We start from the raw sequence: 72,089 nt of genomic DNA, 5'->3' as shown, positions 1-72,089 counted from the left end.
ATATTGAAGTTGTTTGGATGTTGAAAAACTGTGTAGAGAGAAGTGATTTATGTATTTATGCAAAGCTGTTACAATAAGTGAAATCCACCAGTAATACAGCTGCTGTTCAGCACAAAGTAGAAACATGCAAATAGCATTAATGATGATGCTGCAGGTGAGCTTTACTAAATATATTGCATACCGATCGTGCTGCCTCCTGAAACAAGATGCAGTGTCAGTGAATTCACTCTTAGGATTTGTATTATGAAGTGAAATCTACGTTAAAATTGTTTCTGCTATTGAAAAATTCCAATCATCCATTGTTTCAAAATCAATCCTTTTAATAAATCAATCAATCCAATTCTAACACTGCTTATCCATCTAATTTCATTACACACGGCACACCAGCAACTGTAACGGTAAGTCATTTAAGTAATGGTGCGACTCTTGTCTTGCTTGAATGAATAAATCAAAGCAAATGTAAGGTGTTTGCGTGATCTGAAAAGTCGCTGTGTTACACACCCGGTTTAATTCACAGGTAACCTCATGATAGCTGAAGCAGAAATGCAACATGTCATGCAAAATTAGTTCAGAGAGAATAAGTTTCAGAGGGAAGCAAAATGTTATGAGGGACTCCATAATGGCAGAGGCAGCTTTATCTGTGCTGCTCTCTCTCACACACACACACTCTAATTACATTTCACAGATTGTACAACAATAGCTGCTGGTAACCTTTAGTGGATGGGCTTTTCAATAATGCAAAGTACACATTTTCATATCTATTTTTCCCACTGTGCTTCCCATTTATTAATTTGCTGAACACAATAAAACAAAGGCTCAACGTAATGTGCTCCTTTGCTCGAAAGGCACCCAACAAGATAAAAACACAAAGCCATCTCTCCATAATGAAGAATGGGCTTGCATGCAAACCAGCAGGGTAATGTCTTATGTTTCCAATTTAGAAGGCCATTTGGCTAGTAACCACAAAATAGGACCTTTTGTTTCTCAAACTTTTTTTTTTTGTGTGTGCGCGTTTAACCATTCAAAATAATTTATAGCCATGCCACAATTTAAATTGTAACCCCAAAATAAAACACTGCATTATTCGCAGATAACACTGGAGCAGAAATCTGAAAACAAATACCGGTCCTTGCAAATGTACAGTAACATGCATTGCTAATTATTTGCTGATATGTTCCTGGAGAGTTAAAGAGATGACTGTGTTTAACCAAACATTTACCGAAGGCAGAGTTCCCCAACGTTTTACCTTATGAATGAATAGAAAATAAATTATTTCCATGAAGGTACAAGTGAAAATGTTACATGCCGGTAGACACAACTTTTATTGTTGTTCTAGGAAGCTAACAGTCAGGTTGGAATAGGCAAATATATAAGGCGAAGCCTGTACAATATTTGGAGGAAACTCCAACAATCAGATGATCCTATGAGGAAGTACTGGGCAAGAGTGGGAAGGAAAAACTCCCTTTTAACAGGAAAAAAAAACCTCTGGAAGAAAGAGGGTCATGGAAGGGTGGCCATGTTATAAAACAAACTACTCTAACTGAGCACTCAAAAGGCTTCATCCACCCCAAACACATTCACACAAGCCCTTTGTTGAACATTTACACACTTACTCATTCACACGTCACCAACGGATGCATCAGGGGCCGAATCACTAAAGAAGCATCCTTCTCCCAGCCTTGGAAAACCAACCAGCTCTACCTCCAGAGCCACAGTCAGGTCATTTGCTACAAGCAACTATGAAAGAAGGGGAAAAAAGAAAAAGGCAAGGATAAGGATAGAGGACAGAACACACACTATGGGAGAAAAGTGTGTGTGTTGACTCCCGTCAAAAAGCTAATACATTCAGATGAAAGGTGTGGTAATAAAAACACAAAATCCAAAAAAATGTTTTCTATAATTGAAAGATCTTCTGCCTCCAGACCCACTCTTCTTCTCCTCTACCAAGATATTTTATTTCAGAAACTGTCATTTACTTGCGTCAGATATAAGACGATCAGTTATCATAGTTCACGTAGGAAAAAAAATAATAAATAGCTGTACCTAAGGATTAATGCAAACAGTCATTCAGCTGGCGTGTGGTTACATTTATAAATCTCAGCGAAGAAAAACTGTTTTGTGGCCCTTGTTCTACCAGTTTGCCTCATAACACAAATAACATGTTCCTTTGATCCAAATCAACTATGGCAGCTGCTACAAGGGATTTTTAATTGAATGATTATTGTATTAAATAGTTGCTTTTAATGGAGCGTGCACCTCTGCAATTATTTCCGCTTTAAGAAGCTGAACCCTGGGCAGGTCTTTACTGCCACGGGCGCTTGGTTTGCTTCCAAATGAGTGGTCACTGTTGGTGTGGAGTCAGCCTTTCACCTGCAAAAGAAACATACAGAAGACCAGACTAATAAGCCTGAGAAATGTAACCCTCTACGACAAACCATATTTTTGGTGATTACACTGTACCGTAATTAGATTTTTTCATTTATTTACTTATTTTGTAACCCAAAACACCTCAGTGTTCGGTTAAATAATGAGCAGCAGAGGGTTTGACCTTTGACCTGGGGGTGGTGCAATCCTATCTGGTGCCAAATCTGCATAAGACGCAGTGCTAGCTACAGCTAATACTAATATTATATTTGTGCCCATTTAAATTGAAAAAAGAATGTTTAAAAAAAATATGTGCATGTTCAAGAAAATCTGAAGAATTATTTATATAATTTGTTTGTTTAAAGAAAAATTCAGATTGAATTTGTTTACTAAAACAGCCCTTCTTGGTTTGTTGCCTCAGCGCAACATTGTGCAGTTAGATCGTGGTGCTACGTGGTAAGCAGTGGTTCTAAATTCTGGTCCTTGGGACTGCATGTTTTAAGATTTTAGATGCTTTCCCACTCCAAAACACCTGATTCAAATGATCGATCTGTTACCAGCCAGTTGCAGCACATAATACCGAGTTGGTCATTTGAGTCAGGTGTGCTGGAGCAGGGATTGGGATCACTTTTTGAGAGCACTGGGTGATGGAATTGTAAGCAATCAAATCATTCACTAAAATTAGCATTTTATGGGAGGAAAGGATTTGATTGGCCACTTAGAGTCATAAGGTAATAAAGGCAGTGAACTGGATGACAGTGACAGGAAGTAAGAGAGGATCCCAGAATCTGGTCTGTTGAACAGTTAGAAGATCAGGGCTCAGTTAAGGGGTGTAGATATGTGATGTGTGTGGATAAGCAATAGTGTGCGCATTCAAATTATGATGATGATGATGATGATAATGTGTGTATGGGGGGTTGGGGGCAGGGAGCTTTATGGAGAGAGGACTTTATGAGGAGAGATGTAAGGTACCAGGATATAATTGTATTCAAAAAGTCATAAAGTTCCACACAGAGTAGTTAGACACATTCAGACACATACAAACATAACCCGTGCATCAGCACAGGCACAGACACACACAAAACACTTAGTTATTTGTGATTTGTCACAAATATAAGCAGGTAATTAATATGTCTGTGAAGGTTCTCAGTCATCCAGGTCATCGTAGTCAAAGGAGCTTGCAAAGAAAAGCGTCTGGACTTCTTTAAGTTGCTTGAAGACGTTTCACCTCTCATCCGAGAGGCTTCTTCAGTTCTAAGGTCAAATGGTGGAGAGTCCCAGCAGGTTTATATCTGGGACTCTCCACCATTTGACCTTAGAACTGAAGAAGCCTCTCGGATGAGAGGTGAAACGTCTTCAAGCAACTTAAAGAAGTCCAGACGCTTTTCTTTGCAAGCTCCTTTGACCAGGTAATTAATACATTTCATATAAATCATCTACTGATTGAAAGGTTGGTGGTTTGATCCCTAGCTGCTCCAGGCTGTATCCCTTGGGCAAGATACTGAACCCTAGTTGCTCCCAATGCATTCATCAGAGTGTGAATGCCTGTGTGAATGTCAGAAAAGAAGCACTTACATATAGAAAAGGTGCTTGTATGAATGTCTGTGTGTGGGTGAGGCATGGATGAGACAAAACTTTGAGTGCTCAAGTAGAAAAGCGCTATAGAAAAGGCAGTGCATTTACCAGTTATGTAGCAGCATGAAACACTTACATGAATTTGTTTGTTAAATAATGTCAGGGTTCCTGGGTCGGTGACCCAGTGCCTTCCGTTTTGTTCATGTTCAGTTTATTTTGCCACTTCCTGTTTCATTTCCTGTTTGTTCCTGTCACCTCGTCTCGTGCCATTAGCCAGATTATGTTCAGCTGTGTACCCACCGGTCTCTCATTATCATCCTCATCAGTCTGTGTATTTAAGTCTTCTGTTTCCATTCGTTCTTTGTCGTGTCATTGATGATGTTCGTGTGATGTGGTCCTCCCCGTGTTCTCTCAGTCAGTCAGTGTCCGTTCACCCTCTGTTCCTCCACTCCTTATAATAAACATCCACCAGTCTTCACCTACCTGTGAGTCCTGCGTTTGGGTTCCTTCTTCCTCGCCTCCACACAACGCCTGACAGAATGACACGACCCGTGCCACGAAGACACGATTGGGACCCAGCGGACTCGGACCTCAACGAGCGGCAGGTGGCAGCGCTTTACCGTTGGGCAGAGTTGGTCAGGGGAAAACAGCGGCTCTTCGCGGAGCGAGAGCACGTCTTCGAGGGGACTCGCCTGGCTCTGGGCGGGCCTCGGAGACGCCGCGTTCCCCCACCTGCTGCCACACCTGCCTCGGAGCATTTGCCGCGGAGAGCGGACGTTTCGTGCCGCGTTTCGGCCGCTCCCTCTCTCGCCGCTCCGCTCCTCGTTCGCACACCCGCCGCCTCATTCGCCGGACCTCCACCTTCGCCACGGCACCGCGGCTACGCCTCCCACCTCGACTCAATGGAGGCTACCGCGCCAGAGGCTCAGCTGTTCACCCCGGCCGCTTCCTCTTCCCGAAGAAAGCGGCGCACACGCCGCCATAATATGGACTATTTCCAACAACTCCCGGTGGTGAGTTCCACTAACTGTTTTCCATATCCATCATCTGATTATCCCCATAAAACACATAACAGATCCACCACCGATCCATGGGGAGTTTCCCTCCTGGAGGATGTCGACTGGGAAGATTTTTTCTGCGCTGCTCCCACAAAGACTGTAAATCGTGGTGGCAGAAAAAACAGACCGAACTCTGATAAACCTGCCAGTAGCACACACCCGGTCACCATTTCCACGCCCGTCACTCAGCCATTCCCCACCAGCACGGCAGCCCAGATTTGGCCTTCTTCTTCAGCCATTTCACCTCCTCAGATGTCTAGGGCCCGGCCTACACCCACACCGGTGCCAGCTCCCAGGAGGAAGGCAGCTGCGACGCAGTCTACATCCACTCTTGTGTCCCGGGTGGGGGTGACTGGTGTCCAGCCACCTCCCGTGCCTGTCCCAGCGCCCAGGCTGAGGGCAGCCTCAACCCAGCCTGACCTCCCTGGAGGCTTGGAAGAGCTCACCGGCCCACCTACTACTTCACCTCTTCATCCCCCTCCTGATCCAACCTTTCACGCCCTCGCACTGTCCCTGGTTAGGCTAGCTGAGGTGTCCCCTGCTCAGGCACCAGCCTTATTAGCCCAGGCCGCAATCTTATCCCCCTCGGTAACTCTGTCATTAGCTCAGCCATTAGCATCGCCAACCTCTGTTCATCCCTTAGCTTCCCCACTCCAGTCAGTTCCCTCACCTGCTGTTCAGCTTCCACTCCAGTCAGTTCCCTCACCTGCTGTTCAGCTTCCACTCCAGTCAGTTCCCTCACCTGCTGTTCAGCTTCCACTCCAGTCAGTTCCCTCACCTGCTGTTCAGCTTCCACTCCAGTCAGTTCACTCACCTGCTCTTCAGCCTTCACTCCAGTCTCCTCCTGTCCTCCAGTCTCCTCCTGTCCTCCAGTCTCCTCCTGTCCTCCAGTCTCCTCCTGTCCTCCAGTCTCCTCCTGTCCTCCAGTCCCCTGTAGTCCAGTCTCCTCCCGTCCTCCTGTCCCCTGTAGTCCAGTCTCCTCCCGTCCTCCAGTCCCCTGTAGTCCAGTCAGTCCAGTCGCCTCCCGTCCAGTCAGTTCAGTTCCTGGACCTGCAGCCACAGCCCCCAGAGCCAGCTGTGAGCCCTCCTGCTTGTCAGCCAGGGGCCTCCGCGCCCGCTGGCCCGGCCGCTCTCCCGCCAGGGGCCTCCGCGCCCGCTGGCCCGGCCGCTCTCCAGCCAGGGGCCTCCGCGCCCGCTGGCCCTGCCTGTCTCCAGCCAGGGGCCTCCGCGCCCGCTGGCCCAGCCTGTCTCCAGCCAGGGGCCTCCGCGCCCGCTGGCCCAGCCTGTCTCCAGCCAGGGGCTTCCGCGCCCGCTGGCCCAGCCTGTCTCCAGCCAGGGGCTTCCGCGCCCGCTGGCCCAGCCTGTCTCCAGCCAGGGGCTTCCGCGCCCGCTGGCCCTGCCTGTCTCCAGCCAGGGGCTTCCGCGCCCGCTGGCCCTGCCTGTCTCCAGCCAGGGGCTTCCGCGCCCGCTGGCCCTAAAGCTGTGGCTCCGTCACCCCCGGCTCCCGTGCCGTCACCTGGTCCAGCCTCAGCGTCAGCGTCTGCATCGCCTGGGCCAGCCTCAGACTCAGCTCCAGCGTCTGCGTCGCCTGGGCCGGACTCAGCTCCAGCGTCTGCGTCGCCTGGGCCGGACTCAGCTCCAGCGTCTGCGTCTGCTTCGCCTGGGCCGGACTCAGACTCAGCTTCAGCGTCTGCTTCGCCTGGGCCGGACTCAGCCTCTGCTTCAGCTTCTGCTTCGCCTGGTCCGGACTCAGCCTCTGCTTCTGCTTCGCCTGGTCCGGACTCAGCCTCTGCTTCAGCTTCAACTTCGCCGGGTCCGGCCTCAGCCTCGTCGCCAGCCTCTGCTTCGCCTGGTCCGGCGGCTGCCGCGTCGCCAGCCTCCGCTTCGCCTGGTCCTGCGGCTGCCGCACCGTCGCCCCAGCCACGTTCTGGACGTCATCGCCGGCGCGGCCGCCCACCGGACCAGCTCAGCGGCCGCCGCCGCCTTCCTCGCGGCCGCCCACCGGACCAGCTCAGCGGCCGCCGCCGCCTTCCTCGCGGCCGCCCGCCTGAACTGTCTCGCCTCGGCCGCCGGCCACGCGGCCGCCCGCCTGAACTGTCTCGCCTCGGCCGCCCGCCACGCGGCCGCCCGCCTGACCTGTCTCGTCTCGGCCGCCGGCCACGCGGCCGCCCGCCTGAACTGTCTCGCCTCGGCCGCCGGCCACGCGGCCGCCCGCCTGAACTGTCCCGTCTCGGCCGCCGGCCACGCGGCCGCCCGCCTGAACTGTCTCGTCTCGGCCGCCGGCCACGCGGCCGCCCGCCTGAACTGTTTGTCTCTCTGTGGACTCCGTCCCTCCGTCCTGGGCCCCCTCCGCCCACCCTGTTCTGGTTTTTCTTTCTTTTGGCCGTCGGGTGCCGGCCTTTGGAGGGGGGGGTACTGTCAGGGTTCCTGGGTCGGTGACCCAGTGCCTTCCGTTTTGTTCATGTTCAGTTTATTTTGCCACTTCCTGTTTCATTTCCTGTTTGTTCCTGTCACCTCGTCTCGTGCCATTAGCCAGATTATGTTCAGCTGTGTACCCACCGGTCTCTCATTATCATCCTCATCAGTCTGTGTATTTAAGTCTTCTGTTTCCATTCGTTCTTTGTCGTGTCATTGATGATGTTCGTGTGATGTGGTCCTCCCCGTGTTCTCTCAGTCAGTCAGTGTCCGTTCACCCTCTGTTCCTCCACTCCTTATAATAAACATCCACCAGTCTTCACCTACCTGTGAGTCCTGCGTTTGGGTTCCTTCTTCCTCGCCTCCACACAACGCCTGACAAATAAAAATGAAAATTTTGAATGAATTAGTTGTTTTTCTCATAAATTTACAAAATGAGTATATACAAAAAACTGTGACATTGTAGTACCTTTATTGCGCATTGTTCCATTGAGGTAAGGGGGGAGGGGGGGCGCTAATTTATTAATTCATATATAAAGAAGAAGCCCCCATAAAGTAGGGTGAAACATTTCTTTCTCTGAAAAACTAAGATTCATGCCATAGAGGGTTAACTAAATATTTAAAAATACACGTACTGTGTAAACACAGCACAAATCCTTGGCTGTGACTTGAACCTGGCAGCAAGAGATTCACAGCACAGAAGGCCCTTTGAAGTTATGTGACTGCTTTGCAAGTATAAAAAAAGAAGTCTAATAACTACTAATAGAACAAATCTGAATAATTTCCTTAATCCTGTGATATTTTTCTCTGATAGGATCAATATTTGCCAGAACAATTCCCTTATCTACACAGTGTGATGAAATATTGAATGTATGAAAGAGGTGATAATGTTAGTCATAGTCTTCTTCTAAAGCCAAGCACGATCCCAGATTATGGGATCATTTATGAAAGATTCTGCTGTTGTCTGCGAAGATATTTTCTCTGACATCAGAAAGATGGAAAGCCCACATGATCAAACATAGGAAAAATACACTACTGCAAATGCATTAAAGGAGGATTCGGTGCTAAATTCTCTTCATTTTGACTGCTAGACTGAGAAATATAAAAACCCGTGCAAATGTTTCAATTCCTCAATATGAGAAAAACAACAATTGCGGCAACATCTCAATCAAAGAAAGGAGCCTTTGAATGAAATTATCAAGTAAGAAAGCTTTTGTATATTATATGCACAATAAATCAGACTGTATAAAAGCCATTCATGTTATGTTGTCATGTTTTTCGGGTTAAAATGCTTTAACTTGTGCTCTAATCCAACAGCTGATACATTTCTCTGTCAAAATGTCCTGGCAATTTTCTTGGCATTTCGCTGCTGCCAAATCATGTGAGTGCTAAAGACATGTAAGTAACACATTGCAAAGAAGTAACAACTACCGTGGACAATGCATTCATGACTAGATGTGCGTCTAGAGCTTGAAAAGATAATGTCTTAAGAACATAACGTATACCCCACTCGTGATAGGTGGTTTTTGTATTTGTTTGCAGTTTGCATTCAGTAACTAATGTGTTTCCACTTAGTTTTCACAACTGCTTAAAAAGGAAAATATCTGAGCATACACCAAATATTCCAACTTATAGTTTGCCAATTTTAAAATACAGTTTTATTAAATTAATGAATGCAAAAATGTTGTTGTTTTGAAAATTCTCCTTTTTGTTGTTTTTACTTCCGCCACACTGAAGTCGTTAAAACCACAGCAGCAAGTTAAACAAAAGGGACTTGTGCAAATCAAGGAGTTTTGGGTTGACTCCATTACCCATTCTTTATACCGAGTTAAGCTAGAATTGACTGTATGACAAGGATTTTTCTAAAAACAACCTACCCTGTTGTATTGGTATGTTATGGAAGCCTGTTGCCGCCACTGAAAAAAAAAAATTATCCATAACTCAAAATTTCGACTTATTAACTCGAAATTTTGAGAAAAGAAACTAAAATTTTTGACTTATTAACTAAAAATTTTGAGAAAAGTAACTGCAATCAGTAATCTAGGTGAATGACGTCATTTCCTTGTTAACCGGAAGCTGAAGCCCTCAGCTACAAACGCTACAGCTAAGCTACGAGTATTCCAGCCAGTCATGAATGCACAAATTGAAGAGTACTTTCAGCGTGGCTTCACAAATGATGAAATCCTTGTGTTATTAGCTGAATCACATGACGTTACTATCAGCAAACATACTCTCGAAAGCCCCAATTTGTTGCGATCCTGTTTTGAGTGCACATTCCTCTGCGCCATATCCTGTCATTCACATAGATTGGCAGAGCTAACTCGAAATTTTGAGTTAATAAGTTGAAATTTCGAGAAAGATAACTCGAATTTTCGAGTTATGGATACTTTTTTTTTTTTAGTGGCGGAAATGGGCTTCCATAGTATGTAGCTCCATAACAGCCATCATACCCTCCAAATGCAGCTATGTAAACTCTTTCATTGTAGGCATTTTTTCAGTATGATTTGTTAGCTCAGCAGAGACAGACTTGTATATGAACACATAAATGGAAATCTGACAGTGGTGGAGAAGAAATCATTTGGAAACTACATGGATTCATGTGAACACAAAAGCGTACAAACCACATAAATGCTAAAAAAAAATACTCTAATGTTTACATTTTCACAATTATGGTCCTAGTATTTAAATCTCATGTTCAAAGTGGCTGCTGGCTGTGTCTGTGGCCAGTGAAGTAGGAGCAACATTAAGTACAGACAATATTATTTCCTACCAAGTATCTTTAGGTCACACAGGACCCATTTCACATTTCACTGTCTTTGATTTAATAATGCACCCATACTCTGGAAAATGAGGAACACGAGTGATCGCTTTCTTACTTTTCTCTGAAGTTAGCTTGTCATCGCTCTCTCCTCTCTTTAACAGCCATACCCAAACTTAAATCCACCCTATTCCCACAGTCACTCTAAAATCCATCACCACACATCTCTGTCAACTCCGGAGAGACACGGAGTCGGGTGCACTGAGTTGTCCGTGCTCACCCAAGCACCAGTGGACCTCCGATGGGGAAATGCTTGGCTGCAGAGGAACCTGCACGAAATTAAATTCTTCACTTGGCTGACTGGGGTGACTCGTCCTGGTCTGCCGGCCTGTTCCTTCATTATTCCTGGGCTGATAACTGACTGAACGGGATGTCTTGTCTGTTTAATGCCAGCTCAGCTGCTTCATGGGAGGAACGGGCTTGTCACTCTCCGCTATAACACACTGTATTACCATCTCCACTTCATTTATTTGGCTCAGATTTTGTACGGCCGTCAAGCCACCCAAGCACCCACCCCCGCCCCCCTCTACCCCAAAAGACACTTGCAATTCTCCACTGCTCAACCTTCTGCATCTTTTAGGAAACTATTCAAAATAACCTGTCTAAAATTTTCATTAAAATGTCATTTAGATGTCAGCCCAATGACTTGGATTTGAAACAATAAAGGTGACTTTAATTGTAGTTCGTCATACCCCCATCTACTTCTCAATGAGCAGCGCTGGTCGGCAGATTCTTCTTACTACGTGCCTTTTATTAGTGGTTAAAAACACTATCTTTTAAGGATTAAAGCACAAAAACAAAGTAATAAGATTTACCCACTGACCGCAGCAAATACCCTATAAGCACACAGTTTGCTGACTCAGGGCCAGACAGGAAGCTTTGCTCCCCTGCATTTATGAGCATTGAGTTAAAGGTTTCTGCATGAGGGTACCGCATGATTGAATGTTGCGATATGGAAACACGGGCAGGCAGCCGCTGTCAAAGACACGACTCGCACTTGACCCACCAACACTCAGCGCCTGGCCCCCACCACTTTAGAGTCTCTAGAAATGGCTTTTCTCGGCTAGCTTTGTGGCATTTGCAGAATTAAAATGAATATATCCTTTCCTAATGCACTGGTATGCAGTATACTAATCATAATTCATCGCCCTAATGTAGGCTTTTAAGTGCACATGCTAGTGTTGAGCCTTGAGTGCTCATAAAGGCAAATCAATGGCAAATACTATTGTCTTATTGGCACACAGTTGCTCAACATAGAGAATCAAACATAAGCTTGCTTCGGAGCAAAAGCATCTCAGAGAGGAGAGTAATGAGAGTTGGAAAAAAAGGAGAAACCACTATTTGGAAGTCATTAAACATCCACCGCCCACTCTTTTTGTGTAACCTCAAAGCCAATACCATTGTGGGACAAAATGCTTTCAAATGTGACAATTGATTGCTTTTTGGGTTAGTTGTTGGTTGATTTCATAATTGGTATAATTTTTCACAAGTACATGAGTGTCATGTCATGATAGGCTTTACAATCCTGGTAATGCAATGGCCTGTAGTTCAACCTTAAGATCAATAATGTATTAAAAACCAAGAGCTTATTGAAATAATAGAAGGGTTTTCGCCAGGGAAGAAAGGCAAGGAAAGAAAAATGCACCAAAGAGAAGTGTTTGATTCCGAGCCAGGCCTTCATTGTGAAGTGCATTGTTTTTATGCCAATGATTTTACTCCAAGAAATAAAGGGACAGAGAAAGTCTTAGTGATGTGAAAACTCTGGGCTCGGTGGTATTGATGCAGAGGACAATGTGCATAAAGAAGCACTTGATATTTCAGAGCCCAGAAGAACTGTAAAACCAAAACTGTGAACACAAACTGTTCATTTTTTCTTATTTGGATAGCAGTCGGTGTGTTGATGAAGTAAACGATCCCAGACCGTTTTGCCTACACAGGTCATTATTTGCAGTACCTCATCAGTGTATAACATTTGGCAATCTGTGGTTCCCTGCTGCTATCTCTCTCTGTTGGATCTCCCTGTTTTGACAGTGTTTGAGAGAAGAACACTCTGTGAGGTGTCAGGTGAAGACTATATGTGACAGATTTGGAGGGGAAATCAAGAGAAGACAAACAGGCAGCTAAATGCCTGGGAAATATCTCAGCGCTCAGACAGAAGGCGATAAGTGCTGTTGACGTGGACATGACAAGCTAGCAACAGTAAACCTCAGGACACGCAGTCCCACCGGAGGCCTGGGAGTGGACACAGATCTCCATGACTGAATGCTGAATGTGCTTAACGGAAGAAAATTAACAAGAAGTGGGAAGCCGCCATAACCACACACACACACACACACATCCAACGTCAAGCGCCTCTACCTTTCTACTGTAAGCTCTTTGATATTTCCCTGTTTCTCACTGACAGTCAGCTTTGGTTTTGATCAAAGTTTGATTTCTTGGGACATATCTGATACATACTATGAAAGCAACACAAGCACACATAGAGGTACAATGTATCTAAACTTTAACTGTTGCACAGCGGTATGCTGAACAGGGCAATGACAGGAATACATCGCTTTCCCACACTAGCAACAAATAAAAAGGTAAAACCATGCATTAGAAATCATACAGTGTGTAAAGTTTCTTCATACTGGTGTTGATTTCTTTTCAAACTGGTTGTGGCGGGTCGGTGTCAGTGTGTGAGACTGACAGAGGAAAGGGAATACTGCGCTTTCATTTTGACTGCATCAGAAAACCATGCTTTTCTGTCCTAAACACTGAGCAGCTCAGTACAGAATCTGTATCATGTAGAGGAAATTAAAATAAATCTATTTAGCAGACCAAATAAATATAAAAGAGACAAAAAAAATCTAATTTTGCAGTTTGTTGTTATTTGTTGTGGTGAAAAGCAACCAATTTACTTAAATTGTGTACAGGCGTTATTAGTATTTATACATATTTTGTCTTCTCTTTGGATTTTATTTTGTACTTGTACTTATTATACTAATTTTTGCTACATGGAGCTGAAATACAAAATTCTAAAATTCTAATGCTCTGCACGTTTAAAAATGTAAGTGTGTTTCCTGTGAACATGGCTAAATTAGAATAGAATAGAATAGAATAGAATAGCTCTTTACTGTCATTGTTACAAAAACAATGAAGGGCAGTTTGGCATCTCTCCATGTGTGTGAAGTACACAATAGCTTAAGTATTTACACAATAACACAGACAAATTTACATTACATGCAATAAACTGCATGTCTTTTTGTGTGTTTTGTTTTGTTTTTCAAATTACTTTAATCCTAAATTGAAGAAACCTCTGCATTGAGGTTTTACACCCCTGAAAGCAAAAATGATTCAGCAGTACTCTGTGTCCACTTAAAGGACTGGTGTTGTTATAAAAGCTCTGAAAATAGTCTGAGAACTCAAAGTGAAGCAACCATAATGCTTACATCATTTTATCCACAGCCCAGAGCACTTATCTGGGCTTACTTATTATCAAAGTAAAAGAGCAGATTCCTTTCTGTGAGTTTAACCTATGACAAAGTACTGAAAAAATACTCCATGCATGTACTTATTGTATGGCAGGTGATATCTTCTGCAATTGCTGAACTTCAAGGATGGATATTCTAAATTATTTTAGGATATATATTTGTGTAGCATTGAATTGCTTCATATTTAATACTTGTTTTATAAAAACAAGGTAACAGTACAAATAAAAGTAACTAGTGAATCTGACTTGGGCAAATGTGGTGCATTATCTTCTCCTTCAATGCAATGTGATAAAAATGAAAATTCTAAACTGCCACATATGGTTGTGAAAGCAATATCTGTATATGACATGTTGCTATTAATAAGTATGGTAAGATTTGACACAATAAAATAAAGACAGTAAACAATAGACACAACCTGCCTAAAACAAGCTAACATGTTACACAGGTAGGGGAAGTGAAACGTGTTCTTTATCAATGTCCCCATAATTACAATTCTAATTTAATGCTAAAGCCACATGAAGCTCACAGGGTTTTATGGCAATAACTGTGTATTATTTTTACACCAAATCAATAGAAATCTGTGAAGCTGAAAGTACGTTCACAAAGTTTATCACTAAAGTACAGGAAACATGTGCAACAGTTTCAAAGTAGATGCAATGAAAAGCAAAAACAGCAGCAGAGACATCTGTAAAGAAAAGAGACAAGATGACACTTTATGAACAGTTGGAGCAGAGGCCTGGTATCCAAATGAATTAAAAAATATCCACAAAAACCAACACTGATGTGACTACTTTAATTAGTGCTGTTATTTAAGTTGCAGTCAATTATTATGGTTTATTTTTAGCATAGCTTGATAGCAAGTGAGCTAGCTAGCCAGCGAGATAGATGGAATCAAAACACTTAGCTAAACATGCTAAGCCTCTGTGCTAAGAGAAGGCTGCTCCTTTAACAATAGTAAAAAGGAAACATTCCTTATAATGATTAAAGTCAGGGGTACCTGGGATACTTTTCTCCTTTTTTCTCCAACTTCAGTCCTCCTGCTGTCTAAGATAAAGGAACTGCTATATGGGTAAGGTTAGACCTAGCCTGCTTATTTTGTCAGCATTCTAGTGCCTTTTCAATAACAGCGACATCACACAGCATCCACCTGAGATGACACTAGTCCAACCAAATGTATAATGCCTAAAAACTGATGCATGTCCTGGTTTGAAACGTCTGGCCAGAATTCCATCGTGAATCAAAATTGGGGTAAAACACTTGAATTACAGAGCACAACTGTGATGTTTTCCCTCCTGGACTGCCAGATCATGAATATATATTGCATTATGAAGATGTGATGACATTTAGAGCAATCACATTTAACCCTCTTCTCTTGTGCCTCTGTTTCTCCTCTCTCCACTAATGCATTTTGCAGCAAGGAATGCATCTTAAAAGATTCAGGGAGAAATGTCAGCCAAAGCAGACACTGCTTGAGAGCTAGGGTCATTTCAGACTGGTTTTCTGAATTCTGGAGAGCACACACACACGCACACACACAGATACACACACAAGGGTGCTCTATCCTTCACTATCTCGCCATCCTCACCCACCCTTTCGGGGTTTTTTTCCTGTTTCACTCTGCCTCAGCCCCCTTCTCCTCTAAATATTTCTGTTGGTTTACCCTTGCCCGTGTGGCTGTGTTGGAGGTAGCAGAAACGCACTACCACGAGAGAGAGGCTTGACCAGTTGGGCGCTGTCTCCCACCTCATTACCAGATGCAAATGAAACTGGTACACATGTTTAATATTTAGTGGCAGCAGAAATGTCAGGCTGGCACAAGATGGAATTAAACAGCACTGTCAGCGCAAGTGAACTCAAGGCTTTCTCAGCTATTTCACTTCATATTGAGTTACTGTCACAATTTATTTCACAGCGGTGGGACGACTAGTGTGAAAATGTTCTGTGATGCCTTTAAGGATGGAAGGGGAATCAAGGAAGAAGTGTGAAGGGTATTGTTCTGATGAGGCTTTGTATTTATTTCTAAGCTCTGTGACAAAGCTTTTTTGTCTTAACAAAGCACTACTATTCTTCAAGATTTTATTTCTCCCCCTTCCTTTCTTTTAGATTATCGTGGTTGCGTTTCCGTTTCATTGGATAATATTTAGATTGAACACAAAAGTAAGAGCCGGCAAACTCACAGTGTTGTTAAGAAAAGTATGCACACCGGACGGCTGAGCTGCAGACCTCCCAAGAGGGGAGAGTGCGGTTTAACAAATCCTGATGATCTATAATCATATCAAATATGTCATCCGGGCTACGCCATTAATTTGTGGAGGATTTAAAGCAATCTGGCTTTGACTTTTAACACGGAAGTCACATATAGAGAAAAATGTCATATGTTCAAGAACAGTGGTCGAATGTGCTGTCTACGAAATGACGTCCGATTGGATTTTGCGCTCCTGTCACCACACGCAGTTGCATGTTATCAGACTCGGGGCTAAAGCAAGTTAATGTTCATTCTAATCAGCATGGCAGATAACACAGGGACCCATAGGGACCTAATTAAAGATACTGTACATGAGACGTTTATCTTTGCAGCACTGGCAAAAGTCCACGCATCAATTTATTCTGCAAAAAAGAGGCACAAGCCAGATTGCAGTATATGTTTAGTTGTTATTGAGTGTATAGCAAGAAATTTGGAATCTGAATTTTGTCTCATTAACAGGCCTTTGCGGGAGATGTGCAGGATGATGGCAAGTTTAGATTAAAGAGAAAGAGGGACCTTGGAAAAAGAGCAAAAAGTTGTATTTTTAATTAATTAAAGCATTACCGAGCTATATTGTATGACTGAATGGGAAATGAGAAAGTTTTGCTGTGGACAGGCAGTCAATGAACTCCCACTGCCTTCTAAAAAAAAAAGAAAAAAAGAGAAAAAATAGAAGCGTTTCATTATTCCAAGGTGAAGGCTTTAAAACAGCATTTTAAATGTTACCCCGCTGTTCAAGATCATGAAAACCTTTAATTTCATGCAAATGAACAGCAAGGAGCATGGAGCTTAATGTAAACGAATGCTTCTTTTGTACTGTTGTAGAAGTGAGCTGGAGAGAGAGAGAGGCCAGGAAGAAAATTCCCAAGGATTCTTTAATTGCTATCTGAAATTATGTAAATCCCTCTGCTAGGCTGAGTGCAATTATCCAGCGCCTCTCGCTGCCAGCTTTACTAATGTCTAACAAAATATCGGTGGCTGACATTTAGACGTGGTAATGCAAATGAGATTTAATTTTTCTTCCAAGACAAAGGGCAGTGGAAAGATCACACCATTTTATACAATAAAGGCTGGAAAAAAGTAGGGTTTGCAAGATGACAAAAAATGTTGATCAAGAAATGAGCCAAGCATTGAAGACCATTTTATATTTTGTAGCGCCAAATAAGATTATTCTTTATATTCTGGACTATTAATCTATTTCTGTTGCCACGGCGAGGTATGCTGCGAGCAGCAGACATTTATTTAGGCGCGGAATTAATTGCAGCGTGTGCCTCATTTTTAGTAATGATATGGGAAACCCTCCCAACACCCAATTGTTAGAACACGTTCCTGCCATGGCTGTGATGTTGGACTGTTTGGGTCACGTTTTTCCATTTATCTCCCCAGGTACAAAGATGGATGTAGGCCAGGCACTGCAGCCTGGTGAGACTCCCCTGTGTGCAGCTCAGAACACCTGTCCCACTGTGTCTTGGCACCTCCAGTCTTTACCAGGCCAAGGAGAAGCACCATGTCTTCCCCCAAGTCACCATCTCCTGGGACCCAAAAGGAGCAAGTCGAGGTGGAACTTAGGGACCAGTGTTTACTGGGAGATCTGCCACCCAAAACTGCATTTCTTAACCAGAAATCAAATTACAAGCTGCTGACATGGAAGAAAACTGGCTATTAATATTTTAGTATGGATACTGTGTGCAAGATACCCCCAGCTGTGAGCACTCTCAGATGAAGGGGGGGGATACAACATTGTGATACACCAACAAGTACCTGTCTTGTGTGCTTCTACTGCACCAGCATATGACAACAAAGCTACTACTCAATGTTGTGGCAAAAAAATAAGCAGATTAATGATGCACACTTGTAGTTTTTGCAGGTAGTGTCTTGTGATGCTGCTATGGGAGAAGCCTCAGTTGTAATAAAACATGATAATATGAAGGTTTGTTCCTTTATGGGTTAAAAAACACTCATTCCTCAAGCCAAATAAGGGAGCTACAGTAAAGATTAGCTGCTTTTCTTAGCTTGCAAAAAGTTTTAGTGGTGCATGGATCTCACAGGATAGCAATTTAAGCTGCTAACTAACATGGTAAGAGCATTTTTTTTCTCAAAATCATTTCAATTCAATACAAAATTTTTGTTTTTGCATCTTTTAATGCCAAGAATCCACTTTATAGAGTACTGAAAAATGTGTCAAACTTTGACATACAGATATTCTGATTTGCTAAATTGCTTTTAAATTGGCTGTTATCATCGGTCTGCGCCATATAGGGAACAAATCATCGCAGGTCACAAGAAATAGGCTTTGAAAATTCACCACACGGGACCTTTATTTTGTTTTGGAGATGGCCTGTCCCACAGAAAGCTTCATCGCGCATGCTAATGTCCTCTCTGGATCTGCAACTACTGCTAATGTGCTGCATTTGTAGGTATTTACTATTGTATCTAACCCCCACTGCACCTCTATCACCCTCCTTCTCCTGCTCATCTCTAGGTTTCTAACCTCCATCTTCCCTGCCCCTTCACCACCCGTACATCCATCAGAGTGCTGTCATGGTAGAGGGGCTTCGATGCTCCTTCCTGATGCGGCCATCAAGGCCCTCCATCTAACACAAGCCGACACATCATAATAACAGTAAGAGGCCTTTCCTGTCCAGTGTCATGCTTGGAGAGATTAGTTCCCCTCCACAAAACCCAGGTAATTTGCTTTTGCTGAAACACATTTGTAGATCGTATTCTTTCAGGTTAACTAGTTCATGAGAAGAGATGAGACACTTGCTGCACAGTATTTGCTCCTTTATGCCATTACTCCTCTCTCACAGTCGCTTTAAGTACAAACCAAACAGCTTTTTGCTTTATAGTTTGAGTAGTTGAGTGCATTGATTCAGTCCTTCAGCAGTTAAAGGATTTTTTCTCTTTATTTTGGATACACACATATTGTACTCGAATGTTTAACTACATAGAAATCCAATCAATTTTATTAGAGAAGATTTCAATTTTACTGTAGAGAAGGAGACCACACAACCACAAATTTACAAAGTCTTTTTGTTTTTGTTCTTTTTTACAAATGGCTTTATTTTCTTCTGACACAGACAAGTTAGAATATGTCGCCGGCTTCATATAAATCCTTCTGAGGCTCTGATGTAAAGGCTGTCAAATAACAATTTTAGTCTGAGCTTTTAAAGATATATATATATATACTTTCAACAGAAGTTTACTTTGAATATATTCTGTGACTGGGTCTTTTGAGCAAGACTTAATTTCCTCGGTTCTAATGTCTCTTTCATTCTTTATTAATCACTTGCACTAAATCCTCGCTGTGTATGAATGGGCTGTGCTCTGTGTCTTCTCACATTTGCTGCATGATCATATTTCATAAACACTGCATTTGAATTTTTATGTACAGAGTATGCAATATCCATGATAAACTGAATATGTAAATAGGTAACCTTTATTTATGAGTCCCTGCCAGAGTCGTACTCTTAAGTATTACTTTGGATGATAAGATGGATAGGCAAAAATGTTAGTTAGGGGAATTCTTGTGTGGCCGTGGAATGATTGATAATTAACAGGTTAATCTATACAGGCTGGAGGTTATATTTCAACCTGCTTTCATATATATATATTTTTTTTAAATGTAGAATAAAATAGATGATGTGGGGTTTTTAAAAAAAAGAATTCAAATCACTGGCAAAAATACAACTTTTAATAATTCCTTTAAAAAGAGACAAAAAAGATGTGTTTTTATGCCGCTTACTTACTTCTATTAGGATGTATAACACTGCTGTACTGAGCCGAGAATATCTACTAATTTACTTGAATGAATTACCCGGGGAAGTACCTAAAACTAGTCTGGTCTGTATCTTTTAGTCACACATTTAATCCCAATGCTACATTCCATTACATTTCCAGGCTGTAAGTGCCTTGGAATTACCCATCACATCCTGAAGGATTCCTTTTTGTTATTGTTTAGAGAGTGGTTAGCATGCCGAGGATGCTCCAAATGCGATTTTACATCCACTTATGGAAAACCATTGTTCCTTGAACATTTCCACATACAAACCAATATATGCTTTTCTGAGAGGTCTAAGACCTCAATTACATCAAAGGCAGTTTGTCCTGCTGCTGGGCTGCCTGTTAAAGGGCTTAAACAACTGTGTCAATGCTACCCCCTTGTGACCGCACTGCAGCAGAAGAATTTCTTCGCAGCAGCCTTTCAGTGCAAGAAATATGGTTGAATTCAACAAAACAGGAATGCAATGAAAAAGCAATATTTTTACTCTGTATCAAATATCTTGAAGGACTTTGGCTCTAAAATGCAAATAGTTTCTGCAACACTGCAACATTTTTGCCCATTGTCGTGCATGGATAATTCTATCTAACACACCTATGTTACAATAGAGCCTGTGTGTATGCCTTGTTTTGAAGGGCAATTGTCTGACATCTTCATCGCTGTTTGAACTGTGAAGCAGTGAATAATAAAGATTAAAAGAAAGTGTGAGAGGTGTTATTTGCACAATAGGAATTGAAATGTGTCATCGCGTCACCCGTTGCATTTGTAGCTCCTAGATCTCTTTCATTAAAACCAAAGACGTCTAGAAAGTTGCTATGATGACGTGCAGACAGATGTGCATGTCAGAGCCATGAGAGGGAATATTTTGGAGGGCACTCCTCCCGCTATCCGAGCCCCGAGAAGAGAAAAGCATGCAGTCTTTTATTGTATGGACTTGAAAAGAAATAATTAGACACAGAGATATATAATTCTGCAAAGCTGCATGGCTCACTTGTCACATGTGGCAGAGAGAAAAAGGGGCTGAATTCTCTGAAGTGCAGTTTGCCATAGGCCGCCACTTTTATTTTCTCAAGTTTGCTCTACCTTCAAAGACACTGCGTGGGATGAGGAAGTTAGAGCGCCCGGGCTTTTTTATTCTTTGTTATCGTAAGAGAGTATTGAGAAATAGGAAAGAGGAAGGATTTTTACAAATATTAGTATTTCATCTAAAAAATGAAGCACATTACAAAGAAACATTTAATTAAAACATATTGTTCAACAAATATATTACAGAACTATGTGCTATAACAGATGTATAGTGTTTAATAGTTTGAATAATTGCTAAGCAATGCCACACCAGCATGTTTTAAATTTCTATTATTCTCTCTCTGTATAATTATGGCGTATGGTTTAAATTACAAAACAAGATTCTGATTGAAACACTGTAAAGGAAACAGAGATGACATTTTTCATCAACTTCACAGAAAAGTCAGAGGAAGTCGATCATCAGTCAGAGTGGATGTGCCAATACTAATAAGCATAGCCTACTGAGAGAGCGGTGATTTCAACACAGGCCAGGGAACAAGACAATTAAGACATACAATTGGATATTTTTTTGTTATATTTTCACACTTTCATATTATTATGTAAAGAACGATTCACATTTTATTTTTTAATCTACTCAATTTAAATGAAAGCTTATAATGTTGCTACGAAACTACAAAGCAAAAGAGATGCTTTGCCTATAATTCACTGTGAAACATGAGGCCATATTAGAGGGGGCTGCACTATGCTGACATCTCACACAGCCCCGAGGTTAGGCCGTGTCAATCACAGGACATGTGATTGCAGGAGTCCCCGCCTGCCCTCTCATCGACACCTCCCATCGACTTTCCTTCATGCAGATCAGTGAGCCTAAACCATTTCATTCAGGGTGACCCACCATCTCCCTCCACACTGGACAGGTTGATTTGTGCCTTGCTGGCAGGCTTCAGCAGAGCTATGACTTTTATCCACTTAAGTATGTATATTTTACCTGACTGTATGGTTCCATCTCTCATTAATAGTCAGTGCACACCAGGAAGCATGGCTCCTAGCAACGTGTACAGTATGCATGCAACCAAACAATGTTCACTTTCAAAGAAGAGAAATAGTGTTTGATTTTTTTTTTCTCTCCCCCTGACCTTAGGTCTGTGTGTGTAAACATGTGACCTAATATCATGCTACCGCGCTGTTATTTATGTCATATAATCATTTCAACTCCCTCAGGATGCAGTCGGCACACAAACATGACCAAAATACATATTTAGATTTATTTGTCTGCAACTGTCCAATAAAACATATCCTTTGCATTTCCATCTCTGGGCTTTAGTCCCAGTGGGAGTTGCTGGCTGAGAAATGTTGTGCTTTCAAGCTTCAGGGAACAGCAATGTGAGCAATGTTCAGGGCGGGGGAATAAAAAAAAAAAAGTGGTACGCTGCCTAAGTGTTGTACTATAAAGAGAGAAGAAGTAGGTTTTCACATTCCAAAAGCCTCCAAGGGTTTTAGCTCTGCAGTGGAATGTGGGTGCAATCATCATACTCATCTCAGGAGAGACCAGACTATAGCAGGCTCCCAACCACTCACTCAGTCTCTTTGTCTCATTTTCCTTTTATTTCCAAGTCTCCGTCCTTTTACTTTGACCGTCTCTTAATGCTCACTAAAACCGTCCATGTTTTCTGTCAAGGCGAAGTATTTTGAAATACCCAAACGAGCCTCGGTTATGTCGCTGTCGTTCACGGAAATAAAATGTACAACTGCGTAATGAAACAAGTCGATTATAAAAGCGGAATGAAATATTTTATGATGTGCTTATGAAGAAGAAAGGAATGTCTTGATGAAAGCTGTGCCCTTCGGTGCGCTGCGGATTTCATCCTCATGCCATCCACACATGTTTTAGGGTGTTTGTGGGAGGAGAGGCATCCCCTCTGTGACCAGAGTCATAAATGAATTACTATAAAAAGGGTTACTCAAGGGCTAGATGGCTTTTACGTAATTGTGCTGTGGTGAAACGGGGTAAGGGTCTTTCCATAAAATTTCAATAAATTGTACATTTTCTCAATGACTTGTTGCCCCAGCGAGCGGCACATTGAGAACACTAGACTTGAAGAAGTGGACTGCAAATGCCAGCATAGGCAGTGTTATATTGAAATGTGAACTGTTAAAAGGGTAGCAATATGCTTCCCCCCCCCTGTAACGAACGTATTTAGGCTTATTTAAATTGTCATTGGAGGTCATGTGTGACATCTGTGTAAAAATTGACTGCTAAGTGCACCTCATATTCACAGAACATTATAGGGCTAAATGAAATTCATGTTCAAGGCTGCCATTCTCCCTTGAGTAAATCTAAACCCCTTCTCATTGGATATGCCTTTAAATGCAACGCCAAGTTAACTATGTTACAATATAATACACTTGTAGCTTACATGTTCTCATTTACCTCAGGAAACTAAACCAAAGCAGTTGGCTTTAATCATTCTGGTGCTAACACGTGTAACACCCTGTTCTTGTATATAACAGTACATGTTTTGGGACTAAAGCAACAACCAAAGATAAAATAGAAAAACTGTAAATTAACAGGCTGGACTTTGTGGGTGTGGCTTAATCAGATGTGCCTGACATCATCCTTATCAGTTCATGGGACCCCAGAAATATTAAGGATGCTGGGTAAGGAAATAGGTCTGCGGGCACTTTGAAGTTGTGCGTGTGTCACGTTAAATCACAATTGCGGTCATTTTCAAACTAACTGTTATTAAAACGTTCAGTCCTACCTCTTGGCTGACAGCCGCTCTCTGAGTATCTGGAATATTGGTTTCTCACACTTTCCGTAATTAGCAATGATCAAGAGGAATTATAAACAGCAGTTAACATCATTGTACTCCTCAATGACCTTGATAGATGGTCAATTATAGTGATCAGGTCACGGCGTTTATTGGATTTAAAGTGGCAGTGATGGGCCCTTTTGGCCTAGCGTGGGTAATTATCACATTTACGCATGATTTAAGACGACAGTGTATAACAAGAAAGGCTTGACTTAAATTTAATCATTTTCGTATTTATGCATTTATGCAAAAGTTGACAATGGGCAGCCATGAGTGGGAAAATTAGTGGGAGACCCACACAAAATATAGACACCAAGTTGGATATGATATAGTTGATGTGTAATGTCTCGCTTCCACATGGGCGCATTAGTTTCTTCCTTGTATTTTGAACATTATACATGCATATATATATATATATATATATATAGACATATAGATATATAGATATATAGATATACAGATATAGATATATATAGATATATCTCCAAAAGTTGATTCTGTTCATCTGGACGTAGCGTTTTCTGGGAGAAACGTTTCGTCACTCATCCAAGTGACTTCTTCAGTCTCAGCTGACCGCAGGTTTCCCCAACCTTATAAACAGTACATTTGCATAATGACTGAAACCAGCCCACTGAAGGAACAATGGAGACTTTTGGAGATTTATTTTCCTGGATGATTGAGAATGCATCAAGACACATGTGTATATATATATATATATATATATATATATATATATATATATATATATATATATATATATATATATATATATATATATATATATATATATATATATATGTATATATATATGAATGTGATGTAATTCACTTTAATACATCAAAACTTTTTTTTCAAATTGCACCTAAACTTGCTTGCTTTGCATTTTATTGGTACTTCCACAGGCAGCTGTATTTCTGAAAAAACAAACCCTAAATAAAACAAACTGCTCAGAGTAAAACATCTCATGGTCAATAGTCTTTAGCTGTGCTAGCCGTGGGAATCTGCCAATAGAGGGAGGATGCTATATACCGATCACAGCTGTCAATAAATTTTTTCTTCTTCCCCATCATCCATTATTCTGTTCCTGTTGCATTCAAAAAAAGGCATCTCGCCACTCTTGCTTAGGCAGCGGCAGACAGCTTTTTGTATCTAGACACCTGAATATGATCAACGGAAAATCTGCTGCTCAGCTCCTCTGGTAACGCAGGGAATACATCAGTGCCTTGTTTATTTACTTTTCCACATGCCAGAAAAGGTCAGAGTCAGAGTATTATACTGCACGGCCAAAGCAGAACTCAACAAAAGCCCAGCAATGAAAACAATATCATCCATATTTTAAACAGCTGGCACCAAACAGAGGGAGTCTTACACTAGGGTGCCAATTATTCTAGTTCTCAGGGTTTTGCAGCAAACCACAGTAGCCCAGGTGTACTTCTCAAATAAAACCATCATTCTTTTATACTTTTTGAAAAATTGCCGATATGTAACCGAACGTGAGCGCTCGGTATCATTTACATTTTAATCATTACGGTGCTAACTAATACTTTACACTAAGGAGGAAATTTTCTAGAGTTTAAATGCAGATGCTTTTTAGACAGCAAGCGCGGTTGTTTTTTGTAGTCTGGGTTTGTTTTCTCTCTGTGGACTTATTAAAGTCAGTGCAGCACAGTCTGTGTTCTATAATCCTGATGTATTATTAATCATTTCTTCCTGTGCAACTCCAAAAACTTCCCTTTTTGATTTTTCCACGTGAAAGTGCACTGAATTTGAAAAAGAGCCAAGTCCAGGGTGACAGAATGCTTTATTTTCTTTCTGTTACAGAATGTATAAGTAAGTAAATACAATGGCAGCATTGTTCTGGAAATAGTGTTTTGGCACAGGATGGCTTGTCCATGCGCATGGAGCACGATGCTTTGAGCAGCTGCTATTCAAAGTTCAACACTATTGTCATGCAAAAGAGCAGTGTGTGACGGCTGAGAAAGAATTCCAAAGCTTATCCCACTCATATCAGGATTTTGCAGCACTATATTAGACTGCCATGTAAACAGCAATTTGCATCCTGTTTTTACTTATCGTTGATTTAGTGCGTGAATGAAATTCCTACAGTACACTCAAGAAATAAAATTGGAAAGTGAGTTTATTCAGTTTCCTCAAAACAAATAAAAAACTGAAATTTTACTTGATATTAATGATCTTCTTTTTGATCTTCTTCTATTATATCTGGTGATCAGTAGTCCCAACATACGTAAGTCTGCAACAACAATGTGAAAGTCACATATACCCCCTCGCCATCATCGCAGGTGCTTGTGGCATTTTTTTCTACCTTTTTTGCCTCGCTTGGGTAAGATGATAATCCAAGCCTAGTCCACTGACAGACTGCAACATGATTCACTTGGACAGTGACTGACTGCACATCCAATTTGTTTCAACTCCAGAGCAGCAGCTTATTATCTGAAATGCATGAGATGTCTGTGCATGAGAGGCGTGATCAGCTGGGGCATGCGCCAGGGCTGCTGGGAAAGTAATCAATAAGGGATTGTCTCTTGTAGTTTAGGCCGACACATTATGACAGAGCTGAAAATTAAACAGGCAGATATTAATAATAATGGAAATCAGAAGTTCATGGGTGAGAATGGGGGGAGGGGTGAAACTCAAAATACTGTATGGATCGTGTTTGGTAGAGGGTGCTTGGGCTTAGAGCTCCGAGTTGCTTTTTTTTCCTGAAAATATGGGAAATGTAAGAGAGAAGGCAACAGTGATGGCATGGTGCATGCATCTCAAAAGTCATCTTACATAAGCAGTGCTACAGACACTTTTAATCTTAACGCTTCTTTTTAACCTATTAGAAACATTTCAATTACCACAGTTATCTTAACAGTTAATATCTGTGCTTATTTTATGGTGTTTCAAGTGAACCTGACGTAATTGTTTAAAGCTTATGTAAATTTGGCATATACAGTGCTGTGCAAAAGTCTTGAGCCACTTTTTATTTTACTCAGAAAATTGGAAACCGGTGCAACATGTACAAACATACATTTAAATACAGAATACAAGGCAAAAAATATATATATATACATATTTTTTTTTAGCAATCCTAATGAACTTTAACATCAATATTTGATATGGCCATCTTTGTTTTTCATCACAGCCTGAAGTCTCTGAAGCTAGCTTTCTTGTAAATAATTTTTGTAGACTTCAGGATTGTGTTCCATTGTGTTTTTTTCTATCCGGGTATGCTTTGTGTGTGCGTGTTTAAGATCATTGTCATGATAAAAACAGAAGCCATTGCCAGTCAGATCTGACCTGGTCAGATGACCTGGTATAAGCTAGTACTAGAGGCTGAGAGTACTAGCTACATTCATAATTCCATGAATTTTGATAAGATCCCCAACACCATTGCTTAAAGTGAGCCGCCCCTACTGTTTAACAGGTGGCAGTGTTTAACACTCTTTCACATCTTTCCTGAACTCCATACTTATGATGATTTAGCAAAAGTTTACAATTTGACCTGTTGCCACTGATTTTGAGTCCAGTTCATGTGTAATTTGGGATACCACAGCCTCCCCCTGTCACTCTTTCTTCAGAATGGCTTCTTGACAGCTACACATCAATCAACAGCTTTTTTAATAAACAGTAGATGACTCAGCTAAAAGGCCTTAGCTGGATTTTTCTCAGGGACATGATCTTCCCATATTGTTCATCTGCAGTAGATATATTTTGTCCTGCCACTTCTTCTTTTGTCATCCACTTGTCCAGATTCCTCAAACTTTTTAAGGACACACTGTACACCATTCTGAGACATGCCAAGTTTTCAACTAATGTATCTTTGGGAATCACCTTGTTGGTGCAAAAACACTATTTTACGCCTGTCAAACTGTGTTATCTTTGGCATTTTTCATAGATCCACTTAACAAAATGGGAGCAAATTATGTGTTTTGTGACAGGCTGCTACTAACAAAGTGCCTAAAGATACAATTTAAACATTTCTTCTTTGTTAAGTTGTATATTATCTGTAGACACAACACCGGCTCGTCTTGAGTTGATTTTTTTAAGTGTTTTATGGCCGAACAAACAAAACAAAAACATTTCTCTGAAAATTGCACAGTACTATAATTGATCCATAGAACTAAGTTGAGATTGATGCTCACAGCAACCAACAGCTAACATAACTCAAGAGAATACACTGAACGACAGAGTCTGAATCCCCTTCATGCACAAGGTCTTATTTCATATAAATCTTGCCTACTCCATGAACAGTTCTACTGAAGGAAAAATGGATATGACACAGATAATGACCATGCAGATGTGATTAAAAACTTTGATTATTGAAACGACAAAACAAAGAAGTACCTCACTGCATGATGTAAAAGGGGTCATGGGCAATAAACACAGAAATAAACTGAGGCGTATAAAGAGAGATTCCCCTGCCTTGTCAATTAGGCATGGCAATCTATTTCTATTGTTTAAGCAACAAACGTGCCATCCTGGATGGGGGAGGGGTTGGGGGGGGGTTAACAAACAGCATTACAGGCCATTACAGATGCAGTGTCATTGATTATTTATACCCTTATAAAATGCCTGGCTCCCTAGTGGACCAGACTTGCTTGGCTAGCTTTGATAAAATGTTCCCTCTAAATCACCACACCAGGGCAAACAACACATTGAAATACATAAGAGAGTTGAGCGACAAAGTCCTGCGTGTGTAATAGATATGAAGATCACTGTATAGAGAACAGGAAATATTGTGAGAGCTAAAGCCTACTACATCTTATTAAACTAATAACTCTTTGTGGGTTTTGTTCTCCAGCTCTTGTCTGTTATATGTGTGATTTGTTTAATTTTAGGTCGCATAACCTCTCTCTTGCTGAAAAAAAAAATACACAAAGGACAGTAGATCACATTCCTTCTGGAGATTTGGTGACACTGGATGTTTTGCATTAGTTAGCAGTGGAACAGATGGCTGCTGCTAGCTGAGCTCACGAGGAAGTCAGCACTTTTTTGAACTTTCATGTTGTAGGTGTCTGCATTGGAGCAGGACCTTCTTCAACCAGTCACCTCGCCATGGGAATAGTCCCTCTAAGATATTAATGGTCGCCCTTGCAGAGACGACCACCTCAGCACAAAGCCCACCGGGATGCAGCATCGCAAATGGCACACCTTGCAAAGCCACGCTCCTTAATGACACCAGTCTGACATTGTGGAGCCTTCAGAAACTAACTGGATAACATATATCAACCTCTTACTCGACTAAATCACCTGTGTAGCAATTTGACACAATGTCCTCTAAGTACTTGCTGTTAGTGGCCGTATTCAGACACTCATGAATATCCTTTATTCGTAAAGGTTAAAGGTCAAAATGCCAGATGTCCTACAGCACGGCGCATAGGAAAACATGCAAGAAATACACAACAGTCTCATAGTGACAAACATGTGCCAAATGAATTGCAAACAGGTAAAGTAAGTCCATATTGGACACACTTCCCAGAGCATGGAAAGTATGAAAGAGAGGACAACATCTTGTATCATCTATCTTCCTTAAATGCTGAAGCCGTGACAAAGTGGATAGAGAAATTATGATAAATGATAAGACACATTTAGTCAATATCTGTAATTCTCTTTCTTCACTCTGCTTTGTTTTTATCCTCACATAGTGTCGTTAGAAAGACACCTCTTCATTCAAATTGCACTTTGAAGGCCAGATTGTGATCAAATTGAAATGGACACACGTGTTAATATCAATATCGCCATCTAGGAGATAGATTGTTGAGGGCTCTTTTTGTGAATTTATATCTTATTTACACTGCGAGGGAGATGCAAACTGTAATGTAGGGCTCTGTCGTCAAGAGCAAAGCAGAAAATCTCTGCCGTTCAATTCAAGTACAAGAAACTACGTCGCACCCATTAGCCATTTCTAACACAATCACTGGAGCTCTAATCAACCATGGAAAATCTTGGTCAAATAAAATCATACCTACTCTTTAACCAGTTATTAACTAAATCTACCATATAATATGTGGTGCACTGTACACGAGTGCAGCATATTCATGTAAACCTAAATGGACATAGAGATTTAGACATATGACAAAAGGTTTGATGCATATTGCATGATTTTATGTGGTTATGTGATAAGGAAATGGTAACGACACAGCTGACCTGCATCAACCTGTTTATATTTGTATGATTTCTAAAAGTAGAACTACTTTATATCACATATAACACAAGTACTGATATAATGGCCTGTGAACCTCTGAGCATCCAACTTGGTCTCAGTGTAGCTGCTACTAGTTATGCAGTATGTATGGATTCTCCTCTTGCGTTGAGAGATGAGCATCAGCAGTTTCTGTGGTGTGTGGTGGCTGTGCTGCGTTTGTACTGGGTCAGTGCCTTGTCATGTGTGATGCTAGGCTCCACTTTGGCTTGCATGATGCAGATTGCACATAACTTACATATACGGTCATAACTTGACACAGGTTGTAAGGCACTGGCCTTTTGGCTTGCACATTTCTGCTGCACATCCTCAACCCTCCTCTTTTCAAATATCTAGTTTCTTTTGCGACAACAAAGGTTTTTGTCACCAACTAGGTCAGTTTCGAGTCGGTGTGTGTCAGGCGGCGGTTTCTATCTTGCATTATTTTATCAGGGGTGGGCATCCAGAACACTTTGTAACACAGCAGAGTTGGCCTAAGATCAACGTCTTTGGTATCTGGGTGTCATCCTTTCTAACCACATGTCCATCTCAGCAAAACTGCGCTTTCATAGTCATCCCCTCAGCGCCAGTGATCCCACATCTTGCAAGCAGGTCAATGTTTGGAATCTTATCCTGCCATTTGATCTTACACAATCATCTCAGGGAGCATAGATGAAAGGCTTCTGGCTGTTTTATGTGTCTTTGATAAAGGGTCCAAGTCTCACAGACATAAAGGAGAGATGGCAGAACTACTGCTTCATATATATTGCAATATGCCAATACTGATGTATTGACAATCAAAGCCTCAAGTGTTGAATCCAAAAACGGTTGGAGCCTCCAGTGCATATAGTAAAAAATCAGTCATTGTGCAGTTATTTACAGAGGCTTACAGATTGATAAACAGTCATGTTGCTAAGATCAACATTTTATTTTATGGTTATAAACAAAAAGGTTAGATGTGCTGATAAGTCCATAGAAGAGTTTTCAGCTCTCTCATGGAGGGGACTGGTAGCCAGAGAAGTTTATGAAGGATGGGAGTATTATCGTGGTGCCACACTGTCATTATCCTAATGACAGTGTGGCACTGCTCTGAATATACCGGAATTTCTAAACTCTTGGCAGGAGGCGCAAAACCAAGTATTGCAGCAGTAAAGCCATGCCCATTTACCTCAGAAAAAACGTCAACCGTTATATTTGCATTTTTTAAACAGTATTTGGATCAGAAGACTAAATACAGTATATGGTTTTAAAGTTTGTACTGGAGATACAGATACAGCAAAAGCTTTAACATGTCATAGTAGAAAAAAACACAGATCTATCAATAACAACACTAGTAATGTTTTAATGAAATGTTACATTAGCTTGCCAGTAAAAACGGTTTTCAGTACCTGTAATTTCACAGCTTAGTGACCACTCTGCTGGTTGTCCTGTGTAGCCTATGGCCAAGAGTGCTTAATGCTGGCAATAAACTGAGTGAGATATGCATCAGTGTGAACAGCCGAGGGAACTAAGAGCATGACAGGAAGATGAGTGAAAAGTACCATGCAACACAACGTGACATTCCCTGTGAGGTGAAAGACGTGACAGTAGCTCATAATGTATGATGTCTTGTTAAGCTACACACAAGCTACGCACACATACACCTAACGCAACTAGTCAAAAATTCATAAATAATTTCAATTTCTACACAAGATACCTGAGGAACATCTAATTATGAAACTGAGAAATGAATGAAGGGTGTCGTGATGGGGTGGACTGCGATGCACTGAAACACCTTGTTGCAAACTGGATGGTTTCCTGCATTATATCAGTCAAACTGCTGCAGGGATGCACAAAAACACTGGGTACCAGACTGTCCAAGGTGCCTAGCCTCGCTGCGTGCTTTCACAAAGTGAGAGAATCAGAAGGAAAAGGACAACGGCGGGGCTGAGAGCAAAGGACGACGGGATCGTACTGCCCAAAAAATATTTGCAGACTGGATACTGAACACCGTTGTTGAGGTTACTATTTATCTCATGCCAGCCAAGTTGGCACGCACATCTGGCGCTGGGTACTTAGTGCAATTATTTATGATTTCCTCCAAGATTTAAAAGCTCTTCGCCCGGCCTTGTAATGCAGTAACTGATTGCACTGCTAATGTAATTAAGGGGAGATTATGATGTCCACGTGGCACACCAGATGGTGGCATTCACAGCGATGGGGGAAGGCACAACTGGCACACCACTGCACAAGGGCAGTGAGGCGCAGTCAGTCGGAGCAGTCCAGACTCCCCACCAGACGGAGGAAAGTGTATGTGTGTGCGCGTGTGTGTGTGTGTGTGCGTTTGTGTGTATGTATGTGTGCATGCATTAGTGGTCTGCATGCACAGATGCATGTGCGTGTATGGGTGCATTTAATGATAAGTTGAGCAATAAAGTGTAAGCTGATAGAGATAAGCAAATGTAATATACTACAGAAGCAATTACTTACAGTAGGACGCTCACATAAGATCCATGCACAAGTATAAATACACAAATGAAACTTAGAGGCCATATATAAAAACCACTGGTTGATTTTGGAAGTTGTGTACAACACCATCTCCAAAAAAGTTGGAAACTGTTTAAGATGTAAATTACAGAATCTAACGATGTGTGAATTATTTAAACTCTGAAGCACGTGTTATTGGGGAAAAAAAGTGTTTCCGTCTTGAAATATATATACTGCATGCTCATTTAAAACCTGATCCCAGTAGCACGATTTGAAAAAGGAAACGTGCTACGTTAAGCTATTCTACCTTTCTATGATCATAGTTTGCCAAATGCTGCAGATTGGCCTGTTTGACTCTTTTATAGATGTATTTGGTTGTAACACCTGCAGAATGTAGGTGCATCATCATAAAATATGTATATATTGTTCAGCATTAATGATGCCTACACAGTTGTGTGCACTGATGCACAACTATGCTGTCATAAATGCTGGCTTTTAATGGTAAAACAATCATTTCCTGAAATAATTTCTAGTTTTATTCAGTCAGACAGGACAGCGCGCTACTTTATTTTGCTTAATTCCAACTTAAATGAGCTCCTGATGCAGATTTAACTTGCATTTATAGCTTAAGCGACAAACTCTGCTCGCTCTGGTCTGTCGAGCTGGTGCATTGATTTCCACAACAGAACTGTTTCAGGTGGAGCTGGAGGTGGCAGAGTTGAAGATGTTGAAATTTTCATTGGACGTAACCAGGAGGGACGGGGTTAGAAATTATTACAGTGAGAAAGTTGAGGTTGAGCGGTTTGGAGACAAAGTTAGAGGGGCAAAGCTGGGATGGTTTGGACATTTAAGACAAGCAGTGCAACTCTTAGACAAAGGACATTAGAGATGGAGCTCCCAGGAAGGAGGAAAAGAGAAGGTCTATGGCTTTAGTGAGAGAAGACATGCAGAAGGTGTGTCTGACGTGAGAGGATACAAGGAGATAGGGTGAGATGAAGACAGCAGATCCCTAAAGAGGAAGATGAAGGAGACTGAATAAGAGCCTGAGGATCACTGCAATTTAACATTGGTTTTCAGCTTTGCCCCTGAAGTACAAGGATATCTCTGGATTCTCTGATTCTTATAATGATATTAGATTCTTAATATCATTAACATTACAATAATGTTAGATTTAATCTTTTTCAATTTTCCTTGGACTAATGCTATTCCTAAATTGTTGGAATACTTGAAACAGTTGTTAAAAGAGTGGCGAACCCCTCCCTGTCTTTACTTGTGGAAGACTCAGCCTCTCTGTTTATACCCAGTCACGTTACAGACCTGCAGTTAATTAACCTAATTTGCAGTGAAATGTTCACCAGATGTTTGTTTTAGGATTAGATCACTTTTATGTGCTGTTAAAAAACAAAACATGTGGCAGATATTGATTTCAAACTCAAACAGTTTTGATATTAAACTATTAAATATGCTTTCTTTGTATTTGTCGGGTTAAGATTTGAAAGGATTTCCAAATGAATGCGTTCTGTTTTTACTGAGGTACAGCAGACTTTGTCGGAAATAGCGCCGCGTTATCTAGAAGCATTTTAAGAAGTCTCCTCTTTTTATGGATGATTTGTTTTAAACTGCAAACATGAAGAATTAGTGAGTGAATCTGACAGTTCATACATTTTCAACTTGTGCAATTCAGTGCTTTGGCCAAGAAAACAGATGGCATAAATGGAAAATTAAATCACATTTGGAGAAGCCATCATGTTTCGGGAGGTTTTTTTCCAGCCAGGGCAGCAATGAGACTCGACCAAACTGACCTTTAATTAGAGAGAAGCATGATATCATGGAGCCATGCGAGGCTGTATTCTATGGGGACGCTCAGGGTAGGCTTCCTAAAGCTTGTTATTATAAGCTATTCAGGAGACATGTTTTTTTTTTTTTTTTAATGTGTAGAAAAGCAAGGAGGAGGGGGTTGAGGGTTATATATAAAATGAGACCTGCAGATTTCTACATAGCCCATAATGGGCTCATGCGGGTGACGGGGACGTTGGGGCGCAGTAGATTTCCCAAGTTGAGATAGGATATTATTACTCTCGGGGTGGCAACACAGAAATCTCCATCTCTGGTCCCTAGTCTAGTGTCAGCAAATTACTGAACACAGTGAATGACCTTTACACGTGGAAAAGAAAACCTTTGCTGTTTTTTTTTTCTTTAATCATTCAGGTGCAAAGTTATTCACCAAGGTATAATTTTAGTCCAGGGGCTCTTCTTTCATCCACTGATTACCACTCACGACTACAAGATTGTTACTAGAATGTGTGTGTGTGTGTGTGTGTGCGTGATATTTTGCTCATGATAAGATGATCCAGTATTTATGGGGTCAACTTTAAAGCGAGATGTGTCATAAAGTATACATGAAACAAAGCGTGAACAGAGAAATCACAGTTTTAATGAACCTTTTCAAAATGCCAGCTGTAATGCTATGCGTCCTACACTGGCTGCTCCCCCACAGAAATCTGCCACAGCCATCATTCATCTTACCCCACAACCCTCAGCATGCAATGTGCCACACATTAAAACACTGTAAAAGCTGATGGTTTTCACAGTTAGCATGTGTTGCTGCTATCTCCAGACTCTCAATGAGTGTTTCATCACCTATTCCATAATTAGACCATTACTTTAGCAGGTGCACCTCTTCGCAGCTGGAGCATGTGTTGTTGTTTTGGGGTTTTTTTCCCCCTCTCCGTCTACTCTTTTCTCCCTACCAACACCTGAGATTTTATTTTATCAACTTCAGCACCACTGCAAATCTCGTTTCAGTAGGTTGTCAACACCTTGATGTGATAGCATGTGCTGGTGCGTGTGAGGTTGGTGGTGGTGATGATACGGGGTGTTACAGGGGCTTACGAAGTAGGAAAATCTTCTTCCGCTGTGTAAATTTCCTCACCGGAATTAATTGCAGCTCCAACTGACATACAGTTAGCCTCAGTTATCAGTGCTGTGTTGTATGACGTGAAGAACACTGTTTGCAACATGCCAGGATCTTTACACTTGTTTTATTCTGTCAGCCACAGGCTATGCAAGACAAACTATTCTCCCCATTACAAACTCAAATGATGACTTAAAGGAGTAAAATCTGATAATCAGATATATTTGGAGGATCATGAAAGATGTTATGCGAATTATTCGAATTGTCATCGCACTGCATCAACAGTAAGATTTGAAACAAAATGTAAAAAGCAAAGATTTTATTTTCTCTCGGTCTTTTATGTTCATTAAATGTTAATATACTGGATAGTGAGACAATCAACATCAGAAAAGTTTTTTTTTTAAAAGGGTTATAAAGGCAAGCGGTAATATTTTTGTCTGCATCCTTGGTAAAATCAACCACATGAATGGAGGTGTAAAATGTTTTTTTGCTACATGGGGTGTCACTTTCCTCTGAAAGTCACCCCCTCTTCATAAATTTCAGAAGGAAAACCGATCGCCAATAAATACATCTCACTGCGTGTGACATTCGGCCAGCATATGGCACCATGTCATAGAGCAAAGCAACAAGTCTTTGATTTGAATACAGTACATTAGGATAATAGTCGCAGAATGAAATAATTTATTTGATTGGTATGGTGGGGGTAGAAATAATAAACTCGATGATGGGAAAGCATCTGTTGCCTGCTGGTGTTTTGGACAGTCTACAAAGAGGCTTTCAAGTTTTGCACTCAGAGAGACATGAACATCCTAATGTTACAGCTAAGTCAATACACTGGGCTTGGTCTTACTTTCATCTGATTACAGAAACGACATGTGACGATTAGAGAGACAACCAACTGCCAGGAGGCGTGACCTGTAGATATAGCCATGTAATGATAGCCATTTAGTGAAGCACAACCTAATTTAGTTACAACAGCTAAATTGGATCCCGTAGGTTATTGCTAAAAAATACACCCTGGCATTGCAGGCCTTGAAATTCTTTGCATGCTTTGTTCTTAATGTAAGTTTTTGTTTTGTTTTGTTTTTTTAAGCAACTGATATCTACGCCGTTTGCTGAATAAAATGTCCAATTTTGGGTTTTTTTAATCGTTTAATTTATTTATTTATTAATAAAACAATAAATCACAGAAAAAAAATATTCTCGGAAGACCAAATATTGGACTGTAGTTAATAATTTATTCCCTTGAACACCAGGAAGCATTTCCTTCCTACATGTTGGCGTGTAAAGGCCAAAGTTCACAAAGTGGTAGTGATAACCGGGGGGAGACGTTTTAGCAGGTAAAAAAAAAACAAAAAACAAAGGACTCTGTGTTTAGCTTCTGTGTCAGCTCACTGTTGAGTTTGTGGTGGGTTTCGAGTCTCCAGGTAATTTGTAAGACTGCTATATGGCAGACGTTAGCGTTTTATACCACAAGATGCATGTTGGACGTTAACTAGAGCTGTGTTTGCGTCACACCCCTCTCGGTAAAGCAGTTGTAACTGGGCACTTGTAAATAAGCACTTTTGAGATGGATACAAGATAAAGCTAAAACTCTTTAAACCCTAGAAAAACCAGTAAGTATGCTAGCTAAACAGAAAGTTGTTTTTTTAGCCAAAGAACTGCTCTTAGCTTGTAAATATGACTGTCAGATACACCATAAACCGCATTAGTGTCTTAATTTTATGAGCATAATGTTTCTAAATATGGTTCTTAACATAAGAATTATTGAAGTTTGTCACCTGTGACCTGACAGGTTAGCAATATGCAAAATGTTAGCAGGTACACGTTTAAATAATTTGTAAGATTAATATTATAATATTATAATATTATAATTCTCCATATAACTTACAACCACAAACTGGCTCTTCAGTACTATTTAAGACTGTATACTATCTTGGATTTCATGGTGATTTTTGTCTTTGGAAATGAAATATGCTTGCAATGGTTTCTCTTTTTTTAGTTAATCTGCCTGGATAAGTTCTCCAGGCCTTGTTTTTGTGCCGGAAAAAACAAAGCTCATTTTAAACAAATGAATGTTACAAAGAGATTCTTCAATCTATTAGCTAATTTGCTATCCTGTTTCATTTGAATAAGTACAGCTATCTAGCATTTGTTAAAGAGACAGCTGTTTTCTGGAGTAAAACCCCTAATTTGATCAGCTTAATTGCAATAGATTTTCTAAATATCAAGATTGAATGCAGCAACTTTGTCAGTTAGTACAAGAATGTTTTAAACCTAATCTAATAAAATTGCGCAAGGGAACCTTTTGTAAAGCCACTTACCCTGTAAGAGGCTTGCATACCCATTAGAAAAAAATTCCCTTAGACAGGAATAGATAGCAATTGATTGGGACTTCCTTGAAAATATGTGATCACTCCCCCTAATTTGTGATTTGGTGAAGTCATTGGGTAGTCTCCAAATGCTGTTTTGTCACTGGTCTCACTTGTCATTTGATCCTGGATTAGGCGGACACTTTTTCTTCTAGATCCTAATAAGCCTCATCAAGAAGTCAATATTGTGGCCATTTTAGCCAAGAAAGTCTGTGTGCATCTTCTGTGTAATGACTGCCAGAGGTGAAACACACACATACACACACACACGCGCGCGTGTGTGTGTATGTGTGTGTTTCACCTCTGCAGAAAGAACTGTTGATACCAATTGTAGCAATTGTAAAGGTACTCTTCTGCTTTTCTAACAGAGCTTCGACATGTCTGAAGTCAGCAGCCAGTTTCCCATAGACCCCATCACTGCAGTTGGAGTAGTGTCTTCACCCAGCAAGGCCCCTGATGGCTACTATGTTGTGAGTACAAACATCCTGAGCACAGGTTTTATATATAAAACCTGTCCTCAGTACACCATGAAATCACCAATTGCATTCTGGAGGTTCAGTGTTAGCATTTTGCCTGCCACCATGATGTAAACCATACATGGATGAGAGGGTGGATTGTTATCAGCTTATGCTGGCAAGCCTGGTTATTAAGCTGTATCCATAGTTTTCAGATGTCCAGATATTCGCTAATTAGTTCCAAGTAAAGAAGTCATTCACCAAAAATTGACTATTTTTATGGCTGTTCATATAATTAACATACACAAAACCAGTCTAATTAAAAATGATCCAAAAAGGCGCCAACGATAAAAATACAGTAGATAGATCCAGTTCTGAGTCAAATTAGCAGAGGTGACACCTAGCCACTTTTGTCAGTGGTAACCCCATATAGTTATTATGATGGCTATAATTACTTACAGTAACTGTAACTGTTTTTTGTACCACACCCGTTAAGGTTCTGATGATTTTTACCCCATCAAAGGCTGATGGGGTATCGTCATTATCATGCTGGGTAGGTGGGTGGGTGGCCAGGTGAAGTGGACACCTAAATTTGTGAACATAATAACTCGAGAGCAAGGTGGCTCATATTTCATATTTCATTACATATGCGTTTGCTAAAACAGGCTGAGAGCAAGTCTGCACTTTATTTTATTTCTTTTAAAAATCACAGGTTCAGTAAAAAAGCACTTTTTTGCCCTGATGATGCATTTAACATTTTAAAGTGTTTTTTGTGATAGGACCAGAATCCAAATAGTTAATCAGTGATTGTTGTCATAATTGGAGATCTAATAAGATTTATTTTGCTTTCTTTACTGAGTTGCACATGTAACAGTTGAAAATGATTGTGTAGCATAATGCACACCCAGGCTGTTGGCACCCTTTCAAGGTGTTTTTGTAAGATCTGCTAGATGACTTATTCATAAAGTTTACTTTGATGATTAGACGGATTGCCATCGTTGGTTGCCACCAGTGTTGTAGACACACCAGAGGCAAAGGTTTAATGATGTTAGGTTTATCCCCTTATAATTTAACTTTGTCCTCATGTTTTCTTTATATTCAAGTCTCACAGCGTCTTCACCATTAACAGAAATGTGAAGTAGTGCAGGGTAGGCTGCTTAATTAGATTTTTTTTTTTGTAAGTTAGTTTAAAGGGTAAAAAAAGAGAAGATAGTGCACAAGTTTATCAAAGCACGAAACAAGCTCAAGGGCAGATCTCTCTTCCTCTTCCCTTCTTCCTATTCAAGCTTCTTTTGTTTTCATTAGGCCCCCAAAGCCTCCCTCTTCCCCCTGTTTTTATCTCTTCCTGCTCCACCCAACACACTCAGCTTGTTCCTATCGAGCAGATGATGGTGGGTTGGCATCAGAAAGGAGCCATCGGCACGGAAACTGCGTACACGCAACACAGTAACAAACACAGGGAAATCAGATTTCATTCTCTACCAGTCCACTGCACCTTACGCTGTGTGCGCAAACACTGTGTATGTTCCAGAGGGTGGTAGACGAGAAGGGCAAAATTAAAAACGAATATTTTTAAAATAAATATAAATCTGATTTCACTCTGTTTTTGCAGGAAATGTTGTTACTGCATGAAAACATGCTAGTAGAACTAATTAACCAAACTTAGTAGGTTACTACTTTAGTTTCAAATGATAATGTTAGCATCTGAGCTACTTTGGGCTGCTCCCTTGTCACAAAGGGTCACCATAGTGTGTAATTCTGCATGTTGGATTTGGCAGGCTTTTATAAAAGATGCCCAAATGTGTGAATTGCTACACTTGGAGCCATAGCTTAATGCTATTGATCTGTTGCAAGGGTATCATAATAAATAAATCTTAATCACAATGTGTATGCTCCAATCAGCCTCAGCTGCACTTTGCGTTGAAATGGTCAGCTGCCAGAATGAACTAAAATGGTGTTTAGCAACATGGCAGTTGCTAAATATGAGAAATTTGATATTGTTAACCTTAAATGCACTGTTGTAAGCTTGTTAGCATGCTGTTATTAGGATGTAGTTTATGTAAAGTATTGTGCCTATGTACAGCCTTCCCAATGTGCCAGATGTTGGCTGTCGACTCCTAGTTGTGTCAAGTTATCAGTGCTTAGCTGCAGGGATGTTGCTAGTAGATTATTTTAAACTACCTCATAGCTGCGCTTTGTGACCTGCGTTGGTCACTAAACTGGCTGTGGTTGGTTTTATGCATTAGTGTGTTGTTAGTGGATCACCCACAAACTTTGGCTGCCTAATAAATCTGATGACTTCCTCTATTTGAGATGGTAGCTTCTGATAGAGTAAGATACTTGTTTGTAGAAAAGAAGGACTGCAGTACAACCTTTAAGAGGGTTTTATTGTCAAATTTTTAAGTCAAATTTAAAAAGTTATGATTCAAGATTAGAGCATAAAGAATAAAAAGTTACGTGCAAGTCATCCTCCAAGATAAGATTCAAGGTCTTTCAGGCTCATAGGATCTATTTCAAATGCGTTTGTCTCATCTTCAAGAATATCTTTTCGAACATCACTATGTGGTCTTTCACTTGCAGACTTGAAATACAAACAAAAATATCTGCAGTTGGTATCAGTGTACTAATGCACCACTGAGGAGGGAAAGTCTCAGGATATTAGCTGTATTGATTTTTCTTTTCCTTTCATATAAGAAATCTTTTCAAATACCTCCTTAATACGGATTGTTCACCATACTTTCCATATACTTTATAAAGCAGATCAAAGAGCTGATTAACTCTTTTGCTCTCTGATACCGTACGCTCACATCTCTGAACTTGAGCAGGTTGTTCCAACACGAGAGAGCGCAGGCCCAGATCAAACACTGTTCCACTGGGATCAGGAGCTTTGCTAAAGCACCAGCAGCCACCTAACATCAAACGCACTGAGTAGACTCTTGCTCACTCATGCTCTGTTCATGGGTTGCAAAGGAGCTATGGCAGCTAGCTTCTTCCGCTCTGCTTTCAGCTAAACTAATTGCTCGCACGCTTTAGCACCCACTTTTAACACACACGCTGAATCTCAACAAGAAAGTCAAGTAGATTTCAAAGTGACTTTAGTTCTTTAAAGTACACATATTATGCTTTTTGGGTTTCACCTCTTTTTCTGTCATAAACTATTTTTGTGCTTGTCAAACGCCTGCAAAGTTCAAAGGTCATCCAGAAAAGTTATTCTCTGTCCAAAATGTCTTGTTAGGAAAACAGGGTTTCTTGCATGGCTTGTCTACATCCCTTCATATTTGCATAATGGCCACCTAGTGGCTAGTTGAACACAGCCTCAAGCAAACAGTATGCAGCTGCACCACATCATTATTATGTACTTGTTAATGCTCCTTCTCTATCTGTAAATTTTTTCAGCCATGAACAAAACATTTAGGCATTGTAAGAAAGAGTGAATACGTCTTATCCATCCTCTTATCCTTATCAAGGTGATGGGGGGCTGGAGCCTATCCCAGCTGTCACAGGGCGACTCTATTGCAGGGCTAACACTTAGAGACAGACAACCATTCACACTCACATTCACACCTATGGGCAATTTTAGAATAATCAATTAACCTAACCCCACTAACTGCATGTCTTTGAATTGTGGGAGGAAGCTGGAGTACCCAGAGAGTACTCCACACTCCACACTGAAAGGCCCCAGCCAGATAGTGGAGTCACACTCAGGACCTTGTTGCTGTGAGGCGCCAGTGTTAACTGTTTTCCTATTATTCCTTGAATAATAGGAAAATCCTTTGCATTAGCAAATTATTGGGTGTATGACATAGATAGTAATGATGGACATTGCTTCCAACTAGGGCTGCCACGATTAGTCGACTAATCACGATTACGTCGACTATTAAAATCGCCGACGCCTAATTTAATAGTTGACGCGTTGTTTGAAGCTTTGTAAGATCCCAAAAGACGCAGGAATAAGAAGTTGGATTTAGAAGTGTAATAACGGACTGAAACAGAAGATGGTAGCACTGCATGTACAAGGATGCCAGCTGCCGTTAAACCCCGAAGAAGAAGAAGCAGTGTCCGGTATCGTAGCTGTGTGTCCAAATTCAGGCCCTGCACAGTTTCCAACAATGGCGGCAGCTAGTTAGTTTTAATATTACTCTTATTACTCTTTCTGGGTCACAAAATAAACGTTTAACATTTTTTCAGGCGAGAATGTAGCTGTGTAAACCTCAAATATCTGCTCAGTTTATCACATGTCAGTTTAAGACACCACATATTTTCAAAAGCGATCCAACGTTTTCGGAGACGTCTGTTACCCACCAGCTCAATAGCGAGCCGGGGTTCTAGGCTCACTAGAGCCGGTGAGAACACCGGACTCCCGGCAAATCGTTTTAAAACCCACCGCCGTCTTTCCCTACTCAGGTTAAACTTGATATATAAGTCACTTAGATAACTTAAAAATTGTTTGGCTTTTTTTGTATTTTATTTGTTACTGAGTAAATCAGTTTGGCTGAGATTAAAGGTATAGTTTTTACACAGAATATACTCCGGTGTCCTGTTATATTTTAGATAGCAAGGAGCAGATGGCTGAGTTTATTAAACTCCACCGAAACAATCTGCAAATTTCATTAAAATTTATTAAACTATCATCTTGTCTTTATTTTTAGTTAGCACATACCTTAAACACTTAAAGCTGTAAGATAATGATAGATCAGATGCATGCTGGTGCAATAAGCTGTACGCTTTATGTCCAATGGATGCATGATCTGATTATTCGACTAATCGCAAAAATAATCGGTGACTAGTCGACTATCAAAATAATCGTTTGTGGCAGCCTTACTTCCAACTGAAATATTGGGCTGTGTATTGGAATATGTCTATACAAAATATGTTTTTTAAAATCTTGGTCATACTGTTTCAGAGAGGATTATCTGGGGTTCACCCATTGAACCATTGGCTAACAACTTGCCATTAGCCAATGGGTGGCTTCATAGTCAGACCCGCCCCCTTCACAACTTCCAGTTTGTTGCATTGCACCTGAAAGTTGTATCTCAAAGCTTCAAAATAGGACTTAAGAAACAAATGGATCATGTCACTGTAGTTTTACTATACTTTATGCTTTAGTGTCCCCAAAGAGGAAATTTGTTGTTGTGTCCAAGCTCAAGCTGCCAGCAGGACAGCCACTATAACTACCATGTAGATACAGCTAAATCTATCTGTCTGTGGCGTATGCTCACAGAGCAATGTCAGAACTGGAATATTGAAGGACAATAAGGATAAGTGTTAAATTGTAAATGCAAACCAATAAACAAGGACTGGGTGTGGGTCATTATGTTTTTGTGTCACTCAACTGGATTTTCATTAGCCTACCCTTATATATATTATTATATTATACACACACACACACACACAGACAAGGGGATTTAAGGGGCAAAAACTCTACCAAGGCAAATGCTGTATTCAGCCGTTTTGAAGAAAGTGATTTTTCTTTAAAATGGCCCAAATTTAAAGGGCACCCATGTGTACCCATGTGCTCTACTTCTCAGGTTTTCTTGGTAGTTTTTTCCATGCTCCTAATGACAGGCAGACAAACAGAACAGCAAACATAGCTTATAAAGGCTTTATCAGAGGAATAAATTGTAATGATGGAAGTCATTTTGGTGTTGTATGAGAGTACTGTGCATACTCACACACATATTTTAAGTACTTGATCTACTCCTCATTTAGTCTGTCCAGCTGTCACGGGTCTGTTAATAAGGTGGGCCTCAAAGCAACAGGAACTTAATGGTTATTTTTAATCATTAAAATGTGTGCGCTTTTACGCTATTTTACAGACCCCCCAAATAAAGTTAAAAACCTGTAAATAGCCACAGTGTGTGTGTGTTTTTTTTAATATATTGTCAGAAGCTGATTTATTTAAAAATAAGATCTGAAATACTTCTCAGCTTCTGTGTTTTTCTTTGTTTCCCTGTGCCTCGTATATTTTCTCTTCACCTGGTTTTACTCTCCAGAGAGTTTTGATTTTATGCCTTTATATCTGTATTCACAGCTGTGTCTCTCAGTGCTTCATGGCATCTTGCTGCTTATGTCTGTCTCCAGAGATGCTTCATAGGAATATTCAATACCCCCTAAAGACTTGTTTCATCGGTGGGCTTTCAGATCACTGCGAGCATAAGCTTTTAAGAAGCAGTAGTTGAATCTGACATTGCATTTTAAATCAAATGACACGACCATATTTCAATATCAGAGGTGTGATATCTCTTATCAGACAGGTGACATTCTTCTCATTGAAGTCTGTGTAATGACGGCGCCATACAGTGGCACTCGTGTATGTATTAGACAAGATCCACTACAAGTTTACACATGCTTTTGCTGCCGTGGCTCAGCGGTTGGCGTTTCAAATTCAAGCTGCGTCGCGTTCTTGCTGCCGGCGGCTGTGGCAGGATGATGCCTGAGGTGCCTCCTCAGAGGACCGTGCCCTCGTTACTCCTCAACTTGACTTTGGGTTTCACAAAGCGAGCCCTTTGTTTACGCTGACAGGATGCGCTGGCTACTGACCTGGAAAAAGGTGGCCAAGACGGGTTGTCTTGTAAGGAAGTAAGGGAGGCTGGTGATGTATTGGCTCCTTCTGGGACCTTTCATGGAAGTGCTGTGGAGAGGCCCTGCAATCCCTCTCTCTGCTCATCTTCTCTTCTTTCTCTCTCCTCATCCTACTATCTGTCTCTGTTCCCCACTCTAGCCTCTGCTCTCATCCCATCTAGTCAGTGGTGGTTTTGCATGAATCTCCCCATACCATGTCCCCCCCCCTCAACCAGTCACCGGGGTCATTCATCATTATTGTCAAGGGGGTAATGTGTGTGGGTGGGTGCAGAGATCTATGACTTCTTCATTTGAATGAACCTCATTAGATTGACTCTTCTTTGTAAAGGATCCCTTTAGAAAATAACTCTGGCAGTTATTTAGGTTATTCTCACATGATAGCCAATGGAACATGACGCTTCAGCCAAGCATGTTTGCTCGAACGATGGAAGAGTCTCTGCGATGCAGTTTGCAGGTTATATTTTGCTTTATCACTCTGCCCTGCATACCTAAATTTACATAGCAATGCAGTATAGGACCTTGAGGTTGACTTGTGGTACCCACATGCTGTCAATTTGATGCAATCTCTCTTTTTTTTACTGACTCTACTGCTTGTTTACAACTATGAATGAGCCTGTTGTACAAGGGCAAGCGGCTCGGGTCTTTGAAATCAGACTTTAAATTCTTTGTAATTTATTCTTAGAAAAAGCTGTCTCCTTAAATAAAGTAAAACTACTCGTGCTGTGTGCGCAGTGTCTCAGTCTCAGTTTACCCACGTCTTCACTCTGGATACATTACAGAAGGTTTATTTTTTTTTTAAAAAAGATACATTCCACATTTACCATAAATATATTCCCTGCTTTCCCACGTTGAAGTTTGCCTCCCTTATTAGAGCAGATCCTTGTCAGGGCATCTTTAATCAGCCCAGTCCCAAGAGATGATATTTTTAGCCACCTTTTTGGAGGCTAAGACTCCTTTACCCACGCAGAGCACTAATGAGATGGAGCAGTAGTGTAGGCAAGCGTTAATTAAGGCTAGTATGCAAAGGAAGAGGCAAAAGCAGCACGCTCATGGCATACATACATTAACTTTATCCCACCTCCTGCATGTTTTCTCTCTCCTTGTTTTTTTCCCCTTATTTTTTTCCACGTAGGTTGCACAAACAACAGATGGCTCTGACGCCGACCTGAGGAAGGACGGCTTATTCAAATCCAAGGTCACTCGCTACCTCTGTTTCACCAGGAAAACTGTAAGCGTGAATGTAAACTTCTCCCTTTTCCTATGCGCTCTGCACTAGCTCCTCATCTGCTGCACCTTCTTTTTTGATTGTTGTATGCCAATGGTCATTAGCTCACTTTTTGCTGCCAGAATATCTTAATAGGCCTTGTGTTTGTATGAGTCAAAGTCCCACTTTAAAAAAGCCAGGACTGGTAGTGCAGTTTTAAAGTTTTCAATAAAATGGATATGCATGCATATTCTGGATGGATAATACCTGGAAGAGGTATTTTTCATGTTGGTGGCCCTCGAAGATATTATTTATGTTTATTCATGAAATAGCAATGAGCTGTATTTTAACTATTCCAATTTATCTGATCAGCAGCAGCCATGGTTACCAAAGCTTATGTACATATAGCATTTGAATCACAAAATGCCTCCTATTTATGCAAGAGAAAATGCTGTAGGATATATATATATATTTACAGAGAGAGAGCTCCTGATTTGAGTAGCCACGACTCCTCTGTGACTGAAATGATCTTTGCATTGTATTTCTCATAATGCTGTTGGGGCATTTTTTTGACTCCTCTCCTGCCTGCAGCCTACAGCTGATGTGTTTCTGCTTGGCTGTCAGCTGCTCTGTGGCCATAAATACACCTGCTTACATTGCCAGGATAATCAACCTGTCTAACCTCAGCGCATACAGCTTACTATTGGTCGTCTATTAATTAAGTTTCCGTGGGTTGCAGGTGGACGGTGCAGGCAGTAAACAAAACCTGCATTTTTGTTATTACTTTGCATCAGCTCAATTTTAGGACTTAATCGAGTCCGATTCTTTTTCGGCATCCCCCTTAAAGTCAGGCAACCTGGCAGCGGCTGCCTCGTGCCGGAGCTCAATCTGGCCCTCGGTTTAGTATATAGCATACAAATGGCCTTCCCCTAGTTCCTGTATATTATCTTAAAATGCGTGTCCACATTGTTTTGAAGACTTTGACGCAAATAAAACATGACAGAGCCATCAACAAAGGCTATTTTGTCTGCCAGTCAATGGAGCTCCCACTGTAATTGTCTATGACAAAAACAGATTCTGTAGAATTAGCCCCTGTATTATGTGGGGAGAAGTAAATAGTTTGTGATTTATCATACTCTAGGTTGAAGGTAGATAGCCCCCTTTGTCAGGTTGCGAAGGAAAAATTCTCCCCGGAAAAAAAAGGGGGGGAAACACTAAAAAAAAAAGGTTTCATGCATAGTAATAACATTCATCCATATTCCTCCTTACGTCAGTGTAAAAACTATGAATAAAAAATATCTCTAATGGTAATGACTGTCGGGCAACAGTGGCAGTGGAATCCAGGCTTTTCGGACGCATCAAGTCACGCCTGGCTCGCCCCACTCTCTACTGCCGCTGTGTATTATTGCAATTTATTATGGCAAAAAATGAAAATGTAATGGGAGACAGGGAAGAGTCATGCTTGAAAATGTCAGCTACACAGTCCGTGATTATTTTTAACTAGTCCCATTCTGTTGATCAGACTGCCTGCTCTGTCTCCCATCACCCCATAGCTTCTCGCCAAAAGGTTGAGAATGATTACAAGTTCACACATGCATTCTCTCACTCCAGAAAAAGCTATTAGAGAGTAATTACGTGAGCTATTTTGTCAACCATTCTCTTTAGAGACTTCTTGAGCTTTTAGTAAATCATTGAGTCTATTATCTCTACATTTTCCTCCCTGAGCAACCTAAAAAATGACTAACCTTTTTCTCATTCTTGCTCTCTGTCCTTTCCAAAGTTGCATTTGCATATATTATTTTTAAAAGTTGCTGCCTCCGCGCTGTCATTCGTGCAGGGGCCCGATGTTGTCGTGGACATGAAGCTGACTGATATTAAAGACGCCCTGCCAGAGTCGTTCACACCAATGCAAGAAACAATGGACACAAGTAGGTAAACAGTCAATACCGACCACAGGCTCGCTCCCTTCCTCTTGCTTGTTTTTTTTTCCCCCACCACTCTCCGACCAGCTTATGCCGAGGTCCTCAGGGGCAGCTTTGCTTGAGATAGTGAATGTTTTATGGGTGCAGGTTAGCTTAATTTATGGCAGGCTGTGGGAATAAAATAAACATTTTGCCCTGGAGGTACAAGAGAAGAGAATCATGAGTCATTGTTTATCTCAGCTGGAGCTGTGCTTTTCTTTATGAGGGCCTTATTTATGTATTTATTTGGGGAGAGGACGAGTGGATGGGGGTTATCTAATATTAATGAAATGCATTCCCCAATGCTTTAGTGCTTTTTGAGTGCTACGTATTTCCCCCTCACTATCCACGCTGTGGAAATGTAATAATATTTTGGTGTGGGGAGTGAGGACAGCTTGTTTATTATTTTTATTATCATTGCATTTACACTGCACTTTCTAGTGTTGCTGGGGAAATAAATGAGCAAGGCACAGATGCAATATAGGGAAAGCATGGCAATGTGTTTTTTTTTCTTTTTTCTTTTTGCCAGAATGAAGAAAAGAGATTATGTTTTGTTTGGCTATGTTGTAATTTAATGTTTTATTACTTTATGTGAATCCATGTTTAATGTATACATGTGACATTATGTATGAGTTTCTATCTAGAATATTGAGTTTAAATCCCCGTTGTGCTCTAAAGCTGATGGAGGATTCACTTAGTTCTGTCATTTTACCTACTAAAGCGATAAAAATGATAATAACACATGTGAATTTTGTGGCTTTCCAGTGTCCACTCATTTCCCCTTTGAGCACAGCAAGTCACCCACAAACTGATATTAGCTCATCTTTTATTCGGAGGATGGTAATGACTAAATAGCAAAGCATAAATGGGATTTGTGAATATATATTTTTTCCTAGAGGCTCAAACTGTCGACAGGTTTTTTTTTCCTTTTCTTTAGCCCCAAACTGGGGAGAAAACAGAACTGAATAATCAACTAACAATTTCTCTCTGACATCCTCATATTTACTTGACTCATCAGAGGAAGCTGCAATGAGGAAGAGGAGGCTGTGTGTGAAAATGAGCCCTCGTGAGGATGCGAAGACAGCTGTATGTGACATCCAGATCACGGCAAAGTCCAAGACCCATCTTGTTAACTACACCTGTGTAGGGTGAGCTATTTGACAGCGGGAATGAATGAAATCGTCAAGTTTTGTAACTTTTCTCATTTTGCCATTTGCAGGTAAAACTGCTAACCAAGCTGTTGTGTGGCTTTTTTTCATTCGTACACAGCGAACTAAACAACATGGGAATATGGTATCGGTTGGGAGATGTTCGCCAGCATCAGCCGTCTAGAGTCACGTCCGGCAGGGTTGAAAGCGACGCCCGACCCGGCACAGCGAGGTAACACCCCGCCACAATATTCAGCTGTGCGTCTCGGGTTTTAACTTTTCCTCCTTGCCTTACTTTTCATTTCCTGTGCTTTTGTTACGCTCCTGTGCCTCTTGTACGCCAACAAAGACACGAGCAATTGATCACTCCCGGGCAATCTGCTGTAAAGGTTGCTGCTGGACAACAAGGTAGCGAGGGTGAACTGGATAGACGGGGCTAACTAGACAGGAACCCCTGAACAAGAACAGAAGTTCAATGAGGGCTAAACTCCTGCTATTTGTGTAGTGTCCCAGGAGGCAGAGGGAGGTCGCTCCTCCGACTGCGGTGACAAGAGGGTTGTAGTTTGCAGACAAAAAAAGGAGGAGATGTAGCCCGGAGAGGGAGCGACAGCTGCAGAGGAAGGGAGAGCACCAAGATCTCCTCCACGCTGGTATTCGTGTGTCCCCGCCTCTGCTCATGCTGCTCCGGCTTCCTCTGCCTCGGGCCTTCGAGTGAACGGAGCAAACCTTTGTACTGTGTCCAGAGCAAACAGCTCAATTATTTATCGCAATGAAGAGCTGGGGATTTCCACAGCAAATTGTAAATAAACAATCGAGACTCCTTTGGTGTGGCGGTGCTGTGGAGGGCGAAGCTTGGCACAGCGATCTGACGTCTTTGCCAGCTTGAAGTGCTACGTTCTGCCATCCTGTGCCGGGCTGAGTAAAAGCTCCAGCAGGCCAGAGCGGTGGAAGTCACCAGCAGGAGTATTCAAAACAGAGCTTCTGTTCGCCGTGGCTGTGCAGTGGGGTGAGAACCATTAAAACTGGAAGGCTGTGGATTCAAAACCCCAGGTTCAGACCGCGTGGAGTTTTGTGAATCGTCCATATTTTGGAAGCCGATGGTCAATAATCTTTGATGTGATAAAGTTAGATCGAGTGCTTGGGCCCACGTGCGCCTTCACAGCTCTCTTGCCGGTAATCCTCAGTTCTTTTGAAGCCCACTTTCAAGTTGGTGAGGCACAGAGGTTGGAATAAATTGTACCTCGAAGCGACTCACACACCCACTGCCCCCCCCCCCCCCCTTACTCTCGATGCCTGCTGAGATCACAGGCCGCTGTTTTTGTGTTAACATTAAAATTCATTCCACAGTCAGACTCTTCTTTTGAGAGTATTTCCATCCGTAATGCACCGACGCATAAGGACGAAACTGTGGGCAATTTATACAGTGGCAGTTCTTACATGTACTTCAGACAGCCATACATAGAGCCATAAATAGTTCTGTAATTTTTTTTAAGTCACAGATAAGATAGTTTGACACAGTGATTTATAAACAGCTCCTCAACAAGCACCGATTCCCTGAAGAAGTACAGTAACACAGTGTAACTGTCTGTGCAGTGTTACCCCACTATACTTTATTCATATTCAGCAAGAGAAAATTCTCTCCTTCACGCCTCCTTCGGGCTATCTATTACAACTTTATGGCCGTTGGAGAATAGCACCTCTTAAATTTAAGTGCTCTTTACAGTCAGTGGAAAAGATGTTTTAAATACAGTCAATAATGTATAAATTTTTAATGACCCTTATAATTTTGAAAGCTGCAGTGATCCCTCTCAAATGTTACGTTGCCTCGGGCGGCGAGAGCTCGTTAGGGTTGTATACAAACGTAAACCGCAAATCAGGTTTTTTCGGCGGAAACAGAGCTGCAGTAACTGCAGAGCGTTGCATCATTACGGGACACGCGCAGTTACTGCGTCGAGGCCAAGGTGTTATATTTAAATTGCTTTTGTATCGTTTTTGTCAGCTGTAAAACGCAGGGGCTGAGAAGTTTCGGTTTCGCTTTAAGAGTCCGAAATTGAATTTGCAAAAATCTTAAAACACTTTAGCTTTTGTTTCGTGGGCACTAATGCTCGTTATAAGTGGTTTCTGTGTGAAATAATGAGCCCGGTGAGGGCTTTCCTTTGGCGTGACTCAGAGGTTCAGTCAGCGCCATCAGACCTATTTTAACCTACTGCTAAGCACAGTATAGGGAAGTTTATACTAGAATTATGGCTTCAAGTAATTATTTACCTTCAGGATTATTGTAATGAGTCTCTTTTATAATTAGTTTATAAAATTATCAGTATAAAGGAAACAGCCATGAAAATTGCCTCACCCTGTGTGACTGGGGTTGCAAAACCTAAAAAAAAGACTGGGGCTGAAATTATTCATTGGACTTCTGGCTTGTTTGCTGTGTCCAGGTGGCATTAAATTCATACATTATAATAAAAATTGTTATTGACTACTGTGAAGTGCTACAGATAATAAAAAAAGAAATGCTTTTTCATCATATTTCAGGTTTTATGTTAATCAGACAGGTGTTAAAATGTGATCTACTTTCTATTCAGCGTGAAGGAAAGTCCTAAACAAGTCCGATTTTTTTAATTCAACTTTCATTTAAGCATTAGGAACCTTGAGATTAAAATCTCTGTTTCTAGTGAGATCTGTCATAGAGAGGACACCATAAAAATGACAACATAAGCACACAAAGGAACTCAACAAGTAACGTAACACAAACCATAAAGTGAACAGCAGTTGCACAGTTTTTATAAGAGCTCTGAATTCTCTCAGGGAGACAAAAGTATTCTGATTTAGTGAGTTTGAACTTTATTTAGTGACCCAGGTGCAAAATCAGAGGACGCTGCTCTAACGAGTTCAGAAAACGTCCTTGGTGCCTTAAAGAAGCTCTGCTTCTAGAGGAATGCAAGACTCTAGCAGGTGCTTGTAAAACTGCAAAAAGGAATGTTGGGGATTTGTAATGCAATAATTTATTTTCCTCATGCAGTTTAGTAGTTAAAATTATGGATAAACAGTAAAGCTGAAATGGTTGTTTCTCACTGGCTCAGGCTGTTGTGCCATATTGAGCAACTAAAAGTTATAGGGAGGAGGCCCGCTGAGCCGTCTGCTGCGCAAATACGTTTAAACACTGTGTGCTTAACGTCTCTTTATCAGGTTTGTCTGAAGCGTCTCAACCCGAGACGGTGTTCTGATTCCATTCATAGCAGCAGGTTGATGTCAACCACTTCAGCTTGTTCTCTGTCAAGACTGACCGTATCAGCAAGTCCCTGACTTTATAATGTTAGGGGGAAAAAAACAGCACCATCCGGTCAGCCTTTTAATGTGGCCAGTAAAGTATCTCCCTGCTTCCTCCTCCTGACCAACGCTGCCATTTGTTCTCCTGATAAAACTGTCATTGTTGAAGCTGGTATCTGACCTCTGCAGTGACTGCTAGCATAAATTAGCCTTATTCTAACATTGCAATTTCTTTTGCCTCACTCAGAATCAAGGTTTTTGACATTTCTCTTAAAATAATGGGCCACTGTACACACTGACACTTTTTAAATCAATCTGTGCAGTGATAAAAATGTCAAGGCAAAGTCTCTTTTTCTTCCATTTCAGAGTTTTTTTTCCCTTTAACACCTGAAGGCTCGATAGTCATCAGTGTCAGAAATGGCACGCGTATCAATACATTTAGGATTGCACAGTCTTCTACCTGTGACACTCCACGCGTTGCTGCTGCTCCGCACGATTATTGTATCAGCTTTCATTGCACGCTGGTTAACCAAGACTTCCCACTGCACACAACTCTTGAGAGAAAGAGACACGGTGACTGTCAGCGTGTCGCATGACAGATCCCCTGTCTGAAGTGTTGAAGAACAATCCTTCCCGGCTCAATCTCACTCATTACTTTGCTACGTTTTGGAAAAAGTTGCAAAAACTAGCCGAGATCAAGCGAATGGATGCAGAGCGGTGCCAGAAATGATCGAATGATCAGCTAAGATCTGATGGGCAGAGACTACTCGGTGATTTGCCACCAAAGTCTAAGAGATTCTCTTTTCAACACCTGACACTGAACTTAAAGGAGGATAATGATGGGTGAGAAAGCAGCTCCCACAAAGCAGCACTGTTGGCACATAGAGGAAGGTGTGGAGATGTTGTCACGGGAAAGGCTAGATGTGTGTCAAAACAAGAGCTTCCAGCTCTCTGTATCGCAGCTCTGGCTCTTCAGTCAGTGATATTACTCTCATTCTCATCTTACCTACCTGCCTGTCTGTCGCCACTGTCTCTTCCACTTTCTCTTCTCCTCCTGTTTTTTTTTTTTAAGTAGACAACTCTTTTCCGCATTTGCTATTTGTAACAACAAAAAATGAACACCACTGAATCGTAATTCATGTTGTCGAATAATCCTTTGTGCTTTGGTTTGCTTTCTTATTTTAACTGATTTTAACTCGGGCAGATTTCGCGGGGAACATAATACTCTTGATCCACGTTGTAATTGTGTAAATCTATCAGGCCGCGTTCCCAGTTTTACTCTAATTTGATGAGGAACTGCACTATAATTGAATATTCAAATTAGGAATATGTGTCAATATGGCTCTCCTTGCCTGAAATGAGGATTAATTGTTGTCAAAACTCTTGTGGCCAACATAACACTGCTGTTGATTAGCAAATGCACTTGCCATGTTTTTTTTTGTTCCTGTTTTGTTTTAAGAATTAGTTGTCTAATTGATTTGCCATATGTTACCCTCTCCAATCCACCTAAAATTGTATTTAGAAATCACCAATTTGGACTGAGACAGTTTTGAGCTTTTCAAACAGATGGGAAAAGAAACCCTGGAGGTTGCCTGTGGAACAGTATTCCACGAGCCTAGTGGGGATTTCCACGAGTACCACATTCACTTTTTAGGTTCACAGATAAATAGCCAGACTCAATGCGGAGCTCCCTGCTCTCTGCGTCTCCTCCGAGCGCTAATATAACACCACAAACTGCGATCCCTTAAAAGACATTTAAACCGTTTGCCTCCACTTTATCACTCCGAGGGACGTCTCTGTGCTTTGAGAGACGCGCACCTTTCTTCCTCAGCTCCTCAGCTGTGGAATCAACCTTTGCAGGGTAAAAGAAGTCTGCCTTGAATATGGCAATCGTTCCCACAAGATTGATGCCAACCTTTTAAAAATTCACCATTGGCCTGGATTTAACATGGCCAAATGCTGATGTAAATGAGGAGGAGAAAAAGTCGACCCTTTCATTGCAAATAAATCTGAGTTGCAGGCTTCAGCTCATAAATACCACAGCCTGTCACGAGTCTTGTTTTATTGCTCTTGATGGAAATTATTGCATTTATTTATGTCGTCCGTAGATACGAGTCTTTGCAAGTCACAACTCGCGCACGTACTAATAGAATGTGCAGATCCGGCTCTAGTCTTGATTTTTTTTTTTTAAGTTTTACACTCTCCGTCAGTGAAAAATTGATTATGTTTTTTCCCATAAACACACCAAAAACAGTACATAATACGCAGAACGCACTTTGTTATTTGCAGCTTCACACCTGCTCACTCCCAGAATCTGTCCTGTCTGCGTTATAATTCAGATTCCTTTTATAAGCGACTTGTCTTGTTCGTGGTCTCTAACAACAAACTCGCGTGTGCTCTAATGAAAGCAATTCCCCCTTTTTTTTATTGATATCGCCAACTGCTTTGCATTATCGTTATAAGAGCATTTGTTTTATAATGCCACCGTTGCTCCCTTTACCTACAAAGCATGTCATGTTATGCAGCTCTCTTGAAGCTGTGAATTCCCCCCACCAGCACCACCACTGCTTGCTGTGGATTTATCGATCCGTAGGGGTGAGTCACAGGGTGTAATTCATGATAGCTTGATTGATGAGGATTTCAATCTTATATGGTTTGTTAACTTCAACTCCCCGCAAAGTGCATTCTGTGCTGTTTTCTGTAATACAAGGCCATGAAAGAGGGAGAGAAGAGGGAAAAAAACAGACTTGCCTTGAATAATGGAATCTCTCAGTTCCTCCAGAATTAACAAGATCCTGCTCCAAACCCCTGCTAAAGGTCTGCTCGAGCCCCTGGGCAGCTGAGGCACAGTTTAACTTCGACCATTTCTCCTCTTCAAGTTCACCCTGTTATTTCAGTGCTCTGTTTTGCCTTTGGACATTTTAGAAAGCCCTTTGTATTTTGGAGGAGTTCTAATGCTTTTAATCCGTAAATAAATTTCCTGCTTTATTATATTTGAATTCCCGAGGGATGTCTTTGGGAGCACAGGTGTTCCAAAACACAAAGTTAACAAGCATTTTTCTTGTGTGTAACGTGACTGAATATTGTTGCTTTTTTTCTCTCTCCAGCTCGAGGATTTACTCTGAGCGTCACGGCACTGGACTCTACACCATGACAGGTAAAAGGTGTCTCACTCACACACACACAGACACGCACACACACAAACAGACACACACAAATGTGTTTGTCAGTGCTATTTATGATGCTGTCACTATAGACAATTACATGAAGTGAATATTTGAATATTTCCCAGAATGCACTATGCTGTTAAACTGCTGTCAAAGTTGATATAATGCTTAATGCTTTCTGTGTCGTTTTTGCCGTTTGTAAAAACAACACAAATTTCTGTCTGTACATGGAAAAGCAGCTCCGATGGCACTTGATCTACAAATGCTCTGTCTCAGATGTTCTCACTGCTGGATGCTGGACAGAGCTTTGCTCGTCTCAGAGAACGTGGCTTCCCGGAGGAGCTTGGCATTATGCTCAAGAGAACATTTAACAGCTGTCAAAGACGGTCCGTCACATGCCATACTTACATATGCACCTTTGCATGCACTGGAGGTATTCCTTTGGCTTTGTCAAGGAGAAACTCAACAACAGTTACAATGCTCCGTGACTAAAACACGCGCACACGCACACATACACACACACAAAAAAGGCTAATTCATTAGGAAACAGAGCTTAGACTATGACAGCCTAAGCACCACCGAGTCAGAGCCGGCTGAGACGCTCAAGTCTAAAAGAGTGTGTGAGCCACACGAGGTGAATGAGGCAGGTTTTTATCCAGCTGGAGAGAGACACCATGTGGTGAGGAATCCTCCTGCTGCTCCAGCAGAGTCCCAGGCTATGGCCGTGCTACACCCATCTTATTAAATATATAAAAACATGATGTGACATGTGGATATGTGCAGTTCAGGATACTGATTTTATTTCAGTTTTTTTTTTTTAAATTTATTTATCTTTTAAGGACCCTGAATTTAAATCCAGTGATGTTCAAACAAACAAAAAAAAAGGAAAAGAAATACAGAAGAGACAAAGAGCGTATCATTGACAAAATTACTGATTAATACATCATTGTGCGTGTATGACAGTCATTTTCTTAGATGGTCAGGACAAGTAAGGCCCTGAAGGAGCAGACGTTACCACACAGCTGAACAGTTTGTGGCATTTGGTGTGGGATTCCTCCGCTGGGACGGGGTTTTGAGTGACAGCGAAGGAACCTGCACATACTGTACACGGCGCTGGCAGCAGTCACCATTTATCTCCAGAAAACTGTCCTTTGCAGGTGCACGCTCCCCTTCCTTCTCCTCTTTATGAGCTGGCGAGATTTTTAAGAAAAATTGATAATGGAGTTAGCCTGACACGCTTCTCGCTTTATTACTTGAGACTGCGTACCCGTCAGCCTCGGAGCGTCACACTGCGAGTGTGAGAGGACGCGCCTTCCCTTCATTAACAATATGATGGCCCGCGGACCAAGTGTGAGGTCGTAGCCGACAGCCTATTTGTGTTAATTGTTAGCATGTCGGTAGCCCCGGTGTGTGTTTGTGCGCTGGTGCATGCGCGCCTGCGTGTGTGTGGGCTGACAGCTGGCCAGGTTCGAGTTGGTCTAAAACCATGTGCGCTCTGTCAGGGTTGTACAGGCGCCTTCTTTAGGATTGATGAATTGCCTGCTTTCTTGATTAAACCCTCCGTCACTTCCCAACAAAACAAAAACCCCAACACACACACACACGCGCGCGCGCACACACACAAAAAAAGGCGAGTTGAGGGGAGGAGAGGTAACATGTCTGGGAAACCTGTCATCTGCAGTCACATCATGTACAGATGTGATGTGCAGAAGCTTTGACATTTATTACCAGAATATTAAAAACTAATTCACATTTATTTTGCAGCCCTCTTTCGCTTGACAGTTGGAGCTCATTTGAAAAGTTATCAAGTTTTCAATGCAGCTCGAACCGTTTGCTTTTCTTCCACCGCCGTTGCTTTGATCCATGCCAAGTCCCTTTGCCAATTAGGTCTTTTATTCATACCTTGGCAGAAAATCAGGATATTTTTAAAAGTAATTATACATGCATTCGAGCTATCTGTCTAAAAAGCATATGTCTGATAGAATAAATAAATAAATAAATAAATGTAAATGTTTTGAAAAAAACACAAAAAAGCAGCCCCAAACTCTAAAATAAAACCACGTTGCATCGCAGTCTGTCTTTATTACCTGCTGGACAATATATAGCATTCAGCAGGCATCCATCTGATAAAAAGGTAAATGTAATAAAAAGTAATACATTTACATATCTATAGCATTAATCAAAAATAAATACTGACATTGGCCCTGATCTAACATAATATGGAGAGCAATTATTTCCCTATCCATTAGGGGAACTTCAATTAACATACACGAGAAGGTTCATCCTTCAGAGGAGGAGGAGGATGAGGGGGAGAAAAAAAAATAGGGAGCTGAAAATTAACTTGGGTTTGCAAAATATCTTGGCAGGATGACAGTGATTTTTGATTTTCAGGAAACAATATTAGAATTCTTATTAAACTATGTGCATCTGCTTTTAATTTGCTGCAAATAATTGGAAAATGCAATGGAGCTTTCCAATTAAAGCTCCACTTTATGCTGTTTAATAATACCCTCATAATATTATAGCTTATGAAATGACAGGTGAGTTGGTGTATGAATAAAACATAAAGCCCTGTAATAAGAGACAGAAAAAAAAGAAGAGGAAAAAAAAAAACGAGACAGTTGTTGGGGGGCTTTTAAATGCTCGACATAATTTGCATATATTAATCTCCTCTTTTCAGCCTTATCAAGTATTCCACTGTATTTGAAGTTAAAATAGTCGTGACAGGCAGGGGTACGCTTCGTTTTTCCATGGATTTATTACTTGTATAATTCTGGATCTTTAATAAGCCAATATGACTGATCCTCTGAGTTCTGTGGAATTTGGTTAATTGTTCCAGATGGTGCTCACTGATTATGCAAAATTACTTTCTTTCTCCTTTTTCCCCCCCTACCAACTACACTATTTCTTGATTGACTAACATGGAGAAAAAAGATTATTTTTGGCGCAGCACTTTCATTAAGAGGGTTCTCATCAGGTTTCAAACAAAAGTTCCATCTTATCTCCCTGTGTAGTTCTGGGCGAGGCTGTGCAGAGGGAGGAGATCAGCCGGCTCTTATCTCAAACCATGATGGATCTCAACTGCTTCTGCACCGCTGGGGTTATATTTTAGAATAACACAATTCTTTAGGCTGAGGGATTAAAAAACACGACCTCTGGATAGTGACACAAAAGTTATTATTAGTGTACAGCGTTCGCTTCTTTCTCCTTTCTCTCTCCAAAGATTGATGAAATTGCTAAGCAGCTGGGTTTGTCCTCCACTTGCAGCTCGGGCTCCATCCACAACTCACTAACATTCTGTTTTGCATCAGCTAAACTGAGCTGAATGAATCATTTATGGAAGTGTTATGGGGGAGGTATGGGCAGATTTACTGCCGAGCTTTTACTTTAGATGGAATGGGATTTCTATGAAACCGATCTTGATGTCTGAAGTAATGCCAAAGCTTGCATCAAGACATGAAAGGAACGCTCTTAAAACCCACGTTTTGCTTCTTAATTCCCCTGGTCAGCAAAAGGCAAAACATACAGAGAGAGAGAGGGAAAGTTCACAGGGAGAACTGTAGTATTTACATCTAATGCCTGTACAGACATTCTCAAATTACTGCTAGCAAGTCTTGATACAAAGAAGCACCTGATTACCTCATAATAAATGAATGGCATATAGTTTAGTGCTTATGTGCTCATATTAACCTATATGTACGTTTTCCATATTGACATGGTAGCATGTCTTGGGTGGATACTGCACGCGTGAAGCGAAGATCTGGCACAAAATGCTACGGTGCAAATCCTGTGCTAAAATATAATAGCAATAAATAATGTTTTTTGTGTTAAAAAATCCAAATCCAAAATCCAAATCTCTTGAAAAAGGTTGCTTTCTCCTCACATATCAAGCTTTGCTTCCTATTTAGAATAAAGTTCGGATGGTTTGTTATGTAGATCTTGTTGTTTTCACATTTTTTGCATTATTCCAGAAAGTGTCAGTTTCTATTTTTAAACAAATGACAGGCACAACAAGTATTTCCAGTTGTAGATATAGTCAGACGTTGTGGAGTACGACTCAGTGTCAAAAAGCACATCTGGATTAAAGGCTTTCACGCCATTCAGTCACTTTTATTCAATTAGACGATCCAGGTTTAGTAGCAAAACATGATTGATCCTGGTGCGACGGTGCCATTAAGTATTTGAGGATCAATCCTGTATAAATCCTAATGGAATTTTTGACTCCAGCATTGAGGCCCTCGGGCATTTTTTGGACCTTTATTACAGTCAAATAAGAGACTTTAAATGGCTTTGCATTTGCAGGCCAGACTGGACTCTGGAGTCTCATCCCTCATTGCTTTCTATCCATCCCTGAGATAGAAGCAGTGCTCCATTAGTTTCAGTGTCCAGACGTGGACAGGCTCAATGGATGGGCCTGTCACGGCTCCCTCATTTGCCCCATGTACAGCAGGGTTTGTTATCACACATCTAATTAGAACTTGATAAAAAATATTTCACAAAAATCCAGTCATTAAATATAGTTTAAGGAGATTTATGGTCAAATATGCCTTAAAGATCTTTTAATGGCTCTGCTGACTTGTTAAGTTTGTAATTAATGATCTTCTAATACATACTGTGGTGTGATTTAGAAAGCACAATGAGATTCTGGGAATGAAGTCGTTTTGGAAAAGGGCATCTGGGGTTCCCAGAAGCTATATTAAATGACTCTGCTCACACTGGTTTGCTTAAAACCATGAAAGTCTGCTGTGAAAAGGTTCAAACACATCCGTGTGCTTGCATAGATTGGGGCCAGGCGCAGGGAATATTGCATTATTATGAAACGGCTGGCTTGTCGTTTTGCAATAGTCCATTAGCGTGTACAGAGAAGTTCCAGGCTCAAACGTAACAGCACTTTTATTTAGGTGCTGCAAAATATCTCTTTTCAAAGTCCACTCATCCTCACACTGTAAAAGTAATAAGCAAGTGAATATGTATCAGACTGTAAATGCATTATACTAATAACAGTCTCCTGTTTCATCAGGAGAGTAATGGTGTCCTTATTAGCATAATTAATGACAAATGGCAGTGCAGCATTGGTGGATTGGTTCTAGGGGATGATAAATTGGTGGATGCCCAGGTTAGTGGCTGCCAAGGAGGCCTCTTTGGCTGTCATCCCTCCTGCTTCCGCTCTGGCACAGTTCATTACTCACTGTGTGAGATGCCACTTTACATTGCTTGGTACTGTGAGCATGGAGAACTTAATAATACCACCCACAACCACATAGGGCCTGCTGCTTTACCCACAGTCCAGAGGGCAAGTAGCTCAGCAAGGGCTTGGGGGTTGTGGAGGAGCAGGGCTACATGGGAATCATCTCCTGCAGCTGCACTGATCAAAACAGATCACGCGTCAGTCGATACTTCAGGGGAGCTGGGGCCATATGACCAAGTCTCCAGTGCTGGTGAGTGTTTCTTGTTAGGATTTCTGGGGCTCACCACATCCCTCGCATCATTACGGGTTAGTTTGCCCACAGAACCGCTAATTAAGAGGGGATTTGTGTAATTGTGCCTTCTGCTGTGTCCCATCCGGCACATGCAATTTACTGTCAGCCCTCTGCCAGCTTTTACACTTGTCCAGAGAGGCGTACCCCATTTATACACACATTCTGCTGCACATTTACCAGCAGCCACAGCTAGGGATCAATGCCAATGCCATGGCAGTGTCTTAAAACACACTGTGCTGCTGATTAAAATCTGATTGTCCATTTAATTTCATGAGAGTTCAGCCCAGCCAGCAAGGAGGGTTCTCTCTGTACTTCTCTAGCATTAAGTGCTTTAGAGGAATGACTAAAACAGGTTTTAAACCAAGTGACCGAACAGCCTCGGTGCTTCACGCTAAATAGCCAGTGCTACATATACAGGCTCGGTCTTGAGAAGTTATCACACATGTACGCACCCCCTCAGAGCGCTCTGCGTTATGCAGCGGTGTTTGTGGCCAAGGCACCGTAAGTGTTGCTGGCTCTGCCCACTTTCTGGAAGACTGATGGACCAGCGCCCGACTGAGGCTGTCGGCTGGCTCCCTACCCACAACCAGATTTCAAGGACTGCTTGTCACAGATGGAAAAATAAGTGGGTCATTCTACATAAGCATGTCGTTTTGCACCCCTCTGGTAACAAAGAGCAAAATTTTAACACTGGTGAATTCAACAATAAAGCAGTTTATTCAGACTCCATTTGAGTCTGTTGCTAGTTTTGGCAGTCTGTCTCGTTACTTTTTGGTTCTTGTCACGAAAATCTCAGTTGCAGCTCTGCTTCCAGTTTGACTATAAAGCCAATTTCATATCTCATTCTATTTATACGCTGCATATGTTAGGAAAGTAACTGTTTTACTTAATTTAATGGATTAAAGATCAAAATAAGCAGTCAAGTGGACAAAGACTGAGTTTTAAAAAAATGGTGCAGTTTCTCTCCACTCCCTCGACGCTTTCCTTCCACGATTCCTGAACTCTGTAGCAGCCTGTAGCATGCAACTATAAATGCATTCAATCCACTGGATCTTATGCGGCGCACTCTTAGTGCTTCAGAAACCTTTTAAGCTTGTTTACGTTTTTTAAGCGTTAGGACGAAATGAAATTAATATTTCAGTATAAACTAACTGACTGACTGTCGGGAGAATTGCGAGAGAAGCTCGCACACACTGCTGCCGTGAGACCGCTGCGGAAACAAACTTCACACAGCCGGCAGAAAGAAAATAAAAATAGATTATCAGAAACCCTCAACATCACTTCAGCGCGGGATCTATTTTAATATCAGCGTTTTACGCTCTTTTTTAGAATGTTAATCGACTCCCCGGTAAACATTTTAATAATTTAAAAAGTTACATTTCCGCTATTGCAAAGTTTTTTTTCACTCATCTGTCTAGAGGGGTTGAAAAAGTAGGAGGAGAAAAAAAAAGATAAAAGAAAAAGAATGGGTTTCATAGAGCCATAGTCATTAAAAGAATCTGAAAATAGCAACTCGCTATCATCTGTTCTCATAGCACGGGTCAGGAGCTCTGACACCTCCAAAATTCCTCCTGTCAGGGTAGGGGGCCATTTGTATTCTCTCTCATTAGGCAATTTGACTAATGACCTGCCGTGGCTGCAGAGCTACTGAGGGACCCAGAGCCTCGCGCCCTCTCTCTTGCAGCAGCCTGAACACACACCCTCTATTGGAATGGCACAGATGGCAAGCCCGGGCGACAAAATAAACTACAATATGTCTCCGAGATGCTGTCAGGCCTGGGCACTATTTCTCATGTCAGACTCAGGCTAAGGGCTGTGAGTGGGCATAGGGGGTCCTCCTCCAGCTCTCTGTTCATCTACTCACCATTATCTGCAGAGGTGACAGAGAGCAGGGTCTGCAGCAGCTAGAATAGCATTTCCATGGTCTGCATAAAAAATCCAACTCAAATTGAGAGTCGCACCGACAGGGGAGGCAGTGCCATGTCTAGCTCTGGCTACACACAGAGAAAAAAGCAGCATCCAATTGTTTGGCATATGAAATGCAGCAGCCACCAGATAAAGCTTTAACCTTTTTTCTTTAAAATTATTATTTCTATTTTCAGATTATTTTGTGACACAAAACAAAAGATGGCAGCTCGATCACGAGTAAAAACTTGTAAAAGACGTTCATTTGCACTTTTCGCATAATCGCCCTGATTCCGCCTCCCCGCCCCCACCCCCTCTCCAATTCAGCTGCGAGACAGATTCACCCAAGTAATCATACTAGACAGAGATCAATGCAATTCTGCTGAATTAGTGAAGTGTAAAATAAAAGTTCATCAACATTCCTAAAGTGCGACTCTCCAGTTGTGGTTCAGGTAATATGGGGTATGCTCGATCACCCACGCATATTTTTCCATCAGTCAGTGTCGGAGCACAACTCGGTGTGGTTTATGTGTTCGTGTGCGTGTGTCTGTGGGTATGCCGCCGCTTGCGTTGCACGCGGCCATGTTTGTTAGAGCCCTGGAAATGCAATGTATGGCGCTGCTGAAATCCTGGGTGACAGTGCATCCAACAATGGAAGAGTGAGGGATTAGTGCTCAGCCCAGCGTACGAGGGAGCCCTTCCCGCCCTGAAACAGCCATTCATCTGTGCCCAGGGGCTGGAGATGACAATGCAGCCATTGCTCATCGCACCTGACGGAGCCATTAATAAGGCGATGATCCACACGGGGCCTGTGCTGACTTCGTTCTTTACACTACAATCACTCAATCCGCAGGGTCCTCCTTACTTAACACCACCTCTGTGTTCACTGCCACCATCATCATCATCATCATCATCATCACCATCACCATCATCATCTTAGACGCTATGCCAAAATTCCTTCCAGATGTTTTTGTGCTGAATATACTGACAGGCTCCAAATGCCAAATAACTGCCCAGTTCCCCGCACTGCAATGCACTCATGAGTTAATGGAGTGTAGCGGGGCCATTTAAGCAGCTAGAACATGCTTCATACTGGGATTCCTGCTCAGAAGATTGGATTTACATTATTTTTGCCCTTTGCACCTTCAGATTTCTCCTCAGTACAGCATCCATTCCTTACCACCAAGTCACCACCCGTGCTTTTCCATTTGTCTGGATGTAAGATAGCCTCTCTGGTATAGATGGAAGAGGAATACAAAGTGGGATCTGGTTTTAAATGTAATCCTTGAGCAATAAAGAAACTCTCTGGCCTTCAGCACTGTCCATTCATCTGTCTGTGCCACGCAGATCCATCAGCAGCTACAATCTACGCTTCCCATTGCTGGCTATTGATTCAGATGTATTCTCCCTGCCTACTTGTGCCTGGCGTTGGTACTCCCAGCAACAGAGTGCATGTTTATTCACTTGTAGTCCCGAGCTTGAACAAGCCATCATGCCTACCTAGTTGCCCTCTGCTTCAAATAGCAACGCATTCGAAACCGCTGCAGGCAGATGAGATCGGGCTCAATGTGTTTTTACTCCTAGCACCTATAAGACCTACTTGTGACATTGCTTGCTTGATAGTAATGTCTCTTGATTTTGAACCAGTCTGAACTATTCTAAATATTGGATTTGTTACCAGAAAATTGAATGGTGGTGCACAGAGGAGGAATAACTTTGGTGTTCCACCGACTTTCCTGAAGTGCAATCATTTTGATAATGCATGAACTCTTCATCTAACGTCAATCAGCTCAAATTTATGGTGTGGACTCACATGACATTTTTCAACAAAGGCTTGTGACGCCTTAAGACTGTGTTTGTGTCTCCTTCGGGAATCATGTGTTAACTGTACCACAGAAGTGCTAGCTTTGTTAAGTGCTAATTAGTGTAACAATTCCAAATTAGTCTGTTATTTTTGCAATTATATACACAGAACTTTTTTACCTTTATTTACCCGAGAGAGAGAGTTGGAATCAGCAGGAGCGCTCTGGGCTGGGATAGGCAGGGGAAACAGGGACTCATGGAGAACAGCAGCACAGGGGCAAACGCCGCTGTGTTTAAGTACAAAACGGCTATCACGGTCTTGCTACTGCTGCACTTTTTACTACGGGAGATGATTGGAATCCGAGGAAGTGAGCGAGCTTTCCTGCGGTCACGCAGGGCGCGGGTCACGCTTTGATTACAAAGATCACATTGTGCTGCACTTGTGCGGAAAGTGCCAAACCGTGGATCTGTGTAATAACCTAGAAAAAAAAAGGAAAGGAAAGCAACTCGCATAAGTGTCAAAGTGAGGGATATTTTAGAATTTCATAATTTTCAGATATTGCTGTGTGAACAGGAAAAGGCCAAAAGGAGTTTCAGCCCCCCCATCCCTTCCACCCCCAAAACGATGACTCATGAACAGCTCTGGCTTACGTTTATGAGTTCCGTTTCCTGTGCCAGCGCCTGATGGACTGCGGGTGAAAGAACACCAGTTGGAAGCTTGGCCTCTTGATATTTGGGGCTCGCGTTGAAGTCGACTGCAGCAAGTTTTGTGCCTCCAGATTTGGGAGTTTTCTAATGAAGCCGAGCAGCTGCAGTTTTCCCTTCAGTCTGGAAACGAGAGGCTTTGTGTCTCTTGTCACCCTGTGTTAATTTGGGCCCTAATGTATTTTATAAACAAAGGGCTGCTCTCTAGCCTGACAGTCGTGACACCTTGATTCCAGTGCAGGATGCATGCAGGACGGGGTTACACCATTAATAATCAACTGGCAGCCATCACACCATTTTAACCACGATCATTATGATAAAGGGCATACACTTAATTACAGGCCTGCTTAATTATAGCTCTGTTGAAGCTCGTTTGTTTGGTCAAATGCTAATTATACCACCACGCTCTTGGCAAGTCCTCATTTCAATCCACTTTTTTTGCCAGCTGAACAGTGCGGCTTATTTTCATGCAAATTTGATATCTGGTGAATGTTTTGTCTCTCTTCTTTCCGCTTTTCTGTGCCTAGTGTGAGTGTGTCTTTGTTTCGGAGGTGAACATCTCTCAGACAAGACGGAATCGGGAATAATCAAGAGTAATTAAACTGGAAGAGGGCTGGGAAAGGGCTGGGTTGGAGGAGAGAGAGTGGAGGTGCTCAAATACAGTGGAGAATTAAAAAAAAAAAAGCCTTTCATCTTCTCTCCGTAGACGGAAGGAAGGGAGGTGTCAGGGTGGCTGGGGATGTTGATAGCTTTGCTGTTTTTATAATCCCACGTTTAGTCTCGTGGAGATTCTTGGGATCAAGAGTGGGGAGTAATATGTTTATGTATAAAAGTCAGACTTCAACTTTGTTTTTTGTTTTTTTTGCAGCTTTGGATGATGTGCCCTTTGTGATCTCGGAGAAGTTTTCGCAAAAAATCCCCAAAGAGGTAAAAAAAAACAAATAAATAAATCAAAAGGTTTCGTGGCTCTAGTGACAAACTGCAAAATGATTTCTTATGAAGGTGCCGATGATTTTTCCTACAAACTCTCTTCAGGTGAACACTAGTTCTGTCCTTTTCTTCCTTTCTTCGCCTTTTTTTCTCCCTATTCTTTCCTTTTCCTTTCCTCCAGACTGAGTGATGAATGCGTGCAGTCAGGCAGAGCTGGCTCAATGCAGTCCATTTGGCTGGCTGGCGGTGGTTGTCACTATAGCCCCGTTTGTATTGACACAGAGAGGGAGAGGATTAAAGATTTTAAGCATGCTTACTTAGCCATGAGCCTAACCGCCATGTTTCTTGTGTGTTTTTTTCTTTCTTCCCCCTTCTCCTTCTCCCTCCTCCTCTCCCCTGCTTTTGATTTCAGATGCAGCAAGTCAATTTAATGGGCATTACGATCAAATCCCTGGCAGACATCGAGGAGGAAGTGAGTAGAGGCTGCAATGCTCGGCTGCCGCTGACGCCGCTGGCCCAGAATGCAAAGCAAACGGTCTTGGGGTTGTAATTAAGTGTCTGAGACAGCGAGGCCCTGTTGGCTCCACTAAGCCCCAATTGAATAAAAGCACGGCCAAGCTAGGCAGCCATTCTTTCTTAAAAGCTTCGTATCCTGTTCCAAAACACTTGACTTATATTCCCCCAATTCTACTCTCCCCCCCCCACCCCACCCCCACCCCCACCCACCTCTCACACAGCTCAATCGAGAATCTCGCAAGCAGCGCCGTACATCTTAAGGAGCCTTTTTCCGGTCACATAAACTTTTTAAGTTTCCAATCAGCTTTGCAGTTAAAGATAAATAAATAAAAAGTTAAGAGATCACGCCGAGTGAGTGGAAAGCGCCACAAAGCCCTTCCACATTTCTGATGAAACACTGTAGCCTACAGGCATTCGTATGAAGCAGATCAGCTGTGTGCAGCAGCTCCTTCTTTGGAGCTCACGTGTTTGTGATGGCAAAGAAAAAGAGAGCCGCTATGTCTTTGTGTGAGCGAGCGTGCGCGTGCGAATGTGTGTAGGTGTGCGTGCGTGTGCTTTAAAGAGAGTGACAACCCCCCTTCTCTCTCATTAGCACGGTATCTCGGTATCAGAACTGCCAGGAAGTGACAGACCACTGTAAAAGAACAGGTGCTGTTGGGTTTGAGATGTGTTACAGAGCAAACACTCCCTCATCAAACCGGGTGTCTGTTCTGCACTCTGCCTCTGTCTTCTGTCATATACTATCCAAATCACACAGAGTCGCCATCTTGTCATATGGTCATCTGAATGAAGCTCATTGTCAGCACAGGTATTAATGGCATGTACATATATGTGTATGTGAGTGTGTGTGTGTGTGTGTCCGGGTTGGAGACAGCCTGACTGCTCATCCTATATGTTCTTTTCTCCCCCCCCCTTCTTCCTCTCCCCTCTTCTCATCCTTCCTCCTCTCCTCCTCCTCCTTCCTTTCTTCTCCGAGAGTGTGATTAGCAGGAGGACACATGGTGAGCTGAGCTGGGGAAGAGAAGGGAAGGGCATGAGAAATCATTAATTACAGCCGCGCTGGAGCTGATGAAGTAAATGTGAGATAGTGTAACACACAAGATTTAGTGAAGTGGACGACAGCACAAGATTAATGGTGGGGCCAGGCTGATGAGGATGAAGTCACAGCTTAGCTTGATAATTAGTTTCCAAGTGGAAACATCCCTCACCATTGTGTTATTTTTACTTCTCTCCTCTTATTATTACCCCACAATGATATCTGCAGGACAAAGGAGGGGGTGGGGGGGTGGAAACGTAGTCTGTGATATTCTCGCAAACACGCTGGAAAACATCCTGTCTGTAAATTTTCTCCTTTTTTTTTTCCGGGTCTGTGCTACATTATTAATTTAATATCCACCGTTTTCTTTTCTTTTCTTGTCTTTCTTTTCTCCAGGCTGCTAAAGAAGCAGAACTTTATTCGTGGTTGTATAAAACAAAACAAGACAAAAAAAGGCAGCTGTTTTGGATCTAATTGTCCCTCAGCTGGAAGTAGATTTCTTCTTCTCTTGTCCAGAAGAGGTCACTGTCCGTGCCTCACTGTAGGGCTCCTTCTCTTTTTTTTCCTCCCTTATTCAGAAACTGGAGGCGCTTTCTGCACAGAACCTAATTGCCTCCTTTTTAAATCCCTTTAAAATTATAGATTCATGGAAGAGATGCGCTTTCCAGAATTCTACATATGCACATGTAATTGAGGAAAACTGTTGTAATCACAGCCACAGTTGTAGATAAGACCATTTCCTAACAGGCATCACTTAAGCCATGTCTCAGATGATGTTGGTTCCAGCAATTAGGCATTCTTTTCATTTCCCAAATGACTCGCAAAACTTGCGGATATTATAATTGCTTTTAGCCACGCATATCTAATTTGTGTCTTTTTAAGTGTTAATTAGTAAGCGATTTAAAGTGACGTCTTTATGTAGTTTGCTCTGCTGAAAAATGTTGTTGGCGGCTGGCTAATGATTTTCAGAGGGAGTACGTTAGGGTGGAAAAGAAGTGTGTATCCACACATGACAAGATTTTCATTAGCACCTATGTATGATTAGTTTTCAGTGCTTGTGGGGAGTTGGGTGTGTGTGTGTGTGTGCGTGTGTGTGCTTCTCTTCCTGCTTATGTTTGCGTGACTGTGCGTTTCCATGTGAATGTATGGCAGGACAGTAGTGTACAGGGGGTATGTGAGAGGGAGAGCTCCAAATAGAGGTGGAATTAATGAAGACAACATGTCACATATTTTTGGCAGTGGAGCAGGGACAGGAAATGAAGCCCGGCTCGTCTGGGTGACTGCCGCCCATGTTCTAGTGTGTCACTGTCCTGTCAGCCTGTGTGTAAAACTGGCAGACATTGATACATGCTCTCCCTGATAACACCCCATTCCCCCATCCATCATCCACACTCACACACGTACACGCAGGAATATTTATTTACTGTGCCAGATGTTAGAGACTGAATTTTTGTGTGGTGTTGGTGGCGGTGAAGTGGGGGAAGGCAGAATTTCTTTTCGCAAATAACGGGCTTGTGATATGTGACAGCTTTTGGGTAAGTTGCAGATTCCCCCCTCAAGTAGATGAAAATGAGGAAAGGTGGTGCTTTGAATCCGGAGAAGCCGATTTCAGCCATTGTGGCTCTGTGGAGTCAGTTGGAGAAACTTATTTGAGTGATCATACAGCATCACCTAGTGCTGCGTCGCAGTAATAACAGCTGTCGAACTTGGTGGAGTGGGCACAGCTTTTGGTGCAAAAGTTTCCAGAAAGCGCTCACAAACAAAATCATGAAAACTTCCAGTATTTCAGAGATGTCGTTTAATAATTTAGGGCCAACAGTGTTATTGTTTTTGGCTTTTTTTTCCCAGATCACACACCACAGCCACCACAAATTTAACATGTGCACATCACCCCCAGAAGCTCTGCAGTCATTTTTTTATGATGGTTAATCGAAGCTAGAGATTGAGTGGCTCCGAAAACTGACTGAATGAAAACGTTTAAATTTATAAACCACACCTTCGCAGAGCTATTCATTAATGTCAGTCTGTAGCGTTTCCATATCAAGGCCAAAAACAGTCTTTGACATTCAGTGTTATGTTTTTTTAAACATGACATCACAGGTTTGTGGCACTAAAATTTTAATTCTACTCAGTTGGATTTTGATTTTTTTGGAAAAACTAATTTAAATAATAAACATGCATAAAATTTTTGAAACAAAACAAAAAAATGAAGCATTTCCTGTCGTTAACTCCACAGAAGTCAACCGTGTTTCAGGCTCTCACTTTATTTCTAGCCTTGCCCATGCCAAGCCACAAGGGGGCAGTGGTTCTGTTTAGTTTCTCAGTCTTTGGGGAAAGTAGCAAATTATTCTTTAATGTTAAATCAGTTTGTTTTTTAGTTTATAGTTAGGAAAATGTTTGACTGTAACATTTGATTTTTGGTGGATTTGCTGCTTGATGTAATTGTTGGTGATGTTTTTAATCTGTTTATGAACAGTGTGTGTACCTCTTTGTCTTCTTCTTCTCTTTGCAGTTTCAGTACAACTTCAGCACAGAGCGAAGCATTGTTCTGTAACTTGTCACCGAGCCTCGTCTCAGCTGAGTCGCAGCGACTGAGAGAGTACAGACGGACAAAGGGGATTATTCAGAACAATCATGAACTATCAAATTACACCACAATTTTCAATTGTGTAATTTTAAAAAAAGGGGAAAAATAGCCCTTATGGAGATACTGGGATGATGGATTGTATTTAAATAATTCAATACTTTGAATATTTTAAATAGTTGCTACAACTGTGCACAATAAATTTGACAAAATAATTTATTTTTCATGAAGGTTACTTTTCTAAATTTGCATTTTGTCTTATTTCACCCATCACGGTCAAAGTTAATCTTTTCTAGTTAGTATTCCTAAATAGATTCATTCATAAAAGTATGTTAGCTGTGACTCACATATTGCTCATCAGGGTAACGGGTACATGATGACAGTAAGTAGCAGTCGGAGTGAAACAGAGAGGCAGCTTCATCACACACGAAAAGGCCAGTCTAACGTTCATTTCCCAGCAGAAGCATCTTTCCGTCAAGAGGTTTATCATGAGCAGCGCGCTGCAAGAATGAGCAGAGCCTTGGGACACGGGAGCGCTTACCCCAGGCGCCCACCCACGTCAGCAGTGACTCCTCCACTGAGTCACCGAGAACAGTTTCAGATGCCATATATATTCACCCAGCTGCAGTTTGCTACAGGAAACTGGTTAGGAAAATCAATTCGAGGGTTTTCTAAAGCTGATTTTCAAATATTGTAATATTTATTTGCACATTTTTTTTCTTAATATTCAAAGCATTAAAAACAAACCTACATGAAATTATTTGTTTATCTTTTTTTTTTTTAAATAAACTAAACAACACCCTGCTGCCACATAGAGGTCAAATTTAGAAGCAGAATTTACACTTGAGTACTGAGACATAACTTGTCTCCTTTTTCTTCGTGTGTAATTTGCAACTAATTAAATTGCGAAAGAATCCATTCTCACATTTGTGCAGGGGTAATTAGTATCAGAAAGTCGTGAATAGATAAATGTCGCTGTTGGTAATTAGAGTCTTATAGTGCTAATCATACTGCATTGTGAACTTTTGCATTCAGAATTACTGAAGACTTCTGATATTTGCAGGTGTCCAGCATAGCACACAACAGGTGATGTCTCCGTGTGAGCGTTTGCTTTGACTGCTCTGTTCAGAGGACTCCTCTGCACAGACGACCGCTTTCTTCATGAAGAGGTGACACTTATGTAAGCACGGTAACAGCCCCGTCCCCCGCTGCGTATAAAGTGCACATATACAGTTCACCGTACGTTTTCAGATTAACACTTACACTTTACAAGCAAAGGTGATCATTAATGTATGTGAACAATGAAGTATTTGATTAATTTGATATTAATAGTGCTTATAATAATTAATCCCCTGCCAAGTTTTTTTTTATATTTTTTGTTTTAACTAAATATTATTTTTTAACTAGTAATTTAAAAAATGACAGATAGCAAATATCTTATTTCTGTGCCATGGAGCATTATTATAGAAGACTTGTAAGCAAACTGATTGATTAGAATGACCGTGGGTACTGCAGTTTAAGAGTCAGTCTCATTCATACCCTTCTGCTATTCGACCAGGACATCTGTAGAGCTATTTTAATGGGTTTATAACATTAAAACTGGAACCAGTTTCAGATATGTGCAAGTCTGAAAACTTTAATCTAGAAAACATCATGCTGAGGAAAAAAAATGGCTAATTTAGAAATGCTGTCATCACATAGTTTGTCCAGCAGAGCGCCTCAGACTCCATTGTGGCCCAGAGCTGAATACATACATATATATATTCACCAAAGTGCCAAGTTTGACTGGAAAAAGTCCCCAGCAAATCTCCTTTTCATCATAGGATTTTCATTAGAAGT

General features: G+C 41.5%; 1 protein-coding gene across 5 annotated transcripts; it reads left to right on the top strand.

Annotated features, from left to right (window-relative positions):
• Nucleotides 1-36,132: 36,132 nt before the first annotated feature.
• mvb12bb (multivesicular body subunit 12Bb) lies at nucleotides 36,133-71,504 on the top strand. Of its 5 annotated transcripts, XR_004844035.2 has the most exons (11): nucleotides 36,415-36,475; nucleotides 37,876-37,977; nucleotides 45,677-45,772; nucleotides 47,586-47,676; nucleotides 48,728-48,857; nucleotides 48,979-49,089; nucleotides 55,232-55,281; nucleotides 66,053-66,111; nucleotides 66,527-66,586; nucleotides 70,179-70,895; nucleotides 71,314-71,504. XR_004844035.2 is itself a non-coding variant. In XM_035913076.2 (10 exons), exons 2-10 carry the CDS (start codon nucleotides 37,885-37,887, stop codon nucleotides 70,218-70,220), a joined length of 732 nt encoding a protein of 243 aa, XP_035768969.2. In that variant the 5' UTR covers nucleotides 36,133-36,197; nucleotides 37,876-37,884; the 3' UTR covers nucleotides 70,221-71,051. The 5 variants fall into 5 exon arrangements, 4 of the variants coding, with proteins under 4 accessions (XP_035768969.2, XP_035768970.2, XP_035768968.2 ...); XM_035913076.2 differs by lacking the exons at nucleotides 36,415-36,475; nucleotides 71,314-71,504 and adding an exon at nucleotides 36,133-36,197 and having other exon boundaries at nucleotides 70,179-71,051; XM_035913077.2 differs by lacking the exon at nucleotides 71,314-71,504 and having other exon boundaries at nucleotides 70,179-71,051.
• Nucleotides 71,505-72,089: the final 585 nt, after the last annotated feature.

This window comes from Neolamprologus brichardi, chromosome 12 (genome assembly GCF_056152115.1).
Source record: "Neolamprologus brichardi isolate AB-2024 chromosome 12, ASM5615211v1, whole genome shotgun sequence".
Lineage (NCBI taxonomy): Eukaryota > Metazoa > Chordata > Actinopteri > Cichliformes > Cichlidae > Neolamprologus > Neolamprologus brichardi.
This window is presented reverse-complemented; position numbering and strand designations above follow the sequence as displayed.

Excerpts from the sequence above, each read along its gene's own strand:
- mvb12bb (XM_035913076.2), top strand. The coding sequence starts at position 37,885 with ATGTCTGAAGTCAGCAGCCAGTTTCCCATAGACCCCATCACTGCAGTT. Across the intron at positions 48,858-48,978 it reads GTTAACTACACCTGTGTAGG|CGAACTAAACAACATGGGAA; the intron begins GTGAGCTATTTG and ends ATTCGTACACAG. Across the intron at positions 55,282-66,052 it reads TGGACTCTACACCATGACAG|CTTTGGATGATGTGCCCTTT; the intron begins GTAAAAGGTGTC and ends TTTTTTTTGCAG.